The sequence below is a fragment of the Capricornis sumatraensis genome, chromosome 1, assembly GCF_032405125.1.
Source record: "Capricornis sumatraensis isolate serow.1 chromosome 1, serow.2, whole genome shotgun sequence".
In the NCBI taxonomy this organism is placed as follows: Eukaryota; Metazoa; Chordata; class Mammalia; order Artiodactyla; family Bovidae; genus Capricornis; species Capricornis sumatraensis.
Window position 1 is genome coordinate 92,851,781 of NC_091069.1, and position 72,089 is coordinate 92,923,869.

General features: G+C 42.7%; 2 protein-coding genes across 3 annotated transcripts in view; one reads left to right on the forward strand and one right to left on the reverse strand.

Annotated features, from left to right (window-relative positions):
• NAGK (N-acetylglucosamine kinase) overlaps positions 1 to 4,479 on the forward strand; it is an 8,735-nt gene extending 4,256 nt beyond the window's left edge. The window contains exons 6-10 of the mRNA XM_068978336.1: positions 569 to 681; positions 1,870 to 1,957; positions 2,937 to 3,034; positions 3,531 to 3,609; positions 4,208 to 4,479. Coding sequence (XP_068834437.1) covers positions 569 to 681; positions 1,870 to 1,957; positions 2,937 to 3,034; positions 3,531 to 3,609; positions 4,208 to 4,398 — 569 coding nt within the window. The 3' untranslated portion in view covers positions 4,399 to 4,479. The remainder of the gene's footprint in view (positions 1 to 568; positions 682 to 1,869; positions 1,958 to 2,936; positions 3,035 to 3,530; positions 3,610 to 4,207) is intronic.
• Positions 4,480 to 13,472: 8,993 nt separating this feature from the next.
• PAIP2B (poly(A) binding protein interacting protein 2B) lies at positions 13,473 to 54,593 on the reverse strand. Of its 2 annotated transcripts, XM_068984793.1 has the most exons (4): positions 54,447 to 54,593; positions 16,637 to 16,785; positions 14,558 to 14,734; positions 13,473 to 13,590 (listed from the first exon to the last, which is right to left on the reverse strand). In XM_068984793.1, the coding sequence occupies exons 2-4, from the start codon at positions 16,772 to 16,774 to the stop codon at positions 13,534 to 13,536; spliced, it is 372 nt and encodes a 123-aa protein (XP_068840894.1). In that variant the 5' UTR covers positions 16,775 to 16,785; positions 54,447 to 54,593; the 3' UTR covers positions 13,473 to 13,533. The 2 variants fall into 2 exon arrangements, with proteins under 2 accessions (XP_068840894.1, XP_068840895.1); XM_068984794.1 differs by lacking the exons at positions 16,637 to 16,785; positions 54,447 to 54,593 and adding an exon at positions 15,399 to 15,475.
• Positions 54,594 to 72,089: the final 17,496 nt, after the last annotated feature.

Sequence of the window (72,089 nt, forward strand, 5' to 3'; positions counted from 1 at the left end):
AGCACAGGGTAATGACGAAGATTGTAGAGATACAAATGCTGGGTTAGTGGCAGGCCCTGCTCTTCAGCAGTAACTTGCACCCTGGACTCAGATTCATGCCTCAGCATAACAGCTGTTGCTTACCTATGTTGACCTTTGGAGTTCTTTGGAGGGAGCTGACACTATGAAGGTTAAGGCCGCGGAAGTCACAAGATGCATGCTAGTCTGCTAGCGGGAAAGGGGTATAGAAACTCCTTCCACCGTCACCTCTTTATAGGTAGCAGGTGGATGTGTTCATGAAGGCCATTATGGTCTAGTTCCTGGCAGTGACGACAGTGGTTTGAGGGGCAGCTGGCTGACCTGGTCTTTATTTGGGGATGGGAGCAAAAGTGACACAGCTTAACCTGTTCTGTCTCCCCCACCCCAGCTTTCCCTTCTATGGATCAGATACAGTTTAATTAGAGGACCCCAGGCTGGGAATCGGGGCACCTAATTCTCTGTAATACCCAACCCTGTCTGGGTCTGACTGTCCTTCCCTGTGAACTTGGGGAGACTGCCCTGTCTTCTTAGTCCTCTCTGCTCTCTGCAGCCTATTGGATTGCGCACCAAGCAGTGAAAATAGTGTTTGACTCCGTCGACAACCTAGAGGCGGCTCCTCATGACATTGGCTATGTCAAACAAGCCATGTTCCACTATTTCCAGGTACTTGCACCCAGTCAACATGCCCGTGTGGATAGGACAGTGGGAGACGGAGCAGGAGTGAGTTCGGGGGAGGGACTGGGTGGGCCAGGGGAAGTCGGGGTGAACTGTGGGTCAGAGCTGGAGGATGGAGAAGTCGTCAGTGGGGACAGGATTCAGAATGAGGTGGGTGCTGCTTTCCCCGAGGGTGTCAGGCATGAGGAGTGGGGCCAAGCTAGACTCTGAGGGGAGGTGAAGGCAGATGCCATTTTAGGCTGCAAGGAGAGGTGCAGGGTGAGATTGGGAGCAGGTGCACACAGACCCAGGGGCAGCAGGTTCGGCCTGATCAGGTCCACTGGACCGGGAGCCACCTCTGGCCTGTGTGGTCAGGGAGGAGAGCCTGTTAAAGAGGTGGGCAGGGAGAGTTCTTGGGAAGGTACAGCCTCCCACCCAGGGTGGCAGGATTGACTGCCCTTGTCTGGGCTGTGCTCGTTTGCAGTGGGTTAGGAAGCAGCTGCCTTTAGCTGCACTAGAGGTGGAGGTGGGGAGAAGGGAAATCAGTTTATTTGCTAGACATCTCTCTGGCTGAGGGCCCTACGAGCAAGCGGGGGTCTCACCTGACTCAGCAGATTGGTTCTGAACTCCACTAATATGTCTGCTCCTCCCTCCCTCATCCTTTAGTCATTAAGTCGTTACAAAGATTAACTGACCGAGGGTGTGTAACATGCTTAACATGCTCAAATTTTAGTGCCCCCGCCTTCCGTTTTAGTAATGTTGTCTAGGGAGTCCCTCATTCTTTGGGACCTTCAAAGGCGTCACAGGTGTGTAAGTTTGTTGTGATAGAAGATGGACCTATGGTGAAATACGTGTGGGGAAAACAAATCAGTTTCTTTTTGATCTGCCCTGTGCCGTTTAAGGGAGAGGTGTGGTGAGCAGTAGTCGTCAGCACCTGAAGAACTACAGAGCACTCTTTGGTGAGACCAGGCTGCTCTGCGTCGTGTTCAGGCAACCCCTAAAGAGAGTAGATGCCATGCTGGGGAAAACAGAACTTTTCTCAAACGACGCATCTCCAATCCTTCTACTCTCTCAAGCTTAAACAAATATTACTCCAGCTCTTCTAACAGGAGAGACAGCAGGAAGGCCACCTGGGCGGGCCGGCTGGGAATTTTCCTTTGCCTCTGCTGACTGTCTTGTGCCCTCTCTGTCTCCCAGGTGCCAGATCGGCTAGGAATCCTCACCCACCTGTACAGGGACTTTGATAAATGCAGGTTTGCTGGGTTTTGCCGGAAAGTTGCAGAAGGTACTGGAGATGGGGCAGGGTTTTATCTGATTTTGCTCTGCAAAGGCCTCCCTATTTGGAGGATGGAGTAGGATTCAGATGGGGATTGGAAGTCAGTTTGCCTTTGACCAAGTGACCTTAGTTTTCTGCCACCATGGGCCTTGGTTCTGGTAGGCCACAGGGTGGAAGCAGAAGGACGCTCAGGTTGTGTGGACAGTTGTTTTATGTTGCCTGTTTCTCTTCCTGACAGCTATCAGGGCTTGTGCAGGCTGGATGTCTGTATCTGAGACATTCATGAAGCAGTTATCCTTTGGGAAAATCTATAACTTTCTTTTTTAACCAGTGATACCCAGAGTACTAGGGGAGCACACGGAGGTTAGGCATATTTGGTTGGTTATCAGGGGAAGTTGAGCGAGGTCTCTTGTGTCTGCACATTGCTTTTTCTCTACTGTACGGTCCACACTCCCTTCATTTCCTTGAGGCTGATTCCTGCAGCCTCAGGGCATTGTAGGGCCCCCTTAGATCCTGCTGGCCTGAGGCCCTTTCAGAGCAGAGCCAGGAAGGGGCTGGGCTGACCAACAGCAGACTGTTGGAGGTGGGTGGGGGGCCCCGACAGCAGTAGCAGCTGGCTGTTCAAGTTCTGGCTTCCCAGAGCTGAGAAACCCCCAGGGACAGATTGAATGACTCAGTGAAGTTAGAGCACAGACCAGGCACCAGTGTTTTGTCCAGGGGGGCGCCCTTTCTTAAGTGCCTGGAGTGAGCCACCTCTGTGCAGGACACTCTTCTAGGGTGGAAGTCCCTGGTTGGGGCAGGGGCAGTGAGGACGAGAGGCCCGCCTGAGGCTGGCTTACCACTGGTCAGCAGGCGAGCCTCGACTCCTGACTGAGCCTCTGCTAGCCATCGGCTCTTCCCCAGTGGCTGCCCTGCCGCAGAGAAGGTGGGTGAACAAGGTGGCAGCCCCCTCGATGCTCACCCGCTGCCTTTCTTCCTTCCCACCCAGGTGCTCAGCAGGGAGACCCCCTTTCCCGTTACATCTTCAGGAAGGCCGGGGAGATGCTGGGCAGACATGTGGTGGCAGTGTTGCCTGAGATTGACCCGGTGAGTTAAGGGGGGAATCGGAGGTTGGGAAGCTGCTGACCCAGATCTGGCTCTTTCCTGTTAGGATGAGGTTGTCCCATCAAACTCTGTGTAAACTGGATACAACTCTAAAGTAATGTGGGGTATGCGGAAAATTCTGTGGGAAGTCTGTAACCAAACAATGGTTTGGCTTGGTGCCTGCCCTTCAAGGCTGGTCCTGTGGTGTTTGTATATGTAACAGATTGGCTGACTGTGGGGTCTGTGCTGTTGTGACTAGTTCAGTCCTGCTTCTGTCCCTTCCCCTCCCTTCTTTCCTTGCTCTCTGTTGCTCCTTAACCCATTATTCCTTTCCCTTCTTTCCCTTGCCTTTATGAGTTTATTTTCCTCCCTTTTTTCCTTTTCCTCCAGTCCACCTTCTGGCTCTCAGCTAGAGGGAGAGTGTCTAAGGTAGGTTGGGTTGGTCCTAAAAAACTGGTGAGGCTGGTCGCCCCCAATTTCCATTTCTGTTTTCCGCCAGGTCTTGTTCCAGGGAGAGATGGGCCTTCCCATCCTGTGTGTGGGCTCTGTGTGGAAGAGCTGGGAGCTGCTGAAGGAAGGTGAGCATAGGCTGGGGGGCCCTGTGGGGATGAGCAAGGGCGAGGGATGGGGCCGGAAAGTGGGTAGCCTGGGCAAACTGCCTGCCTCGGGGAGGACTTGAGACCTGGGCCCCGAAGCCTGGACAGGCTACTGATGTCTCAGGCCAAGACCCTCAACCTTCAGTCTTCCAGGGAGCCTTTTTTCACTGTCCCATCCAGCTTCCTCGAACTCTTTTAGGACTTAGTAAATAAGCCCCGCCTTTTAAAAACTAAAGACAGATCTAACTTGAAGTCGGAGCTTCTGAGCAGCATGTCGTGACAGCCCAGTCATTATAACCCTACCTCGAAGGGCAGAGGGTGGCTTGTGTTAGGTGGCTGTGTGGTTTTCATGACACCACAGTAGCTCTGGGACCCGATGGAACCCCCAGGTGGCAGGGGGGCCGCGGGCTCCAGTCTCCCACAGCCATCCCTGGGCCTCCGCTGCCTGCTGCGCCATCTGTGAGGGGTTTGGCGCATGGGTCCCCGCAGGAGGCCTCTGAACCTGGCTCTCTTCTTTGCCTCCCTCTGCCCCACCTTTTTCCTGGTCTCTTAGCTCTGTCTTCTGCATTCCTTCCTCCAGGTTTCCTTTTGGCGCTGACCCAAGGCAGAGAGATCCAGGCTCAGAACTCCTTCTCAGGCTTCACCCTGTTGAAGCTTGAACACTCCTCCGCCCTGGGCGCGGCCAGCCTTGGGGCCAGGCACGTCGGGCACCTCCTCCCCATGGACTACAGCGCCAATGCCATTGCCTTCTACTCCTATACCTTCTCCTAGGGCACCAGCCCCGGCTCTACCCTGTCAGCCCAGTGGACGTCGGGTGCTGGAAGGCAGGAGGCTTTTTCTCCTTTTCCTTTTTTTTGTAAAGAGAGAAACACATATAGAAGAAAATAAATGCACTTTAACCACTCCCCAGCTGGATTGTTACCAAGCACATTTGCTGTGTACATCCTCAGCTTACTTGCCAGCAGGTATCCCAGAGGGCTCTGAAATGGTTTTAGCTTGGGGTTTAAAGCCCCATGCTCAGGTGCTTGACCTGTGGTCTGCAGTCTCACCACACAGTTAGATAATCCATCTGTGTGCTGCCCCCACCCCTCATGCGAGATACTCATATGCCACGTGGCTGCCAGTTAACCTGTGATCTCAATTTTCTCCTGTCAAACTGGGTAAAAATCCTTGCCTGACCATGTTTAGTGGAACAAAGTGTTCTCCATGGGGAACATCACCAGGAATAACCTTAGACATATCATACCTCTCTTGATAGTTCCAGTAGGATTTAGGGGACAGCAGACAGTTCTAATCTGGAAGAATTGTTACCTCACTGGATTTTGGATTTAGAATCTGAAACTCTTAGTGAAGAATTAGTGAAGAATTTAAATAAGACATATTTATGCTCTTCAGGGGACAGCTGTCACTTCATTCCATTGTCAGGGCTCTACTGTTCCAGCTGAACAGTGGAGGTCTTGGAGCACAGTGAGGAGCACAGGCTGATTGACTTTAGTGCCAACCTGGTGGCTCAGACGGTAAAGCATCTGCCTGCAATGTGGGAGACCCGGGTTCAATCCCTGGGTTGGGAAGATGCCCTGGAGAAGGAAATGGCAACCCATTCCAGTACTCTTGCCTGGAAAATTCCATGGACTGAGGAGCCTGGTAGGCTACAGTCCATGGGGTCACAGAGTTGGAAATGACTGAGCAACTTCACTTTCACTTTTCACTTTCATGTTCAGTTCAGTTCAGTTGCTCAGTCATGTCCGACTCTTTGTGACCCCATGAACCGCAGAACGCCAGGCCTCCGTCCATCGCCAACTCCCGGAGTCCAGCCAAACCCATGTCCATTGAGTCGGTGATGCCATTCAACCATCTCATCCTCTGTCATCCCCTTCTCCTCCTGCCCTCAATCTTTCCCAGCATCAGGGTCTTTTCCAATGAGTCAGCTCTTCACATCAGGTGGCTAAACTATTGGAGTTGCAGCTTCAACGTCAGTCCTTCCAATGAACACCCAGGACTGATCTCCTTTAGGATGGACTGGTTGGATCTCCTTGCAGTCCAAGGGACTCTCAAGACCAACACCACAGTTCAAAAGCATCAATTCTTCGGCACTCAGCTTTCTTTAGAGTCCAACTCTCACATCCATACATGACCACTGGAAAAACCACAGCCTTGACTAGACGGACCTTTGTTGACAAAGTAATGTCTCTGCTTTTTAATATGCTGTCTAGGTTGGTCATAACTTTTCATCCAAGGAGTAAGCGTCTTTTAATTTCATGGCTGCAATCACCATCTGCAGTGATTTTGGAGCCCAGGAAAATAAAGTCAGCCACTGTTTCTCCATCTATTTGCCATGAAGTGATGGGACTGGCCAACTCATGAGTGCTTACTAAATATTAGTTGAAAAAATGAAGGCAACACTGAAGTGTACAGGGTCAGATGTGTTCCTGTTTCCTTTGGCCAAAGGAGATGTGATGGGGTAGCTTATTCTCCAGTCAGGCTTCTGCAGTACAGAAGGTCGTTAAGTCGTAAGTGATTTTTAATGAGATTCTCCTTTAAATTTATAATCTCCTTCCCTAACAAGTTAGGATAAATTAATGGAATTCCATACTGCCAAGCCGTTGGGAATGCATGTGTTCATCTGAGCTCAACAGCCAAGCAAGACAGCTGGGAGCAAAAACTGCACTTGAAGAGGCCAGCATTGCCTCACTACCTGCGTTACCTCATGGACAGCACGGCCTCACATACGCCACCCCGTCAGCAAGCATTTACTGAGATGTCTGCCAACTGTGATGAGTGCTCTGAAGGTTTTTAATACAAAGATTAAAAATGAATGATACCCTTATACCAACAAAGTTTGGTGAAAATGTATGGACTGTACTGTTTACAGTATCTGTACTTTATTATACTTAAATTTTGAATGAAAGTTCTGGACGATGCACATCTTGAAGGCTGTGAATCGTTCAGGCCCTGTATAGACATAACTGCAGTATCTCAAAAAGCTGTAAATAGGTAAGTCAGAGTTTTAGAAATCTGATTGTAAGAAGGAGGCAAAGAAAAGCACTCAAAACCCATAGGCTAGGGTCTGATCCCCTGATCTTTCTACCATATAAAATAAAGCCTCTCAGAGAATCAATGGGAGGTTCAAGCAAGGTGTAAAGAGTAACTTACCTCCGCAAGAGCAGGAATGATGCCTGCTTATTAACGTCAGCAGCCCTGGTGCCTAGCACAATGCCAGGTACCTAGCAGGCTCTCAGACTTGTTCAGTAAAGTAAAAAGTCAAAGTGAAGTGGCTCAGTCGTGCCCAGCTCTTTGCAACCCCATAGACTGTAGTCCACCAGGCTCCTCCATCCATGGGATTCTCCAGGCAAGAATACTGGAATGGGTTGTCATTTCCTTCTCCAGAGGATCTTCCCGACCCCTGGAGGAGATCGAACCCAGGTCTCCCGCATTGCGGGCAGGAGCTTTAACCTCTGAGCTACCTTGTTCAGTAGTTGAAAGGCAAATACAGAATCTGTTTACTTGTTTTCTAGAGAGGAGTAAGTTTTGCCCAGGAACGGGAAAAATAACAGCTATCTTTCAAGCTCAAGGATTTCCTGTTACTGCCTCTGTTCAAAGGTACTCATATTATTGCCAATATTACTACCATGTATTAAGTGCTGCTCATATGCCAGGCTGTATTTGAAATTATATGTGGTCAAATTTTCACAACAGCCCCAGAAAGGTGTTATACCTTGACAGATAAAACAGGTTCAAGCCAGAGGCACTAAGCGATGGAGATGGGATTTTTGGAACAGTTTAGAGTGGGAAATTGTGCAAATAAAACTGATTCATATTGAGACTAAATCACACACACACACACACCCTCCTCTAATATAAACACACACACGCACACGCACGCACACACACCCCCCCTTCCTCCTCTAATATAATGACCCCACTGAAGGAAAAACAGTACCACTGCCAGCAAATGCATTTTATTCTCATTTTAATGAGATAGATTTTCAACAGCTGCCACTTTGTATAGCAAATTTTTTAAAAAGTAACTTTTTTCCATTTTTGATATTTTTATGAAAATTATTTTCTTCAATTTTAAAGCTCTGCCCCTCCCACAAAGAACTGTTAACAACTACCATGTAATGTATACACAGGGGAAAAAAAGGAACAGAAACAGCTTTTAAACACCTGAGAAATAGGGGAAAAGGTCCAAAGTCCAGGCCTGGGCCTGCTGGAGGTGCTGGGCTGCCCTGGCACTGTCAGCACTTCACCGTCCACACCAGCAGACGCGTAGGCCGCGCGCAGACCCGCTGGGATGCACCACTCCCTTTCTCGTGACCCCCTCTGCTGGCTGTCCTCTTCTAAATCGATCCAACAAAGGCAGCGTGATCTTAACACATGTTCAGCTTTGTAATGGAAATAACATTGTTTAGGAAGTTCAGAGATTCTTCCCTCTAGGTGAGGAGAAAAACATATCCAACGCAGAATTGATGGTTTCATTTCTTTCCGCTCAAACACATGCTCATTAACTTGTTAATTATCAGATGCTGTTAATTATGCTGACAGACAGCATGAAAGTTTCATACAAAAAATAAGATGCAAAATTATAAAAATTTCTGCAGCAGTTCAGGTTCCTCGTGGAGCTTCTGATGGCAGAGCTGGTTCTGATAAGCAGTTCCTTTGACATGCACACCAGCTCCCCCATGAGTCCTGTGTTCTCAGGGTTCCATTTAGACCCCAAGAAGTTGAAGTCCAAGTTTAGTAAGACTCCCTGCTGACAAAATGTGGTATATCCATCAATGGAATATGATTTAGCAATAAAGAACAAACTAGTAACATAAATTATATGTCACGGATTAACCTCAAAAATACACTAAATGAAGAAAGGCAGATACAAGAGACCAGGTTGTATGATTCCATTGAGATTATGTCCAGAAAAGGCAAATTTATAGTAATAGATTAGTGGTCGCCATGCTGCTGCTGCTAAGTCGCTTCAGTCATGTCCAATTCTGTGCGACCCCATAGACAGCAGCCCATCAGGCTCCCTGTCCCTGGGATTCTCCAGACAAGAATACTGGAGTGGGTTGCCATTTCCTTCTCCAATGCATGAAAGTGAAAAGTCACAGTGAAGTCGCTCAGTCGTGTCTGACTCTTAGCGACCCCATGGACTGCAGCTCACCAGGCTCCTTCATCCACGGGATTCTCCAGGCAAGAGTACCAGAGTGGTCTGCCATTGCCTTCTCCAAGTACCATGGGTACCACGTAAATAGACATGAAGGATCTTATTGAGGGGATGGAAAGGTTCTAAAACAGAATTGTATGTCTGTGCCACTCAGGAAAGTTATTACAATCACTGACTTTTACACTTGAAATGGGCAAACTTTATGATAATACGCCTCAATAAAGGTGTTAAAAAAAAAAAAAGTCCCTGTCATGCAAACCACCCATCAAGCATTAAACATTTCCGAAGGCCCACAATCAACAAGAGAGGATTCTCAATTAGTGTTGAGTTACAGAGTGAAAACATTTTCCTTACTATTTACAATATTAAAAGGGAGCCAGTAAGAAGACAGGACTGGGAAAGAAAGCTCAGCAGACCTCACAAATGAGACTCCGGATAACAAAACATAAAGGGCCTTTTTCTTTAAAGATGGTGCCTCTGTTCCTTTGTATTTCTCTTCTGTCCCCTGGGGGTAGGGTGATGAACCTGTAACACCCTGTAGAGATCAGTGTAGTTAGCTGTCCCACTCTATGACACCCCCCTCCCCCGGCAAAATCAGGACTGTGGATGGCTATGGAGGATGGGGCAGTGAGACCAGGCGGAGCTAGTGTGGTGAAGAACCTGACTGCCGATGCAGGAGACTTGAGAGACTTGGGTCCGATCTTAGGCTGGGAGGATCCCCTCGAGGAGGACATGGCAACCCACTCCAGTATTCTTGCCCGGTAAATCCCATGGACAGAGGAGCCTGGTAGGCTACAGTCCATAGGACTGCAAAGAGTCAGACACGACTGAGGCGACATAGCACATACACATGAGTAGTGTGAACTCAGGACGCAGTGAGCCATGTTCAGAGGCCGTGTAGGAAACCTGAATGTGTCCCTGGGTCAGCCTCCTATTCCCCTGTCCTTTGTCACTAACGGCAGCTTCAAAATGGGAGAAACAGAAGATTAAAAACAGGGGGGAAAAAACCTTACTAAATTGTGACCAACCAAGCCTGTGGATGAAATCTGCAAGGCAGCAGAGCAGTGGCTGCAGAAAGTACGCTGTGTACCACATGGAGACCAGGAGAACCAACAATCTGTGTGGGCAATGAGAGGGGAAACGGTTCACATGGTTCACATGGGTGACTGCGGGCAAAGGGAGGAGGAAACCAACATTCCCGATGCTCACCAGATCTCAGTCAGTCCTGCTCTCTCCACCCACTTCCCAAACTAATGAGCTCTCCATCTACCCCGGAAGAGAGTGGCCAGGGATATACAGTCTTTCCCACATGCTCTCCAAATCTTGGTCAAAACTGTCAGGTCTCTGGCTGAGCTCATACATCAACGTAATCCAAATCAAACACCACCATTAAACGTGATGCCAGGATCCTTAGCGAAGAACACTTGCTCCCTCCCATCTCAGCAGTGTAGAGTCCTGGGCTCCTGGTGTTTACATACTGGCTTTGCAGCAGCACTACTGAAGAAGTTTCCTTTGGCTACCTCTTCACACAACTTTCCTCCCTGACATACATGAATTTACACTCTGAGGTCAAAGTGTTTGACTGACCTTACTTCCCAGCATCTCCAAACGCAAGACAGAACTTTGCCATTATAGTAATACACAATTTGAAAAATGCTGATTACCTCTAAAAACACTTTAAAGTCATAATTAGCATTGTAACTTTAATAAAAAGAGACCCAAGCTGTTTTCACTTTGGAAACTAAAGGTGCTGCAAAGGTCCAGCCTTTTCCTTACAATTTTCTGGGGTTTGACCTTATGTGATACCCTAAAATCAACTGCCACAGTCAGAAACTGGCCCAAAGACCCAAAGCTGCAGCTGCTCAGGCCTAGGCTGTATCCATCAAATTCTCTGTTGGAGTTCAAAGGGATGGAGAAACTAAAAGGCATTTGTTTTTTTCTTCTTGAAGAGCAAGAGATAAAATACTTTTCATTTTGGAGTTTTGAGTCCAATAACCACAAAATCAATCACTAATAAAATAAGACTGGGACCAGTCAGAATTGGCAATTGTTAAAAATACATGTTCTGTTTCTATACTTAAACTTCCAGTTGCCAAAAAAAAAAAAAAGGGGTAGTGGCTTAAATTCAACATCAAAATCATCACTCATAATAATACCAGCCTCATCCTGAAAAGAACGGATCTAGTCTGGCTTGCATCCATAATCTCTCCTATGAGGAAAAGTCTTGAGTCCAGCCTTTCTTCACTGAAGACCCAGGAAGACCCACATGCATTTCCTGCTAAGGAGGTGGCAAACTGACTATAGCTGGACCCGTGGTCTGGGTGACAACTGTGCTCCCACCTCACAACGTAAAATAGATGGAGAAAAGTCAGAATGCAAGAGGAACCACTAGAAGCACAAACACACACATTAAAAAGGTGGTCACACTGCCAGCCGCCTCCTGATCCCAGGGTCAGCACACTGTGTCTCAATAGGACTGGAAAGGCCAGTCCTCGGGTTCTGCTGCTTATCTGGCAGGAAGCTTTCTTACTCCTGACCAAATATGCCTTGTGAAATCATGCTGACATCCAAGATGAAACCCACAGCAGAAGGAGAAGCAAGCCACTTGGACCACACCTAACAGCTTAGCCTAGGTGTCAGAAGGGCACGCCTTCGTCAGGATGAAGATCTGCTCCATGCAGGTCCCTGAAGGACTCCCCAGACCAGCAGCCACAGAAAGAATCCGCGGTCCTCTTTGTGATGGAGACACCATGGTCTAGAAAACGGCTCCTGCTGTAATCCCAACACATTTTCATCAGCCTTTAGAATTCTGAGCTTGGACAAGCTGATGCAGATTGAAGGAGGAACAGCAGTCCTGGAAGAAAGAGACCTTTGTTTCTACACTTCCAAGGTCCTCGCCTTATCAGAGGCAAACATTCCAGCTGAAAGCTGAAGCTGGAATTAAGACATTTCTTTATTTGCAGCCCTCCCTGAACACAGTTAAAAGAGTTCCATTCTCTCAAGGTAGAGGCTTTGCGAATTCAGGAGCCCATCTGGAAATATGGGTTCATATTTTCAATCTGACATTACCCTGTGGCTGTTAGAAAAGTCAGCAAGGGACCTCATAAGAAAAAGGAGAAATTCTTAAGTGTTCCAGACCCTAGTCCTTTCCTTCCAACCTCTGTCCCATAAACACATACTGAATTTACAGACTTTATTCAAGTTCCATGATCCTTTCCTGACAGGCTTGTCATACAAGACAGTGGCGGTCATACAGAGGGGCCACTGTTCTCCTCAGGCCCCTGCCAGTCCTCGCCCATCCTGGGAGAATGGCCAGGACCAGACACGCTCTTTTTCAGACCTGACTCTGCCAACCTCTCCAGCACACAAAGGCATCTCCTGGTGCCCAGTTTAGTTCCCTATGAGTATCAACAACAACAACAACAACAACCAAACACCTGAGACCTGTGGGCAGGAAAAGAATATACCCAGAAAGTTCCACCTAGAAAACTCAAAACGCTGGGTATGTGGGAACAGCAAAACTTTATAACTGCTGAAACTGTCCCGGTGCATCACAGAGTCACAGGGTCAAGCGGGACTCACTCTCCTAGGCTTTTCTGGAGTTCTTTTGCATAATTCTGTAAGGTGGGGAGAAGCATCAAACTGTGAATGGAGCTTCTTGCTAGCATTCTGAAAAATACATGGACTTATAAAAGTTTTGTACATGGACGTATAAAAGGTTTTTTAAGGAAAGTAAGATACAGGTGGACCAAGTCTTCACAGGGCTAGGAAAAACCTGTCAAAATAAATTTAAGACGATAACTATCAGGATTCAAGGATGATCTCTCCAGACTGAAGCTGATGGCCAGCACTGCATGCCTCTCACACACCTTTGGTAACAGTCTCTTCTTATAAGCAGAAGAGGGTTCGGGGCAGAAAGGAGACAGGGGATTGGACACCATGAGAGACGAGGTGGCAAATCCACCCTAGAACTCTTATACCTTGTAAATAATGAGTCTGATGGCAGCCGTAAACAGAGGCTCAAAGAGTAGGTCAACAGTAAGTCAATGACTCAAGTGACACCACCATCCCAGTCCTCTCCTGTACTTTCATCAACCATCAAAAGATGGCTGATGAAAGTTGGTTTATCAACCATCTAAAGTACTGGTAAACCAGTACTTTTAAGCCTGTGTTTCCTTGAATGGGATTCAGGCAAGGAGGCACGGGCTCAGCAGGCCAGTGGTAATCCCCGCACATTGCAGGAAACCCCCAGGGGTCGGGGAGCTGTGTACTCTGGTTTACAACACCTGTTTCTTCCAACTGACCCTCTTCCCATCCAGCTCAACAGACTGAATATGTAGTGCTCCAGGTGTTCATTGCCCTTGGTAAGTAGACAGCAGGGTGGGGAGGGCATTTTTAAACACCCAGATTTTCTTGGTCAGCTTATTCTTTTAAACACACACAGCAGAACATTCCTGATGAGGGCATGAGGAAAGACTGCAATTTCCCTAAATCGAAAAGCTAATAAAAATAATAGGAAATTGCTTCAAATGAAAGTCAGCAGAACAAAAGAGAAACACTGAGAGGCTTGTAGAGAAAGACTGAGCATATCAGTTACTGTAGTCACAGTGCCAAGTTAAACCACTGCTCCCTTCCCCGCTGTGCACCCCCTGCCCATCCCACCCCCCTCTTCAGCTCCGCCTTTTTGTGCAGCACTGTCCCCAGATGTGGGGACATACAAGTCCTCCTCAACGCTTTCTGTCAGCTCAGTACTTCACTCCTGGTACAAATTCCTTGGCGTCCGGATTCAGGTTACTTTTGCTCTGAAATAAGAACCAAGAGATAATAAATCCCAAGGCAAGCTGCACTTTAGCACTTTAAAATTTATTTTCTCCTTGCTTATGTTATTACCAGTACCTTCCTCTCAGCCCAAAGGAGAGAAAAAAACAGAATTCCTTGCAACTCAGGCAGTTATTCCTGGACTGTTCTCAGTGGCTCCTGATGGACTCAGCCCCTGCTAACCTCATTTTCTTTCTCCTGTTCCCTTCATGATGTTTTCATTAGAGGCTTGTTAACCTGGACTCAAAAAATAATTTTTCAGTTCACAGGTACCTTCACTCGATGAAAATCAGAGTACTCCATCAAACTAGATTGGTTACCACAATCCCTATATTATTTTTGTCTATCCTCGCTTTGGTTAGCTACTCTCTTGATTGACAAGATCTTGATCTAAAACCTCAGCAAACTGCCAGGCAAAATCATTCAGACATGAATTGTGCAAGAACAACGTCACTTATGGAATTCTGACATTAAGTAAACATGGAAGGCAGAGAATTCATTTATCTGGTCTTCTAATTATAAGTGGAAAACAGTCTCTTAGAAGTATATTTCTTCCAAAATGAACCAGCAGTTTTTATAACAGAATCATTCAAAACTATAAATACAGATTTGAGGGACAGTAAAAGAAAAGGACAACAGCAAATGATAATTTAAAACCAAACCTCTTCCATGTTCAAATTTTTATCCTTAATCCCAATTCTGTTTTGAAAATGCCGCTGGAGAAAATGAAAGTTGGTGACGCTGCAGCAATCACATTTCCACGGTGCTTTAAGAGGTGCAGCACATCTTCAGTGCACCCCCTTGTTAATGCCCAGGTGGTGAGTGAGTGAAGAAACAGTGACTCAGAGGGCGCCAAAGCTTGCCCAAGGTTGTTGGGCCAAAAAGAGAGACGTGACTCCAAATCCTATATTCTTTTCACTATGTCACATGTGGAACTACGTATGCGCTTACCAAAATATCTTCAGAAGCATGACCATCACTGACTGACAGTCCATTCAACTGTTGCTGCAACTGTCCCATGGCCTGAGGCAGGTCTCGTGATGGAATAAACCAGTCTTGGTCTTCCTCGTCCAGCATCTCCTGAAAGCAGCGGTCCAAGAATTCTTGCTCCTGCAGCTCCTCCTCCACCTGGCAAGCAACAGGGAAGAGCTCAGACTTAACTGTCCCAGTGGGACTCACACTTTCTAGTCTTTTTCTACCTCTTTCTTTCAGAGGTTATAACTTTGCAACTAAGAATGATCTTGTATGAGATCTACTAAGAATTATGATCCTTTTAATGAAAGGCTAGAAAGAAATTTAACTTTTAGTATTTTCAATCAAATTCCATAAAAAATAAGACAGGAAATAGTCAAAATAGCAGAAATTCCAGGTTTTCACAGATCTAATATGTGACACAGATATTTTTCACTCATATGGCACTTAACAGAAAATCATTTTAAAGCTTGACATTTTTTTTCAATCTTATTGAGAGGCGGTTCTTAAATTTCCCATTTTACAAGTATGAAAAGGGTTCAGGAACTATGTATCTAGACTACTACCTGGACAGTGGAGATTAAACCAAAACCAACTCCCAGCTTCTGGCCCCCTTTTCTAGTAATAAAGCCCCTTCGGGAGAAAAATACTTTCAGAACCTTAGAAAGATATAAAGAGCACTTTCTGGCATACCAGTAGAAAATTCTTTCAAAACAAGAAGAAATAATACAAATATTTAAACAAATTGCATATTTCTGAAAAAGAGTATCTTAAATCTAAAGCAATATATAGCAAGGATATTTTATACTTATTTGCAGACCCTGTTAACTCTTGGTAAAGAGTATGCTTCACTCTGGAGATCAGCGTGATTTTCACAGGCCTCCCGCTTCATGTTTGGCCATCCCTGTAGGCTGCCTGGTGACTGATTCACAGCTCGTATGCCGCCACCAGAGGGCTAGTCAAGCAAAAATAATCACCCAAACTAGCCAATATAGTTGAATCCAAAGGAAAAGTCACCTGTAGCAAGACTTAAACATATGATTTCAACCTTACAATTAACTATACTTTTTATTTTTTTTAATCTCAAGTAAATTAGTTACAAAGTACTTAAAATAACAACTGAAAATATTTCCAAACTACAAGATTTAACATGACTGCTCAGGATCTGCCCTAAAACTTTCCCCGAGAGCATAACATGTTCTTCCATATTAAGTCTACCCTTATTTACAGGCACAAGCCACAAAAGCAGTTACCTGGGCCCACGGGTGTCATAGGAAGCATGGTCTATGTACTGTTCACACAGATCATAACACAGTGAGCCACAGCAGGTGGAAACTCCTGGCTGTTTCCTAAACTTGTTTCCATCTCCCCAAAGCACCAGTTGTGCAGTTAAAATCGAATTTCCTGTCTCCCATGCTGGATATGGCCATGTAACTATAATCACATAACATCCCCAAGAAGGGATGTGAGTACTCTGGCATCATTTGGTTAAAAGGAGACCCTTTGCCTTGACATTTGGCTCTCTCCCTTTCCTATGGCTTGACTTCGAGTTACCCTACAGTTGCCAAGTGCTCTGGGAGTGGCAGGGCAAAACGATGGAGGGCATCAAGTGGTTGCAGAGTCACCTGTCTACCTGGAGTGCTTACCTGGGGGTGTTACAACCACAGAGATTTAAGACAACTGATTACTGCTGGATCTTTGTGGAAGGAGTCTAGCCTTCCCCCACCAAATACACTATCTCAGACTTGCATTCTGCCAGTCCCTGAGTTCCTACTTGGGGCATGCCAGGCTGGTCTGTCTGCACACAGCTGCTGTTTCCCAGAAGCCTACACCAGAACACCATGGCATTGGATCCTCTTTTAATTAGCATGATAGAAAAATTTCAATATCGTCCTCCAAAGTATCTTCAATTTGTCTCTTAGCAACTGAAGTTGCTTTTTGGTCAGCCCTGACCAGGCGTCTATGTATTTTCAAGTTATTCTAAAGCCAATGAACACAATTCTCTTTTGACAGACTGATGGTAAAATACAGCTGTTGAACTACATTTCACTTCTTTACCTGTCTGTTGAAGTCCTCTTCATTCTCCATCCACATGTACTCTGCGAATGGGTTTTCCTTCTCATCATGCCCATTTAACACCTGGTCCTCTTTGGATTTTATATTGGGTGCTGTATTCGCCACACTGGATCCATTCATTATGACAGAACCTACACAGGAGCAAAAGAAAGGATAAAATGATACAACCAGGAAATGAAAAGATTCTTCCAGATGCTTCTGATGTTCTAAATCAAAGTTATTAACTACAGATAAACAGAAAATGCTAGTCTGTAACTAGTTACCTATACAGATGTACAATTCTTTAAGAGTTAAAAGAAAAAACATCTCAGCTCAGTTAGCTTTTCTAAGCAAGTGGGATGGGTGCTGGGTGGGAGAGGACCTTTTCAAGCCAAATTTCTGTAAGTTCTAGAACCTAACCAAGATCATAGCTTCCCTAACATTTAAAAAAGTAGAAAAAATACATTCTTAATAAACATTGTAAACGGTTGCCTCTTATTCTGATTTTTGTTTTGTTTTGTTTTCTTCTTTATTTATTTATTTATTTTTTGCTTGTGCTGGGTCTTAGCTGTGGCAGGCAGGATCTTTAATTTCAGCATGTGAACTCTGAGTTGCAGCATGTGAGATCTAGTTCCTCGACCAGGGATTGAACCCGGGCCCCCTCCACTGGAAGCACAGAATCTTAGCCACTGGACTACCAGGGAAACTCCTATTCTGATCCTTATTAAGCTCTGTTTTTCTTTAAAACCTATTTCAAAAAATAATACATGCTTATGACATTGGAAAGCAAAAAGGAAAAAAGTAAGGTCATCAGCTGTCTAACTATACAGAGTTAAAAATGATTCACAATGTGGTGGATATAAGCTTGCTGACTTCCCCTATGTACCTAAGGACACATATACACAAACCCATTCCCCAAGCACCCATTCTTATAGTAACAGCATGATGTTCCATCATTTGCTCTTTCTCATTTCCATATTAATATAGACATTCTGTCAGTTGGTGTGTTTCCAGCGTTTCTGTATTATAAAGGTGGGATGAACTTTCTGTGTTCAATTTCTCTAATGATTTTCTTAAGATAATTCCTAAAAATAGAACTGCCATATAGGAAAGAATGTTTGTTTAAGGCTCATGATTTATGGCCAAGCTGCCATAGAGTTTAAATTCCCACTGGTATTATGTAAGTGCCTGTTCATCTGCACTCATGAGTGTTCTTTTGGCTTCCAAATTCATTTTGGTATGCTTGCTATCATCTGGAATGTATTTATTTTCAGTTCTTTATTTAAAATTTAACCATTCTTCAAAAACAGCTGTAGGACTTTCCTGGGGGTCCAGTGGTTAAGAATCTGCCAGCCAACGCAGGGGACGCAGGCACGACCCCTGGTTCAGGGAGAAAGCGCATGCTATGGACCAAGCCCTCGCACCACAGCTACCGAGGCCAAGCACTAGAGCTCGCGCTCCGCAGCGAGACAAGCTACTGCATGAGAGGCCCTCGAACCGAAACTACGGAGCAGCCCCGGTCGCTGCAGCTAGTGAAGCCTGGGCACAGCAGTGAAGACCCAGCATGGCCAAAAATAACCAGATAAACAAAGACGGAGCACTGTAGTCTTTACGCTCTATAGTACCTCCCCTAAGCTCCTGTAGGTAATGAGCATCGTCTTAATACTACTTAACTACTCTGTTTCATATGTATAATCTTTCTCTTCTTAGTTAGATTCTCAACTCCTGAAACATGAGATGAAAAGCTTTTATATTTTGTAATCTTCCTCAATATTAGGAACTTCATAAATACCCATGGATCGTCATGCTTAGGCAATTTTCCCTTTCCAGCCTGTCTCCTCCTTTCAGTCTCAGCTCAGTCCTCTCCCCAGCGCTCCCTGGGGGCACCTTTAAGTTTTAATACATTATTTTTCACTTATTTCTGTCTTGGTAACATTCATGAAAAAGTTCTTCTCTGCTTCTGGGTACACTAAAAGTTACTGAAGTTTTTTCAACTTTCAAACCTGTTATGAACATTAGAAAATATAACCTTAAAAGACAAAGTACAGTTGTGAAGAGTAATAAGAATACGGGCTTCCCTGGTGGCTCAGTGGTAAAGAATCCGCCTACCAACGCAGGGGACACTTCGACCCCTGGCCTGGGAAGATCCAACATGCTGTGGAGTGACTAAGCCCACGCGCCGCAACGACTGAGCCCGTGGTCTAGAGCCTGGGAACCACTACTACTGAGCCCACACACCACAACTACTTACGCCCATGTGCCCTAGAGCCCATGCTCCACAACAAGAGAAGCAGTAAGAAGCCCCTGTTCACCCCAACTAGAGAAAAGGCCAGTGCGCAGCAACGAAGACCCAGTAAATAAAATTGTATAAAAAAAGATGAAAAAATAATTCATTGATAGTTCAAAGAGAATTTAAGACAGAACCCATGTAATTCACTGTTGGTTTAATTAGGCCACCTAGTATGAAATATACCAGTTTAATATATTTTAGACAGAGACCGGAGAAGGCAATGGCACCCCACTCCAGTACTCTTGCCTGGAAAATCCCACGGACAGAGGAGCCTGGTAGGCTACGGTCCATGGGGTCGCGAAGAGTCGGACACGACTGAGCGACTTCTCTTTCACTTTTCACTTTCATGCATTGGAGAAGGAAATGGCAACCCACTCCAGTGTTCTTGCCTGGAGAATCCCAGGGACAGGGAAGCCTGGTGCGCTGCTGTCTATGGGGTCACACAGAGTCGGACATGACTGAAGCGACTTAGCAGCAGCAGCAGCAGCAGACAGAGACAAAAGAAATCAATGATTATTTCAAATACTGCTCCAGAATAATAATCCCATACGGCTATAAAAGGGGGGAAACCAGTTTTTATTTTTACCACTTCCATTTTCAGCATAACAATGATAGAAGCAAGTATGTTCCGAACCTCAGGGCAACTGAGTAGATAGGTATTTCTAATCAGAGACTTAACAGGTCTTGAACCTTGATGGATAGCACTTTCCAAAGATTCATTTGGCAGTTGCTTACTATTCTCATAGCTCAGTTGGTAAAGAATCTGCCTGCAGTGCAGGAGACCCCAGTTTGATCTCTGGGTCAGGAAGATCCCCTGGAGAAGGGATAGGCTACCCACCCCAGTATTCTTGGGCTTCCCTGGTGGCTCAGCTGGTAGAGAATCTGTCTGCAATGTGGGAGACCTGGGTTCAATCCCTGGGTTGGGAAGATCTCCTGGAGAAGGGAAAGGCTACCCACTCCAGTATGCTGGCCTGGAGAATTCCATGGACTGTATAGTCCATAGGGTCACAAACAGTCGGACACGACTAAGCGACCTTCATTTCACTTCACTTACTATCAACACAGTGATTTCTCCCCACATTATGGAAGTCACCCACAGAGAATCAGACATCCATTTTCTAAAACATCTGCCTTTGCCACCAAAATAAATCCTGAGTGCCCATGACTGTTAGGAGAAAGGGAAAGCAGAGGAAGAAAGAACAGAATAATCCTAATTCAAGAGAAAGGCAGAGCACAGAGAATACATTGCAGGATATACCTGTTCATGAGAAAGGGAATGGAATATTACCACAACTCAACATGGGGATATTATCTAATTTAACGTAAACATTTTAAAAAGTTTTTTTTTTTTTTAACACAAACACTTTAGAAAAGCAAAAAACACTGTGATTGGGACTGTCAATACTACAAAAATTGTTCTCTCCACAGTAGGTTACATAGTGTTGAATTGCATTTTATACAATTCCGCCTTTTCTAAACAATTGGGAAGTTTGGTTTCTCTAAACAGCAGCAATCCAAGAGCTTAATTTGTACAGTGCTTAACAATAGTAGTCATGTATGGATGTGAGAGGTGGACTGTGAAGAAAGCTGAGCATTGAAGAATTGATGCTTTTGAACTGTGGTGTTGGAGAAGACTCTTGAGAGTCCCTTGGATTGCAAGGAGATCCAACCAGTCCATTCTAAAGGAGATCAGTCCTGAATGTTCTTTGGAAGGAATGATGCTAAAGCTGAAACTCCAGTACTTTGGCCACCTGATGAGAAGAGCTGACTCACTGGAAAAGACTGGGAGGGATTGGGGGCAGGAGGAAAAGGGGACGACAGAGGATGAGATGGCTGGATGGCATCACCGACTCGATGGACGTGAATTTCAGTGAACTGCGGGAGTTGGTGATGGACAGGGAAGCCTGGCGTGCTACGATTCATGGGGTCACAGAGTCGGACATGACTGAGCGACTGAACTGAACTAACAATTTATAAAGAGATTTCATATTTATGCTGTAACTTAAAGTATATATTCTGTCCAACCTCACTTAAGAAAAAAACACCCAGACATTGCTAAAGACCAAAGAAGGTACTGGTTCAGCGGCTAAGCAAACAGGGTTGCTGGGTTGGTTCAATAACAACACTGGTTTGTGGGCCCACTGTGTGACAGTGACACCTGGTGCTTAATGTGCCTCTTGACATTAGTAATGGGGTGAGCATGGGGAGGTTTGGCTGAAGAATGGTAAATCCTAGGTATCCTTGGGAAATGCCATCCAACTTGGGGAAGACAGTAGGTAAGACAGGACCATTGCCTGTAACTTCCTTGACTGTCCTGTTTCCAAAGTTGCATGTACCACTCTCTGTTTCCAGCTCCTCTCCAGTTCACCAGCCATCATGCTTGCCTTCCAAAAGCACGGTGTTTCTCTAACCATCTTATTTTGATAGTTCACTTTCATGACTTTGATCCTCCCACACCAAGTCACATCACTGTGAAATTCTAGTCTAGTGGAGACAAAGAAAATGTCCCCAAAGCTTTCAGAGATGGGGAAAATGCTTGGTTACAAAAGTAGGATCACAAATCAGAATGGCTGCTCTGTTGTCAGCTACACTATGGAGAGGGCCATGTGACTAGGAGTTCAATTTTTTTTTTTTTGTTTTTTGGGCAGCTCTGCTTGGCTTGTGGAATCTTAGTTCCCCAAAAAGGGATTGAATCCGAGGACCCCAGCAGTGAAACAGCCAAGTCCTAACCCCTGGACCACCAGGGAATTCCCAGTTACTCAGTCTTGTTAACAAGCATGCAAGTTTCGAAGGTCATCTTCCCACCATCAAGTCCTCAGATGAGACCACTTGAACTTTATGAGATTCTGAGGTAGGGGCACCCAGCTGGGCTGCTCCCAGATTCCTGACCCACAGGAACTGTGATACTAAGTGTTTATTATTTTAGCCTGCTAAACTTTGGGGTAAGTTCTTATATAATAATAAATAAACAACACAGGTATTCAGTAAACACAGACATCTAGCTCTGCCATACAAACCACCAATTGCCACCCATCTATTAAGAAGGCAAATGTGCAGTCTGAAGCAGGTCACTGTTTGAGGAGTTCTTCAAGAACTAGACTCAATAGCACATAAAGGAGTTGATGTCTGGTCTGTATCTAAACTGCATTAAGAAATCTAAGAACTATTTGAAACTCATTCCCCGCCTCCATCTCACTTTCCCTCTTAAATGTGTGGCAAACATGCTGAAAATGGAAAATAATGATTGTCATTTGGCTGAAGATGGTAAAGCATGTAGTCAAAACAGGAATGCTAAGCTCCTGCCAAGCATATGATTTAGCACTTTACCTCGGTCAAGAGTTTGTGTTTAAGATATTTGGCTTGAAATAGAGGTCTTGGTTCCCAACCACAAAGAACTTCAAGACGTTTAATATACCTAGGATATTTCCAGAATACATACTTCATCAGTTCAACACTTTGAAAAATCACAACTTTCAGATTCAACAATTTTTCCAATCCAAAACTTGGCTATTTTTTTTTTGAACCTAGATGAGATTTTTTTCAGAAGCTAAAACTAGATTATGCCCAGGATAACAACTTGACTGTCAAGAATACTTGGAACTATTGACTCAATTATTGGGAAAAAGTCTATTGAGTAGTTTATATTAAAACTAGTCTCTACTATTCTGTTTCCTGCAGTTTTGTTAACTTCATTCAGTCTGGTTGTTGTCATTCAGTCATTAAGTCGTGTCCGACTCTTTGTGACCCCATAGACTACAGCATGCCAGTCTCCTCTGTCCTTCACTATCTCCTGGAGTTTGTTCAAATTCACATCCACTGAGTTGGTAATGCTATCTAACCATATCATTCTCTGCCGCCCCCTTCTCCTTTGCCTTCAATCTTTCTCAGCATCAGGGTCTTTTCCAATGAGCCAGCTCTTCACATCGGGTGGCCAAACTATTGGAGCTTCAGCTTCAGCATCAATCCTTCCAATGAATATTCAGGGTTGATTTCCTTTAGGAATGACTGTTTGATCCCCGTGCAGTCCAGGGGACTCTAAGGAGTCTTCTCCAGCACCACAAATCAGTCTGGTGAATACGATTTAAAAAATTAAACATTGTGAGTAACAGTTTTACATGTTATTTTACTTCAAACATGTTGCCACTAGATTCAGGCTTTGGTCTTTCCCAGTTACATCTTAGTAACTCAGGTAATTAGATGCGCTCACACACTAGAATCTGTGTGTCTACCCTCAGCCCTGTGCTTGACAGCTATTTTCACAAGGTACACAGTTGTTTCACTGATGGTATTTACATTCTCTCAGGAGAGAGATAAGCAAATAGTTAAGAATAATTAGTATTAAGTTAAAAGGAGAGGCAAAAGGGACTATTAGAAGACAGGAAGACCCAATCTAGTTCAGGAGTGGGGGATGGCTGAGAAGGGTGTCTCTGAACAAGCAACATTTCGATTGATACCTGAAAAATTTGTTAGCTAGCAGGAGGGAAGAGAGAGAAAACCATGTGCAAGGATTCAGAGGCAGGAGGCAACGTTCAAGAACTGTAAGAAGGTGCATACGCATATAGTCTGAGTCAAAGGAGAACCTCCTTCCTTGGAGAACGGCCAAGGAAGAGAGAGATGCGGGTGCAGAGGCAGATGGACCTGATCATCTAGGACACCAGAGGCTACATGAAGAATTTTGGAGATCATCCGAAAAGCAGTGAAAGCCACTGAAAGCGGTGCTCAGCAGCACAGCGACGTGACTCCATTCATATTTTGTGTTACTCAGGCTGCCATATGGAAAATGGATTGGAGAGACTGAGAGAGGACAATGGGAGACCAGTAAGGCAGCTAATGCACTAACCCAGATGAAAAACAAAAGGCAGCTGCTTAGACTAGGACAATGGCAGTAAGAAGAGAGGAGATTCCAGACCTATTTTAGGCTTTTCTGGTGAGGAACTGGATGCGGGGAGACAAGGCGAGGCAGATACCGAGGATGACTCTGGCACCAGCAACTGGGTGAGGGGTGGTGTCACTCGCTGAGCAAGGGAACTCCACGGGAAGGGTGGATTTTTCTTGGGTGGGGATGGGGATTCAAGGTATAACGGGTGATGCATTCTATACTGGATACATTAAATGTGGAATGCCTCTGAAGCACTCAAATGGTGACACAGGTAGCTTGCTTGTGTGCATCAACAGGAGAGGTGTGACTAAATACAGAAATCTGGAATAGTCGTCTACACACATGGTGCCCGGAGTCATGGGCCTCGAATGTTGCCTAGGGAGAGAGGGCAAAGCCAGGTAGCACAAGGAGATAGACAAGCAGACTGAGAAGGAAACCAGAAGAGTGTGACGCCACAGAAATCAAGGGAAGACAGAACCCTTCACTTATAGTGAGTTGAAAGGTAGCCCCCAAAAAGATATGTTCAGATTCCAATGCCGAGAATCTGCGAACACTACATTATTTGAAATAAGGGTCTTTGTAGACGTAACTACATTAAGGACCTTGAGATAAGCAGATCATCCTGCATTATCCCAGGAGGCCCTAAATCCAATGGTAAGTGTCTTGTAAGAGAAAAGCAGGAGATTTGACATGGAGAAAAGGAGGCCATGTGACCGGGGAGGCAGAGATTGGAGTGGTGGGGCCACAAGTCAAGAAATGCCTACAGGCACCACAAGTTGAACAGGCAAAGAGCAGATTCTCCTCTGCAGTCTCCAGAGAGAGTCCAGCCTGATTTTTTGTTTCTTGACTTCCGATTTTTGACTTCTAGCCTCCAGATGGTAAGAGAAAAAATTCATGGTGTTTTAAGCCTCCAGTTTGTGATAATCTGCCACATTAGACACAGAGGACTGTGTAAGTAAGGTAGGTATGTTGAAGGCTGAAGTGAAAAGTGAAAGTGAAAGTCACTCAGTGAAAGTGAAAGTCGCTCAGTGAAAGTGAAAGTCGCTCAGTCGTGTCTGACTCTTTGTGACCCCATGGACTATACACAGTCCATGGAATTCGCCAGGTCAGAATACTGGAGTGGGTAGCCATTCCCTTCTCCAGGGGATCTTCCCAACCCAGGGAACGCACCCAGGTCTTCAGCACTGGAGGTGGATTCTTTACCAGCTGAGCCACCAGGGATGCAAGGTCAAAAGGAAGGCTGAGAAGTGTCTACAGAATTTAGGACCATGGAGATATCTTATGACCACAATGAAAGCAGGATCCTTGAACAGAAATGAGGGAGAAAGTAAAATGGATGAGATATGAATTGCAGGTGACAGGAAGTAATCAAAACTCTTTCAAGGGGCCAGGTGCCAAGGAAAGGAAGAGGAATGAACAGGAACCAGAGGGATGGATGGTCCCTGGAAACTTTATTTTTAAAGACTGGAGAGCCCAGAACATGTTTAAATGTTCACAGACAGAGTCTGGTGGAGAGGGAGAGGCTAGAAAGAGAAAGAAGGAAAAGCTGATAGTACAGGCTAGGGGAAGGTAGGAAGAGATACTTACTTGTTTATTCTTTTGAATAGCTAATACATTCTGATGATTCAAAATCTAAATGCCTGGGATTCCTAATTAGTAGCAGTTAATTACAGTAAAAGAGAATTACTAATTAAGAATGGATGATGAGCATAAAGTCAGAGCAAGGGAAGCACATTGGGAGAGACATTTAATCCATTACAAAGCCTTACTCCATGAAACACCCTTAACTCCATGGCAGATTTTTACTTCCCTGGTGGCAGGAATGTAAGTCTCCCTGTCCCAACAGTTGCTGGAGAAACCTACCAAACTCTAACTCTAGAACTTTGCTTTTGTTTTCTCTTCTAATTTTTCATAGTCGTATATATGTGTATACATATAACATATCCACAAATTTTAAAGCTACATAAGCACTAACAGAAAGTAATTTTATAAATTTTAAATACATACTGTCAACCAAAAACAACGCAGGAGGCTGCAAATAAGAAATGAGTTTATTTGGGATCTTAAGAATTGGAATTCAGGAACCACAGATTTGGGTAACCCCAGAAGAGGGGAAACAGTGAGAGATTTTATTTTCTTGAGCTCCAAAATCACTGCAGATGGTGACTGCAGCCGTGACATTAAAAGATGCTTGCTTCTTGGAAGAAAAGCTATGACCAACCTAGACAGCATATTAAAAAGCAGCGACATTACTTTGCCGACAAAGATCCGTCTACTCAAAGCTATGGTTTTTCCAGTAGTCATGTATGGATGTGAGAGTCAGATTATAAGGAAAGCTGAGTGCTGAAGAACTGATGCTTTTGAACTGTGGTGTTAGAGAAGACTCTTGAGAGTCTCTTGGACTTCAAGGAGATCAAACCAGTCAATCCTAAAGGAAATCAACCCTGAATATTCATTGGAAGGACTGATGCTGAAGCTGAAACTGCAATACTTCGGCCACCTGATGCGAAGAACTGACTCATCTGAAAAGACCTGGATGCTGGGAAAGATTAAAGACAGGGGGAGATGAGGATGAGATGGCTGGATGCCATCACTGACCCGATGGACATGAATTTGAGCAAGCTCCAGGGAGTTGGTGATAGACAGGGAAGCCTGGCATGCTGCAGTCCATGGGGTCACAAAGAGTCGGTCACATGACTAAGTGACTGAACTGAACTAAAAAAGAGTGTTGCGAGGAAAACAAAGAGTCATACAGACAAAAGGGCATAAGATTGTTAAAAGTTGCCTGATGAGTGGGGCAGAGAACATATTTGAATACATAATAGTTGAAAACTTTCCTAACCTGAAAAGGAAACAGACAGCCGGGTCCAGGAAACACAGAGTGCCAAGCAGGATCAATTCAAAGAGGGCCCTACCAAGACACACTGTAATTAAAATGGCAAAAATTAAAGATGAAGATAAAATATTAAAAGCAGCAAGGGAAAAGCAATGAGTTACATGCATGGTAACGCCCATAAGGCTGTCAGCTGAATTTTCAGCAGAAACTCTAAAGACCAGAAGGGACTGGCACAATATAATTAAAGAGATAAAAGGGAAAAACCTACAGCCAAGACTACTCCACCTGGCAAGGCTTTCATTCAGATTTGATGGAGAGATTAAAACTTTGGTCAACTATATTTACTTTTGGTTGCACTGGGTCTCCACCGTTAAGCGTGGGCTTCCTCCAGTTGGGGCAAGCAGGGGCTACTCTTCTTGCAGTGCACGGGTTTCTCATCGCAGCGCATGTGCGCTAAGTCGCTTCAGTTGTGTCTGACTCTTCGGGGATGCTATGGACTGTAGCCCTGCCAGGCTCCTCTGTACAAGGGATTCTCCAGACAAGAATATTGGAGTGTGTTGCCATTTCCTCCTCCAGGGGATCTTCCCAACTCAGGGACTGAACCCGAATCTCTGAAGTCTCTTGCACTGGCAGGTGAGCTTTTTTTTTTTTTTTTTTTTTACCACTAGCACCAGCTGGGAAGCCCTCTCATTGCTGTTGTGGAACACAGGCTCAATGCACACAGGCTTCAGCAGTTGCAGCACAGGGGCTCCGTAAATGTGGCTCGCAGGCTCCAGAGCACAGGCTCAGCAGTTGTGGCACATGGGCTGAGCTGCTCTGCACCATGTGGGATCTTCTTGGACCAGAGATCAAACCCATGGTCCCCTGCATTGGTAGGCAGATTCCTATGCAGTGTACCACCAGGGAAGTCCTCAAAAGTTTTAAAAGACGCAAAAGCTAAAAGATTTCAGCACTACCAAACCAGCTTTACAAGAAATGTTTAAGGGACTTCTCTAAGCAAAAAAGAAATGGCCACAACTAGGAGCCTTAAAACTATGAAAGAAAAAAGCTCACTGTGTATATTAAAGTCAAATATACACTAAAGGTAGTAAATTTAACTACATACAGAGTTAGGAGGAAGGTTAAAGAATAAAACTAGTAAAATCATCTATATCTTCAATTAAAGGAGTCACAAAACAAAATGGTAAAATATGACAAAAATAGTAATCGAGGAGAAGGGAGTAAAAATGCAGAGTTGTTAATATGTGCTTGAAATTAAGAGATCGGCAACTTAAATAAACATATTGCTATAAATACACCTCACTGTAACCATGAACCCAAAATCTATAATAGATACACACACAAGAAAGAGAAAAAATTCAAACGCAACACTAAAACAGTCATTAAATCACAAATGAAAGTAAAAGTTGCTCAGTTATCTCTGACTCTTTGGACCCCATGGACTATATACAGTCCATGGAATTCTGCAGGCCAGAATACTAGAGTGGGTAGCCTTTCCCTTCTCCAGGGAATCTTCCCAACCCAGGGATCGAACCCAGGTCTTCAGCATTGCAGGCGGATTCTTTACCAGCTGAGCCACCAGGGAAGCCCACACAAGAGAAGAGAACAAAAGCAAAATAAAAGGACAAAAAGGAACTACAAATACAAAGAATAAAACGGCAATAAATACATATCTATCAATAATTACTTTAAATGTAAAGAGACCAAAGACTCCAATCAAAAAACAAAGAGTGGCTGAATGGACTATAAAAACAAGACCTCTACATATATATATAGGCTTCCCTGATAGCTCAGTTGGTAAAGAATCCATCTGCAATGCAGGAAACCCAGTTTGGATTCCTGGATCGGGAAGATCTTCTGGAGAAAGGCTGGCTACCCACTCCAGTATTCTCGGGCTTCCCTGGTGGCTCAGATGGTAAAATGTCTGCCTGCAATGGGCGAGACCCAGGTTCGATCTCTAGGTTGGGAAGATCCCCTGAAGAAAGAAATGGCAACCCACTCCAGTACTCTTGCCTGAAAAATCCCACGGACAGAGGAGCCTAGTAGGCTACAGTCCATGGGGTCACAAAGAATCAGACATGACTGAGTGACTTCACTTTCACACATATATATACTGCCTACAAGAGATTCACTTCATACCTAAAGCAACATACACACTGAAAGTAAAGGGATGGAACAAGATACTCCATGCAAATGGAAATCAAAAGAAAGCCAGGATAGCAATACCTATACGGACAAAATAGAATTTAAAACAAAGACTGTTACAGGAGACAAAGAAGGATATTACATAATGATTGAGGGATTAATCCAAAAGGAAACTATAACAACTGTAAATGTATATGCATCCAACATAGGAGAACGTACATATAGAAAGCAAATATTAACGTAATGTAAATATAGACATAAAGGGAGAAGTCAACAGTAATGAAATCATTGTAGAAGACTTTACCACCTCATTTACATTAATGAACAGATCACCCAGAGAGTAAATCAATAAGGAAACACTAGCCTTAAATGATACATTAGATCGGATGGACTTAACAGATATACATAGAACATTCCATCCAAAGCAGTAGAATACATTCTTTTCAAATACACAGGGAGCATTCTCCAGGATAGATCACAGCTAAGCCTTAGTAAAATTAAGAAAACTGAAATCCTATGAAGCATTTTTTCAACCAGAATGCTATGTGACCAGAATATTAACTATAAGAAAAACATTGCAAAAATGTAAACATGTAATTCAGTTCAGTTCAGTCGCTCAGTCGTCTCCAACTCTTTGCAACCCTTTGAACCACAGCACGCCAAGCCTCCCTGTCCATCACCAACTCCCAGAGTTCACCAAAACCCATGTCGATTGAGTTGGTGATGCCATCCAACCATCTCATCGTCATCCCCTTCTCCTCTTGCCCTCAATCTTTCCCAGCATCAGGGTCTTTTAAAATGAGTCTGCCCTTCGCATCAGGTGGCCAAAAGTATTGGAGTTTCAGCTTCAACATCAGTCCTACCAATGAACACCTAGGACTGATCTCCTTTAGATTGGACTGGTTGGATCTCCTTGCAGTCCAAGGGACTCTCAAGAGTCTTCTCCAACACCACAGTTCAAAAGCATCAATTCTTCGGCATTCAGCTTTCTTTATAGTCCAACTCACATCTTTACATGGCCACTGGAAAAACCATAGCCTTGACTAGACAGACCTTTGTTGGCAAAGTAATGTCTCTGCTTTTCAATATGCTGTCTAGGTTGGTCATAACTTTTCGTCCAAGGAGTAAGCGTCTTTTAATTTCATGGCTGCAGTCACCATCTGCAGTGATTTTGGAGCCCAGAAAAATAAAGTCAGCCACTGTTACCACTGTTTCCCCATCTATTTCCCATGAAGTGATGGGACCAGATGCCATGATCTTCGTTTTCAGCTGAGCCTTAAGCCAACTTTTCACTCTCTTTCACTTTCATCAAGAGGCTTTTTAGTTCTTCTTCGCTTTCTGCCATAAGGGTGGTGTCATCTGCATATCTGAGGTTATTGATATTTCTCTTGGAGATCTTGATGCCAGCTTCTGCTTCCTCCAGCCTAGCGTTTCTCATGATGTACTCTGCATATAAGTTAAATAAGCAGGGTGACAGTATACAGCCTTGACATACTCCTTTTCCTATTTGGTACCAGTCTGTTGTTCCATGTCCAGTTCTAGCTGTTGCTTCCCGACCTTCATACAGGCTTCTCAAGAGGCAGGTCGGGTGGTCTGGTATTCCCATCTCTTTCAGAATTTTCCACAGCTTATTCTGATTCACACAGTCAAAGGCTTTGGCATAGTCAATAAAGCAGAAACAGATGTTTTTCTGGAACCTCTCTTGCTTTTTCCATGATCCAGCAGATGTTGGTAATTTGATCTCTGATTCCTCTGCCTTTTCTAAAACCAGCTTGAACACCTGCAAGGTCACAGTTCACGTATTGCTGAAGCCTGGCTTGGAGAATTTTGAGCATTACTTTACTAGCGTGTGAGATGAGTGCAATTGTGTGGTAGTTTGAGCATTCTTTGGCATTGCCTTTCTTTGGGATTGGAATGAACACTGACCTTTTCCAGTCCTGTGGCCACTGCTGAGTTTTCCAAATTTGCTGGCATATTGAGTGCAGCACTTTCACAGCGTCATCTTTCAGGATTTGAAATAGCTCAACTGGAATCCCATTACCTCCACTAGCTTTATTCGTAGTGATGCTTCCTAAGTCCCACTTGACTTCACATTCCAGATGTCTGGTTCTAGGTAAGTGATCACACCATTGTGATTATCTTGGCCATGAAGATCTTTTTTGTACAGTTCTTCTGTGTATTGTTGCCACCTCTTCTTAATATCTACTGCTTCTGTTAGGTCCCTACCATTTCTGTCCTTTATTGAGCCCATCTTTGCATGAAATGTTCCCTTGGTATCTCTAATTTTCTTGAAGAGATCTCTAGTCTTTCCCATTCTGTTCTTTTCCTCTATTTCTTTGCATTGATCACTGAAGAAGGCTTTCTTATCTCTCCCTGCCATTCTCTGGAACTCTGTATTCAAATGGGAATATCTTTCCTTTTCTCCTTTGCTTTTCGCTTCCCTTCTTTTCACAGCTATTTGTAAGTCCTCCTCAGACAGCCATTTTGCTTTTTTGCATTTCTTTTTCTTGGGAATAGTCTTGATTCTTGTCTCCTGTACAATGTCACGAATCTCTGTCCATAGTTCATCAGGCTCTCTATCAGATCTAGTCCCTTAAATATATTTCTCACTTACACTGTATAGTCATAAGGGATTTGATATAGGTCATACCTGAATGGTCTAGTGGTTTTCTCTACTTTCTTCAATATCAGTCTGAATTTGGCAATAAGGAGTTCATGATCTGAGCCACAGTCAGCTCCTGGTCTTTTTTTTGTTGACTATATAGAGCTTCTCCATCTTTGGCTGCAAAGAATATAATCAATCTGATTTCGGTGTTGACCATCTGGTGATGTCCATGCATAGTCTTCTCTTGTGTTGTTGGAAGAGGGTGTTTGCTATGACCAGTGTGTTCTCTTGGCAGAACTCTATTAGCCTTTGCCCTGCTTCATTCCGCATTTCAAGGTCAAATTTGCCTGTTACTCCATGTGTTTCTTGACTTCCTGCTTTTGTATTCCAGTCCCCTATAATGAGAAGCACATCTTTTTTGGGTGTTAGTTCTAGAAGGTCTTGTAAGTCTTCATAGAACTACTCAACTTCAGCTTCTTCAGCATTAGTGGTCAGTGCATCGACTTGGATTACTGTGACAATGAATGGTTTGCCTTGGAAACAAACAGAGATCATGCTTTGCTGGGGCAGCCGTGAAGAGATACCCCACGCCCAAGGTAAGAGAAACCTAAGTAAGACAGTAGGCACTGAGAGAGAGAATCAGAGGGCAGAGAGCCTGAAACCACAATCACAGACAACAGGCCAATCTGCTCACACAGTCCACAGACTTGTCTAACTCAATAAACTAAGCCATGCCATATAGGGACACTCAAGACAGGCGGGTCATGGTGGAGAGGTCTGACAGAATGTGGTCCACTGGAGAAGAGAATGGCAAACCACTTCAGTATTCTTGCCTTGAGAACCCCATGAACAGTATGAAAAGGCAAAAAGATAGGACACTGAAAAGTGAACTCCCCAGGTCGGTAGGTGCCCAATATGCTACTGGAGATCAGTGGAGAAATAACTCCAGAAAGAATGAAGGGATGGAGCCAAAGCAAAAACAATACCCACCTGTGGATGGGACTGGTGACAGAAGCAAGGTTCGATGCTGTAAAGAGCAATATTGCATAGGAACCTGGAATGTCAGGTCCATGAATCAAGGCAAATTGGAAGTGGTCAAACAGGAGACGACAAGAGTGAATACCAACATTCTAGGAATCAGTGAACTAAGATGGACTGGAACCAGTGGCTTTAACTCAGATGACCATTATATCTACAACTGTGGGCAGGAATTCCTTAGAAGAAATGGAATAGCCATCATAGTCAACAAAAGAGTCCGAAACATGTAGAGGATAAACAATATGCTACTAAACAACCAATGGGTCACTTAAGAAATCAAAGAAGAAATTTAAAAAATACCTGGAGACAAATAAAAACAAAAACACCATGATCCAAATCCTACGGGATGCAGCCTGAGCTGGTGAGTTTACGGTGACGCAAGCCGATCTCAGAAAATAAGGAAGTCTGAAATAAACCACCTACACTCACACTAAACAAACTAGAAGAAGAAGGGCAAAGCCCAGAGTTGGTAGAAGGAAAGACATCATAAAGATGAGAATAGAAATAAATGAAATAGACATGAAAAAAGAGAAAAGGTGACTGGAACTAAGAACTGGGTTTTTGAAAAGAGAAATAAAATTGATAAACCATTAGCCAGACACATTACGAAAAAAAGAGAGAGGGCCCAAATAAATGAAATTAGAAATGAATAAAAGTTACTACCAACAACACGGAAATATAAAGGATCATAAGAGATTAATATAAGCAACTATATGCAAATAAAATGGTCCAACTAAAAGAAAAGGACAAATTCCTAGAGATATACAATATCCCCAAGATTCAACAGGAAGAAAAGAAAAATATGAACAGATTAATAAATAGTCCTGAAATTAAATCAGTAACAACAACAATGCCCAAGAAACAAAGTGTAGAACCAGATGGCTTCACAGGTGAATTCTACCAAATACCTAGAGAAGAGTTAACACCGTTCTTTCTCAAACCATTCCAAAAATTTGCAGAGTAAGAAATGCTTCCAAACTCATTCTATCAACCAGCATCGCCCTGATACCTAAACTCGACAAAGATACAACAAAATAATAAAATTATATGCTAGTATCATGATAAACATAGAGGCAAAAATCCTCAATAAAACATTAGCAAACTGAATCCAACAATGCTTTAAAGGGATGCTTCCCTGATGACTCAGTGGGATAAGAATCTGCCTGCAATGCGGGAGACGCAGGAGATGTGGGTTCAATCCCCGGGTGTGGAAGATCCCCTGGAGAAAAAAATGGCAACCCACTCCAGTACTCTTGCCTGAAAAACCCCATGGACAGAGGAGCCTGGTAGGCTACTGTCCAAAGGGTTGCAAAGAGTCAGACACAAGAAAGTGACTAAGGATGCATGCACACACCAATATCAAGTGGGACTTATCCCAAGGATACAAGAGTTGTGCAATATCTGCAAATCAATCAATGTGGTGCACCACATTAATAAACTGAAGAATAAAAATCACTGGTGAGAACTGTGCTTGACTCTGACAAAAATAGGAAAATGTTTGTCCTTAAGACTAAGTTGTTATAGGGTAGAGGTCCGGTAAGCAGACAGACTGTTACTGCTATTTTAGGGTAAGGGTTTCATAAGTGTTCTGGACGACTTCATCAGGTCAAAAGGTCCGATTCCATTCAGGTTGAGATGTTACTTCACTAATGGCCTCTCAAGAACAACAGCAATAACAACAAAACAAACTAACAGACTCCCAGCTCCATTTTAAAGAGCTCTCTTAGCAAAACAGACTCCACTTTGATTTTCCTTTCACAATGTAGGACGTTATATTTTGCACTAATTTATCTGGCTCCCTGTTTACAAAGTTTTACTAAGTATATAAGCCCATCAACTTTTCTCCATCATCTGGTGGAAGATCGAGGTGTAAAGGAGACAAATGAGTGGTTCAACTTTTTCGAGGTGGGGAGGGTACGGAGGACAGGTAAGGTATGTGTACACAGATTTTAAAACAAGTTTTACGTCAGTCTTGAATTAGAATGATCTGTCACCTCTATTTCCATTTCATTTGTTCTCACAGAAGCTGCATGGCCTTTAACAGAAAACAAGTAAGTAATCACACTGCTGCTGCTGCTGCTGCTACTCAGTCACCTCAGTCGTGTCCGACCCTGTGCGACCCCATGGACTGCAGTCTACCAGGCTCCTCCGCCCATGGGATTTTCCAGGCAAGAGTACTGGAGTGGGGTGCCATTGCCTTCTCTGGAATCACACTGCTAGGCTTTCCTATATTGACCTCAATACACAAATGCTCCATCAGTTATCTTTCATTGGATGCAAGAAAAGAACTTGCCAAGAGAATGTTAATACGCTTGCTAAGCAATATAATTTGTTGGGCCTGAGCGAAGGCCCGACATTTGTATATATACATATATGTATTTTTTTCTTGGTAAATATTCATTTCTTTATTTTTCGCTGCATTGAATCTTAGATGTGGCATGTGGGATCTTAGCTCCCTCACCAGGGATCAAACCTGTGTCCCCTGCATTGAAAGGTAGCTTCTTAACCACTGGCCCACCAGGCAAGTCCCCCAGCACTGTATTTTTGCCTATTAACTGCTATAGGTGAGTCTGATATACAGAAAGACTAAAGACTAAGAACAATTCCTCTAAGACAGTGGCAAACACTATGTGGAATAGAACAAATCTCAATTTCCCTAATTCTTACATGTCAGCAGTTCTCAAATTGGTGTTTTACAAAACATCAACCTTGTGAATGCTCTTTGCAAAAAAAATTTTAATTAAAAAAAAATTCATGGTTTCCAGTGGTTACAACTCCACACTTCCAATGTAGGGGATGCAGGTTTAATCCCTGTTTGGGGAACTATGATCCTGCATGCTGCAAGGAGAAGCCAAAAAACAAATTAATGGCCAAGTATAATAAGTTCTTTGATCTGAGAAGTCTTAACTACCAAGTATTTCACTAATTAATTAATTGCCTTATTTACTTATCTGATTATTACATTTTAAATCTAACTAACAACTCACAAACCTTTATAAACAATGCCTAGGATGTTCTGTGATATGACAATTATTCTACTGGGAAATGTACAGAACAGACATCAAATATTCTCTATACAGCATTTAAAGCCACTTCCAAAGGCAGAATCAACACTTGATTATAGTCAACAGCACGTTCTGCTTCCCCAGGTGAAGTCCCTCAATTGTCTGTCCTCCCAGAATAACATCAAGCAGTGGTTGAGGACTTTGACATCTCCACATACAGTATTAAATGCTACTAAATACTAAGTGCTACTAAATGCAAGGTATTAAATGCTACTACCAGGGAAGATATTGCAAACTGAAATCTTTAACAGATAACATTAACCAAAATATTCCTATAGGCAAATTATTACATATGAAATGTGTAACTTTTCTGAATAACAAAGGCTTCTAAATGTCTTAGACTGATATGATGGCAGCTTAACTTGCTTTTAAAATGTATAAATGTATAATAATTATTAGAAATGCCACTATAGAAGCCTAAATACAATCTCTGCCTAAGGTCTCCTCCACCTCCATCCCTATTTTACAACGGATTATACATATACTCCAGAGATAATTACTCTCTATTTATTTTGGGAATGGTCTATTTTATAATCTTACAAGTTTCCTGAGGGCAAAAATCAAGTCTTTTACACTTTCTGTATGTGTGTTAGTCACTCAGTTGTGTCTGACTCCTTGCAACCCCGTGGACTGTAGCCTGCTAGGCCCCTCTGTCCCTGGGATTCTCCAGGCAAGAATACTGGAGTTGGTTGCTATGCTGTTCTCCCTGGGATCTTCCTGACCCAGGGATTGAACCTGCGTCTCCTGCACGGCAGGCAGATTCTTTACCCTCTTCAGCCACAAGGGAACCCCCTTTACATTTTCTAGCATGCTTGTATGTGTCCACCAAGTCTTTAATAAACAATCTGTTGACAAACTACCATTTCTAGAATGCTATATTCTAAATTTCACATCTTAGGAAGGGAAGCCCATGCTTTCAGGGGCCTGGACATAGGCTAAGCATTCTTCACTGAGTATTAACAATTATTCCCCACAGCCAGTGAGTGACAGTATCACTCAGGAATCTGTTTTTACAGGTTAACTTACTCTTGAGGGGAAAAAAAACCCCTCCTAATTCTATTCTTTGAAAATATTTTACACGTTCTTGTTTACTATTTTAGCATTTAATAACACCAGGTGGCTGTAACATTCTCTTCACTAGCTGCAGAGTCTTACCAGAGAGAATTATCTAAACTGGAAGAAATCTATAACACGAATCTCAACAAATATTACCAAAAAGGACCACATACTCATTTTATTTGATATATTTCTAGAAAAAAAGAATTGTTTTCCACATCATAGCAAGGAAAAAGGAGCTAAGCAGTTGAAATGCATGTGTAATCAGGTTAAGGAAACTGTATTCACTAGAAATCTTCTTAGGAAAGGTACCATTTAGGGTGGGAGAAACTCCTTTAAAATTAATTTGCTGTAGAAGGTGAGCCTTGAGAGACCAGAGTAAGAGAATTGCTTCATGGGAGAAAGTGAAAGATTTCCCTGGGTAGTGGGAACACAATGCTGGAGTAAGGTAAAGATGAGAAAAAATGAGTGGCACATTTCAGATAGTGAACGGCCTCATACTGCACAATATGGACTCTACCCTAAGACGTTCCATTTTTGGTAAAACTACTAGCTCCATATAAAGCTTAGGAGTTTGTGGATTTTTTGGTGTGGGAATCATTGATGAGGCAGGATTTGATGTCTAAGACACAAGAATGGAACAGAAGTGGGTCATGAATGGGGAAAGTGTAGCAACCCAGAACCTCTAAGGGAGACAGAGGGAACCACACGAAAATCCAGTTACATGGAGGGAAGCACATAATCTACCCAAATACCAGCAGGAAAAGATGAGAATAAAACAAAAGCTCTTCTAAGTACTTCACTAACATTCTTTCTTAATCTCCACAGCAATCCTGTTGAGGTAGACGGTCTGGTTTTTCAGATGAAATCTCCAACATTCAGAGATTTGTTTTAAAGTAAGGTGCCATCTAGTGAGTGCCAGAATTGGGGCTTAAACTTAAGTCTTTCTGTGCCTAAAGCCCACACTCTTAGCCTCTACTCTACACTCTCACACTTCTCACTTTAGTTCCAGATGGCTCATATGTAAAACTGATTTTTCACAAAGATTGCAAATGGGAGTTGGGGGAACCAGGCTGAAGAAAAACGCCCCTCAACAAAAGGACTAGTCTTTGGAAGGAAAATACAAATGAGGTCACATCACACACTAGTGTGTTAAATCAGAATAAATTATTCCCTACCATAAACACACTCAGCTCCATTTAATTTGAAGCTTGCCGGCACTTTGAGGTTGAGAAAGCGGACCCCAAATACGTCCATCCTATTCCTATGCACAACTCCAAAATCCAGAAAGCTCTAAAAGCTAAAAAATGTCCATATGCTTTCATGTCAAAACTCAGTTGACAGTAGAACTTGGCCTGAACTGATGTGAAGCTATATATAGCCTTCATTTATCTTACTGAGAGTGAATACTCTTGCTTTCCTCAGAAATATTAATGCATGTGACTACGGGTTCTACGCCAGACCCCCGAAGCATTAGATAACATACAGAAAAGCATCTCTAAAATCTGAAAAATTCTGAATTCCAAAATTTATCTAGCCAAAGATTTAGGACCCTCTAAGAACCTGTATTTCAAAGTATTTAAAAAGTGACTTAAAAAGAATGAGTAGATAAGAGATACTCAATCTTTAGGATTTCACAGACCAATCAACTTTTACAAGTATTTCGAGGACAACATAAGATTATAATTTGTTTTATCTAAATAAGGGTGATAGAAAACATCCTTGAAAAGTGAAAAGTGAAAGTGAAAGTCTCTTAGTTGCGTCCGACTCTTTGTGACTCCATGGACTGTGTAGTCCATGGAATTCTCCACGCCAGAATATTGGAGTGGGTGGCTTTTCCCTTCTCCAGGGGATCTTCCCAACCCAGGGATCAAACCTAGGTCTCCCACATTGCAGGTGGATTCTTTACCAGCTGAGCCACCAGGGAAGCCTAAGAATACTGGAGTGGGTAGCCTATCACTTCTCCAGCAGATCTTCCTGACCCAGGGTCTCTTGCATTGCAGGCGGATTCTTTATCAACTGAACTATGAGGGAAGACCAGAAAACATCCTTAACAACATAATTTTATAAAAGGATATTTTAAACACCACGAAATAGAAAAAGGACTTAATTTAAGGCAAAAACTCATAATTCTTTGTATTGAATAAATGTAATTTTATAAAAAACACTATGTGGTCCTAACTTTATTTTACCACCTGCCCAACTGCTAAGTTGCATCAGTTCAGTTCAGTTCAGTCACTCAGTCGTGTCTGACTCTTTGCAACCCCATGAATCGCAGCACGCCAGCCCTCCCTGTCCATCACCAACTCCCGGAGTTCACTCAGACTCACGTCCATTGAGTCCGTGATGCCATCTAGCCATCTCATCCTCGGTTGTCCCATTCTCCTCCTGCCCCCAATCCCTCCCAGCATCAGAGTCTTTTCCAATGAGTCAACTCTTCTCATGAGGTGGCCAAAGTACTGGAGTTTCAGCTTTAGCATCATTCCTTCCAAAGAAATCCCAGGGTTGATCTCCTTCAGAATGGACTGGTTGGATCTCCTTGCAGTCCAAGGGACTCTCAAGAGTCTTCTCCAACACCATAGTTCAAAAGCATCAATTCTTCAGCGCTCAGCTTTCTTCACAGTCCAACTTTCACATCCATACATGACCACAGGAAAAACCATAGCCTTGACTAGACGGACTTTAGTCGGCAAAGTAATGTCTCTGCTTTTGAATATACTATCTAGGTTGGTCATAACTTTTCGTCCAAGGAGTAAGTGTCTTTTCATTTCATGGCTGCAGTCACCATCTGCAGTGATTTTGGAGCCCAAAACAATAAAGTCTGACACTGTTTCCACTGTTTCCCCATCTATTTCCCAGGAAGTGATGGGACCGGATGCCATGATCTTCGTTTTCTGAACGTTGAGCTTTAAGCCAACTTTTTCGCTCTCCTCTTTCACTTTCATCAAGAGGCTTTTGAGCTCCTCTTCACTTTCTGCCATAAGGGTGGTGTCATCTGCATATCTGAGGTTATTGAAATTTCTCCCGGCAATCTTCATTCCAGCTTGTGTTTCTTCCAGCCCAGCGTTTCTCATGATGTACTCTGCATAGAAGTTAAATAAGCAGGGTGACAATATACAGCCTTGACGTACTCCTTTTTCTATTTGGAACCAGTCTGTTGTTCCATGTCCAGTTCTAACTGTTGCTTCCTGACCTGCATACAGATTTCTCAAGAGGCAGGTCAGGTGGTCTGGTATTCCCATCTCTTTCAGAATTTTCCACAGTTTATTGTGATTCACACAGTCAAAGGCTTTGGCATAGTCAATAAAACAGAAATAGATGTTTTTTTGGAACTCCCTTGCTTTTTCCATGATCCAGCAGATGTTGGCAATTTGATCTCTGGTTCCTCTGCCTTTTTAAAACCAGCTTGAACATCAGGGAGTTCACAGTTCACGTATTGCTGAAGCCTGGCTTGGAGAATTTTGAGCATTACTTTACTAGCATGTGAGATGAGTGCAATTGTGCAGTAGTTTGAACATTCTTTGGCATTGCCTTTCTTTGGGATTGGAATGAAAACCTGACCTTTTCCAGTCCTGTGGCCAGTGCTGAGTTTTCCAAATTTGCTGGCATATTGAGTGCAGCACTTTCACAGCATCATCTTTCAGGATTTGAAACAGCTCAACTGCAATTCCATCACCTCCACTAGCTTTGTTCGTAGTGATGCTTTGTAAGGCCCACTTGACTTCACATTCCAATATATCTGGCTCTAGATTAGTGATTACATCATCATGATTATCTGGGTTGTGAAGATCTTTTTTGTACAGTTCTTCTGTGTATTCCTGCCACCTCTTCTTAATATCTTCTGCTTCTGTTGGGTCCATACAATTTCTGTCCTTTATCGAGCCTATCTTTGCATGAAATGTTCCCTTGGTATCTCTAATTTTCTTGAAGAGATCTCTAGTCTTTCCCATTCTGTTGTTTTCCTGTATTTCTTTGCATTGATTGCTGAAGAAGGCTTTCTCATCTCTTCTTGCTATTCTCTGGAACTCTGCATTCAGATGCTTATATCTTTCCTTTTCTCCTTTGCTTTTCGCCTCTCTTCTTTTCACAGCTATTTGCAAGGCCTCCTCAGACAGCCATTTTGCTTTTTTGCATTTCTTTTCCATGGGGATGGTCTTGATCCCTGTCTCCTGTACAATGTCACGAACCTCATCAGATCTAGGCCCTTAAATCTATTTCTCACTTCCACTGTATAATCATAAGGCATTTGATTTAGGTCATACCTGAATGGTCTAGCGGTTTTCCCTATTTTCTTCAATTTGAGTCTGAATTTGGTAATAAGGAGTTCATGATCTGAGCCACAGTCAGCTCCTGGTCTTGTTTTTGTTGACTGTACAGAGCTTCTCCATCTTTGGCTGCAAAGAATATAATCCGTCTGATTTTGGTGTTGACCATCTGGTGATGTCCATGTGTAGAGTCTTCTCTTGTATTGTTGGAAGAGGGTGTTTGCTATGACCAGTGCATTTTCTTGGCAAAACTCTATTAGTCTTTGCCCTGCTTCATTCCTCATTCCAAGGCCAAATTTGCCTGTTACTCCAGGTGTTTCTTGACTTCCTACTTTTACATTCCAGTCCCCTAGAATGAAAAGGACATCTTTTTTGGGTGTTAGTTCTAAAAGGTCTTGTAGGTCTTCATAAAACCATTTAACTTCAGGCAGCACAGGATGGCCTAGAGGAGCTATCCCACGTTGAAGGTCAGGAACAGCAGCGGTAAGAAGATATCCCTCGTCCAAGTTAAGGAGCAGCAGCTGTGCTTTGCTGGAGCAGCCGTGAAGAGATACCCCACGCCCAAGGTAAGAGAAACCCAAGTAAGATGGTAGGTGTTGCAAGAGGGCATCAGAAGGCAGACACACTGAAACCATACTCACAGAAAACTAGTCAATCTAATCACACTAGGACCACAGCCTTGTCTAACTCAATGAAACCAAGCCATGCCTGCAGGGCAACCCAAGACAGGCGGGTCATGGTGGAGAGGTCTTACGGAACGTGGTCCACTGGAGAAGGGAACGGCAAGCCACTTCAGTATTCTTGCCTTGAGAACCCCATGAACAGTATGAAAAGGCAAAATGATAGGATACCAAAAGAGGAACTCTCCAGGGCATTAGGTGCCCAATATGCTACTGGAGATCAGTGGAGAAATAACTCCAGAAAGAATGAAGGGATGGAGCCAAAGCAAAAACAATACCCAGCTGTGGATGTGACTGGTGATAGAAGCAAGATCCAATGCTGTAAAGAGCAATATTGCATAGGGACCTGGAATGTCAGGTCCATGAATCAAGGCAAATTGGAAGTGGTTAAACAAGAGATGGCAAGGGTGAACGTCGACATTCTAGGAATCAGCGAACTAAAATGGACTGGAATGGGCGAATATCTACTACTGTGGGCAGGAATCCCTCAGAAGAAATGGAGTAGCCATCATGGTCAACAAAAGAGTCTGAAATGCAGTACTTGGATGCAATCTCAAAAACGACAGGATGATCTCTGTCGTCTCCCAGTCAAATCATTCAATATCACAGTTATCCAAGTCTATGCCCCAACCAGTAACGCTGAAGAAGCTGAAGTTGAACGGTTTTATGAAGACCTACAAGACCTTTTAGAACTAACACCCCAAAAAAACAAAAAGTTGCATCAGGTGTGTCTATATCTCTTTGCGACCCCATGGCCTGTAGCCCGCCAGGCTCCTCTGTCCATGGGATTCTCCCGGCAAGAATAGTCTAGTGGGTTGCCATGCCCTCCTCCAGGGGATCTTTCCAACTCAAGGATAGAACCCGCATCTCTCTGTCCCCTGCATTGGGAGGTGGGTTCTTTACCACTAGCACCAACTGGGAAGCCCTTTATCTTACCCCTGCTAGTGAAAATTCACCTAGGACCAGCACTGATATAGCCTGAGGCATAGAGTCCATCTGGCTACACAAGATTTCTTCTGAAGTTGTTAAAAATGCAGCCCCCAGGCTGCATTCTATCAGCTCGAGATTCAGAAGGTCTCTGGGTGGTGCCCACAAATATACTGCACAGTAGAAAGCCAGTGAGTTGTTTCCAATGTGCGAGAAGCTTCAGAAGCACTGGCCTGACCTGTAGGATCTAGTTCTACTCTCCTTTTCCTCCTCCTAATTCTCCTCTGCGGGGCTGGGAGGAAAACAAGAATGTTTCTGAGTAGGGAGTCTGTCCCACCCACTGTCTGTAATACCAGTTATTCCTCCAGCAGTCAATGAGGGACCAGCTGGTCAACTTGACAGCTAAGGGTGTCAGCAGTGGAACAACAGAAACGAGGCAGCAGACAAGTGAGAAAAACCTGTTGAAGCAAAACTCCTTCAGGAAAAGGTGTGGCTTCCAGAGTTGATGCCTAAATTCAGAACAAGTATCTTTGTCTTTAGCTAAAATAATAACCGTAATTTTAAAAATATATATATTTTATATATGTATGTGTGTGTGTGTAGATGTGTGCATATATCTGTCTATTCCTGCATAGCTGTCTCCTGCACCCAGCTTCTATGCCAGGTCTATGATTTTGGCCTTCATTTTTTATCTTCAGAAGGATTATGAGAATTACTAGTATTACCTTAAACAATGTAATGCTGAACCACTTTTTAAAAAAATCCATAAGATGCCTAATGATTTAGGAAGCAGATGATATTCTCTAACATATAAAATAATTCCAGTGAGTTTTCTTTTTCAAAAATAGTTTTTCTTATTCTCTTAAATGACTGTTTAAAATTTTTTAAGAATAAATATAGCTAATATCCTTTAAAAACACACAAAACTTTCATTTTAATAAGCACTCAAAGCACTCTCCCAGTTAAAACAAACATCAGCCCTTCTAAAGCAAGGCTAAATGTTAAGTGGGGAATATAGAAGAGACATAAAAATAAGCCCCATTCTTACGGGATTAATCACTTAATCCTATTTGACCAGTCCCTTGGTCTCTAAGCTTTGCAAATGAAATAAAATTTCTCACTTGATATTTGGCTAGGATTTCCAATCATGAAAGAAGAATTGTGTCATATACCTATATACTGCTCATTTCCTGAACTCAGACACTGTGCTGAGCAGCAGCAGTTGAGTCTTTCATGATCTGCTCCCTAACCTCCTCACTTGATACACTCCCAGACTAAATTCAGCTTTCTTCTAGAACCAGATTTCTAGAATTTACAGTTAGTATACAGCAATGGTTCTCAAAATCTAGTCCCTGGCCCAGCAGCATCAGTATCACCTGGGAACTTGTTAGAAATGCAAATTACCAGGCCCCAGCCTGCTGCTGCTGCTGCTAAGTCGCTTCAGTCGTGTCCAACTCTCTGCAACCCCATTGACGGCAGCCCACCAGGCTCTCCCGTCCCTGGGATTCTCCAGGCAAGAACACTGGAGTGGGTTGCCATTTCCTTCTCCAATGCATGAAAGTGAAAAGTCAAAGTGAAGTCGCTCAGATGTGTCAGACTCTTTGCAACCCCACAGACTGCAGCCTACCAGGCTCCTCCGCCCATGGGATCCTCCAGGCAAGAGTACTGGAGTGGGTTGCCATTGCCTTCTCTGAGGCCTCAGCCTAGACCTGTGGAATCAGAAACTCTGGGTGGGGCCCAGCAACATGCCTATGAACCACCACTGGTTTACAGCAAGTAGAAAAATGGGTTTCCTTCTATATGTCCAAAGCCAGGGGTAGTGTATACTCTATCTTGACATGGAATAAAGACATCCAATTAAGACATTCCTCACAACTCCCACCCTCAATCCACTGTGTTTTATTTTAACAAGTTAGATAACAAAACAAGCCGTAATCAGAGATTTAGTTTGAAATAGATACTTAACAGGCATCAGTTCTCATCTAGCCTGATTTCATCCAATATCATTTACATCCTCTTACATCCAAGTTCTAAAAAAAGATCTTCAGAATATGTGCCTCATATACTTTAGTGATTTTGTAATAAAACATCAACTAGGGTCTGAAGATATCAAACTTACTAAAGAAGAAAAGTGGAATTATTCACTATTTTAGAACTCCATTGCATTCAACAGGGAGTTCAAATTTAGGATTTCTTTAACCTTTATACTTTCCAAGTTAATAGAATTAAACCAGAATACTCCATTCTTCAAAAGCTTCTAGCTAGGTAGAATGTTACTGCACAACTTCCTTGCTTTCAATGGGGACTGAAAAGCCCTGGTACGCAAATTTAGTATATGTAGACAGTTACATCTGGTAAACTCTCAGATGGTGAGTGCAACCTCAGCACAAGCCTAGGTAATGGACATTGAGAACACCACTATCAAAAGCAAGCTCTCAAATAATTACACTCTTTTCTGCTCCTGTTAACACTATACTAAAATCTCATACATGTGTGCTAAGCTGCTTCAGTCATGTCCAGACCCTGTGGACTGTAGCCTGCCAGGTTCCTCTGTCCATGGGATTCTCCAGGCAAGAATACTGCAGTGGGTTGCCCTTCTCCAGAGGATCTTTCTGATCCAGAGATTAAACCTGGGTCTCTTATGTCTCCTGCATTAGCAGGTGTGTTCTTTACCACCAGCGCCACTTGGGAAGCCCTATTAAAACCTCACTTTCCCTGATTTTAATGCATTCTAAAGGGTGGGCAAGACCAGTCTACAGTCTATAAAGTATACTTTCAAAAAGCAGGTAATCCCCATGAACTGTTTCAGAACACAAATAAATGAAGAGAACCTTCTAATGATTAGTATACAGGTTCGTGCATGCTAAGTTGCTTCAGTCATGTCTGACTTTGTGTGACCCTATTGACCGTAGCCTGCCAGGTTCCTCTGTCCATGGGATTCTCCAGGCAAGAATACTGGAGAATGCTTCCATTTTCTTCTCAGGGATTGTCCCGATCCAGGGATGGAAGCTGTGTCTCTTATGCTTCCTGCACTGGCAGGCAGCTTCTTTGCCACTAGAGCCATCTGGGAAGCCCACAGTATACAGGTAGCTCAACACATTAAACAGAACAGAAATAACACAAAGGAAAATCACAAGCCAATTTCCATGCTATAAGAACAAACCTAAGGATACCAAGCAAGGGCTTCCCTAGTAGCTCAGCTGGTAAAGAATCCACCTGCAATGCAGAAGACCCCAGTTTGATTCCTGGGTTGGGAAGATCCCCTGGAGAAGGGAATGGCTTCCCACTCCAGTATTCTGGGCTGGAGAATTCCATGGGCACTACAGTCCATGCGGTCGCAAAGAGTCGGACATGACTAAGCGACTTTCACTTATGGATACCAAAGACGGAAGGAGAGTGGGATAAAATGATAGATTGGGACTGACATATATACACTACTATGTATAAAGTGCACTTCCCAGGTAGTGCTATTGGTACAGAACTCGCCTGCCAATGCAGGAGACTCAAGAGATGCAGGTTTGATTCCTGAATTGGGAAGATCCCCTGGAGGAGGGCATGGCAGCCCACTGCAAGCCTGGAGGATCCCAGGGACAGAGGAGCCTGGCGGGCTAGAGTCCGTAGGGTCGCAAAGAGTCAGACTCGGCTGAAGCAACTTAGCGTGCACACACATGTATAAAATAGCTAGCTAATGAAAACCTACTGTATAGCACAGGCAACTCTACTCAATGCTTTGTGGTGACCTAAATGGGAAGGAAACCCAAATAAGAGGGGATATATGTATATGTATAGGTGATTCCCTTTGTTGTACAGGAGAAACTAAAACAACATTGCAAAGCAGCTGTACTCTATTAAAATAAAATAAAAAAAAACTAACTCCATAAGCATGCCAGAAATATTTTAACTAACAAATGTCCTGGGCTCTGGATTGAACAGCCAGGGAATAGTGAGTCAGTATGTGAGAAACATGTTAATTTTCAAACTAGCAGACTTCACTGAAAATTAATTTAAATGTGTTATGAGGTTGGAGCCCTAAAATATTCACATACCTTTTGATGAACTCAGCCTTATTCATGTTATTTGGAAAATTTAATGCCATTTGTGTTCCATAAGTTAAGAATGTCTTAAATATACTTTTAGAGACAATATTTTTAAGACATTTTCCACGCTACAAACATATAATTTCAAATAAAACAGGATCAAATAAAATCGAGCAAATTATTTAAAAATAAAGCAAAACAAAAAAGTTATGATCAAATAGGGTTCAGCCCAGAAATGCAAGGGTGGTCTAAAATTAAGAAATAGAAAAAAACACAAACCTCTACCTGAGCATTTCAACCATTGAAGAAAAACAGATATTATAATTCTATTTTTGGAAAGGTTTATATGCATAAAAAGATCTAAAAAGCAAAAAATAGAATATTTTTGGTGGCAAAATTAGATGTTTTTCTTTTTATTTTGCATTCTGAATTATTACTTAAAAAGTGTGGTTTTTATAATCAAGGGCAAATGTTATTTTCTTTTTCTTATTTTTTCTAATGTATGTATGTGCCGTATAAACTAGAGGGCTTGAATTTCCTGCCTCTTGAGGTAGCTCAGACCACTTTGGGAATGTGCACTATACAAAACTGCCCTATCTTCCTTTTTAATAGGTCCTCCTATAGTGACACAGAAAAAAAAAAATCAGATAAGTTTAAACATGTAATGTAAATACAATTAAAAATAATACCTATGCATATGAAAAAATACAAGTGAATATGAAAAAAAGCAGCTACTGAAGCAATGAGGACTGACTGCCATTTGGTAGTTTCAATATTTTTTTAAATATACAAAACTGAGTAAACAAGAAAAATAAAGCTGCCAAATCCTTCCTGGGGCCTCTCTTCTAATCTTTTCCACCACACTAATACTATGTATTCACCTGATACTAAAGAGATGGGCAGCATCTCAGATTCCTTTTTCTCCTCTCTTTCTCTTCACTCCATTTCATTCATTCATTCATTTCTTCACTCATTTTTTGGAAAAGGTAATACAAACATATGATTCAAAAAAATTTTATAATATACATATATGGGCTTCCCAGGTGGTAGTGATAAAGAACCTGCCTGCCAATGAAGGAGACATAAGAGACATGGGTTTGATCCCTAGGTCAGGAAGGTCCCCTGGAAGAGGGCATGGCAACCCACTGCAGTATTCTTGCCTGGAGAATCCCATTGACAGAGGAGTCTGGTGGGCTATAGTCCACAGGGTCGCAAAGAGACAGAACTGAAGCAGCTCAGCATGCATGCATATATAAAGGCATATATAGTGAAATCTGACTCCTACTTCTATTTCTTTCATTGGTTTCTTATATATCATTTCAGAATTTCATTTTGCAAATTATAAGCAATGTATATTCTTATTCTACCCATGTTTTTCTCTTCTTCATTCTTTTTACAGCTATGCAATATTCCATGATTTTGGATGTATCAAGGTTTACTTAACTAGCTCCTGTTGATACACTGGAGTTATTCTTTTCATGCTACTACAAACAATACCAAGCATAACTATGTAAATACACTAAGTTCATTTCTGAATGTGTCTTTCATGATGCTTCTGAAGTGGTGCAGGATATTAGATTACTGCAAGGTGACACATTTCACCAGGCTGAGAAGTCAGCTCCTGTTCTCATTATACATAGCAATATGTAGCAAAAGACTTGAACAATTCCTTGAACCAAGCAAACGTACTCTTAGGGGACCTAGAAAAATAAAGTGACCCCAAAAGAACACCCAAGATAAACCTGTTACTATTAAATAATGTATATGCATGCACAAATATGCATAGAAAATATACATCCATCAAAATGTTAACCATTGTCTCAGGATGGTACATTTATGAAGTGCTTTGTAGTTTTTCCCTGCTTTTGCCTATCAATACTTTTCAATTTTACTGTAGAGAATAAGTACTATTTTTATAATATAAAATTAAAAACTAAAAATGTTCATGAAAATTAAACTGGATGCATTTCTTCAGTCTGTCTTTTATTTGTATACCACTTCAGAGTTCAGAAAGTGTTTACATGCATCATTTAATTCTTTTTTTCACACTTCAACGTTTAATTCTTATATTACCGCTATGTGTCTTCACTTTGTCAAAATGGGAAAGGAAAAAAAAAATGTAAAAAGAGGCTACAGATGGTGAGGCAGTTGTTTCCCAAGGTCATTCAGATAGAAAGTTGGCAGAGACAAACCTCAAACATAGAGCTTCTGACTTCAAATTCTTATCAAAATCATGATCACTGCTTCCTTAGTTTTAACAATAACTTGGGAGTTAATCATAATCATAATTTGACAGATGAATTAAAATTATGCAGCAAGGTCATTAATTCATTCTCATATAATCAAATCTTATTGAAAAGAAAACACTGGCAATCAACCCCTGAAATTCCAGAATCAGAAAAGGGTGTGGACTTTCAGTATGCTCTTAAAATGCCCTACTGGCAAAATGTATGTCTAATACGGCCTAAAAGGAATGCAAAATAAAAGCAGCATTCTCTCAATGTGGAAGAGTACCATTCCAAGACGGCTTCTGCCTCTGCCCCCACCACTGACTCCTGGTCTGGTTCTGTACCTTCTCAGGGTGTGTCTGATCACCTTATCGAATTTCAAAATATGAACAAGCCATACTTTCCAAGGGAGGAGGTGATCATATAATAATTATTTTTTAAATTTGGGACATATTGACCAAGATGATAATAACCTGGCTAGAATGTATTCTTTCTTTCCAAATGTCTCTCCTTCCTCTCCTTCTTATCTATGAGATTACAGAATTATACATTATTTTACAGTGGACATGGAGACTACCGATAAATCTCGGTTTGGTAAAAATACATTTTAATTCATCATTCCTCAAATTCTGTCTCATATAATTCTGTTCCAAAAGATGTTTAGGTATGCTGTGGGAGTGGGTTGAATACAATGTAGCCCTTTTGGAGAGCCGTTAAGGATGTTAATATAATAAAGACTTTAGAGATGCCCTGCATTTCAGAAAACTTTAACCCAGTTTATTTTGACACAAAATTCTACTATGGCATAACTATTCACATCTTATGCTCACAGACACTGCCTGAACAAATGTAACTATTAACTGAATGCCTAAAACAGATATAGCAAAAAGGGATAATTTTTAAATCTTTCCTACCACTAAGTGTCTTCACAAAGTCCCTACTTTGGTCTAGTGCACTCCACCAAGGCACAGCTCAAATGCCACCTCACTTAAGAAATCTTCCTCCAGCGTTTCATATTATGAAATACTCCTTTCTCCTGGTTCAGATAGCACTTTATTCCCATCTCTATTACCTCACTTACACAATAAATCATTTATCTGTCTCCTTGCTAGCTTGTTAGCCTCTTGAGAGTAAGTCTGATTACATTTTCAGTACCTTGAAGAGTACATACACATAATGACCTTCATGATGAATTCACTACAGTGTTAAAGTTCCCAAAAGTCAATATTTGTATTTCTAAACTGTTGATACCCTGCCAACAACCTGAGGATATTATACTTTCTCCATAAAATTTGCATCTGTTACTAAGCAGCTATGATCATAAGTTAATTCAGTTGTGACATGCCTTCCACCCAAGCCCACTGATTTTGATTTTTGTTTGTTGTTTAATCTGCTAGGAGTATATAATAAACTTCATTATCTTTTTATATCTCTGTGCCCTTGCAACTGCTAGTTCCTATTTGGAATGCTGCCTCAAGGTTTTATTCATCTAGAAAACCTTCCTACTCATTCTTTAAGAACCAGCTTAAACAATATTTTCTCTGGGAAGCTTTCCTATCCTTCCATCCTTTCTGGAAGAGTTAAGGAATTCCTTAAGTCAGACATTTATGCATTTATTACCATGCCTCAGGCACAGAACTAAGTGCCAAAGATAGAGGATGAAGATGTTAACCCTCCCTCATGAAGAACAGTCACACAAGAAGACAGCCATATAAACAAATAACCACACTATAATAATGTCAAATGCAACATCAAAAGGAAGATCTATGCAATATTTGATATGTAACAATTACTTTGTTAGGTGCTCTATTAAACACTGTCTATGATCATGGAGACAAGTATTTGAATAGGACAGAAGTCCATGAAACTCTATGGACCACTCTATTATACTCAGTTGTTTTCTGAAGAAATTGTCACCAAGGGGTTCTTTCTGTATATGCTACAGTCTGCATCATAGATAATACATAAAATCAATCCTACTTCTTTGGCTATAAACTCCTGGACCAAATTCAGAACTCTAACTAAGGACAATCTACAGGCTGAACGTGAGGAAGATCACTTAGGACATGGCTGGGTTCAAAATTTTGAAAGGTGACAAAACAATCCAATCAGATACTCTCTCTTAGGAAACACAAATGTTGAGTGAACAAAACAAAAGAAAGTAGGTCTTCAGAGCTTAAATCCTAAACCTATCCTAAGGTTCTGAAAGCACTAGGGCCAACAGACCATATGGTGGTTAAGATGATATTCCACTCTAGTTTACATTAAACCCTCATCATCAAAAGTAATATGTGTGTGTCTCTTCCTCTCAACCAACAAGGGCCGAGCACATCAGATCACCACTTCTGAAATCAGGAAACAGGCTTTAAAAGTTCAACAGCTTGACCAAGGTCACTCAGGTGGCAAATGCAGACATTAAAGACCAGATCAATCTGATTCTTCTATAATATCCTACCAGCTATATGAGTAAACAGCCTCAAAATCAACTAATGACAAGTAGAGAGGCTCGAAAGGAAGAGTATTTGCATGGAGTAGAGCAGAAATGTACTGGAAACCAGTATGGTAAGAGGATGAGAAGTGGGAGGGGCCGCCCAGGGCTTTATCTTGGTCAAACTAATCTCTAATTCCAAACTAGACCTCTCTCCTGAGCTCCAGACGTCTGTCTTGGTTATTCTAATGGAGCATCTAAAAGGGCAGCACGACACCACAGTCTAAAACAGAGCTTGACTTACAGTAAGTACTTAATAAATATTTGTTGAATAAATGAATATGAGAATGAATTCTCAAAGCAGTTAAAGGCACATTCTACAGTGAGTTGCAAGGAGGGTTACCCTGAAATAGATTCCAGGGCTCATTTGCAAGTACACTGGATCCTCATTATTTGTGGATCCTGTATTTGCGAATTTGCCTACTTGCTAAAATTTACTTGTAACCCCTAAATCAACACTGATGGTGCTTTGGCAGTCATTCACGGACATGTACAGAGTGGCAAAAATTTTGAGTCACTCCTGAGCACGTTCCCAGATAACGTCAAACTAGGCAGTGCTCTGCTTTTTAGTTTCAGCTTTTGTGGGGATGACAAAGGACGCAGGTCAGTAGGGGGCAGTGCAGTGCAGTGGGGGTGGGGTGGGCAGGGTTTCTGAACTCCGGCACCTGTTAGGGGCTGGCCTCAGGCAAGTCACTTAACACTTCTGTACCTCATTTTCTCTTCTGTAAAATAAAGAAATAGAATCTACCAGAATGAGTTGCATTTAGGAAAAGATTAAAATCTATGTGAGATATGAACATACTTTCCCTAGGAGCAATCGTTCAGTATTTAGAGCTCTGTGTGATTTTATATATTCTCAGGAATAGCGAGAATCACCTGTCATTAATTATAACGAAATAACAAAAAATACAGTTAACAATTATTCGAATGGAGGGGAGGCAGTGTGAGGCTTCAGCAAGATTTTCAAGTAGGACCTCACCAGGCACAGAAGGTATGGAAAAGTCTTTTAAGAGAGAACAGCACCTACAGAGAAAAGCCCAGGTATGTGAAATAAGCAGGCAGTTTGGGAAAAGGCACTTCAGAAGGTCTGCAGCGGTAGCACACGAGGCCAGAACACTGTGCCCTGTGCTTCCCTACGCCCTGTACACGTCTCCCGCTACGGACCCTCTCCCTCCGCATTTAATTCTCAGTTTCCAGGTCTCTCTTCCACCCAACTAGGAGCTCCTTAAAGGCGAGGTCTCTGAAGAAATCATAGTTATGGCTCTAAATTTGCAAAGGAGTAACTTGCTAAGCACAAATACATCTGAAAAGATGGTACAAAAAGAAGTCTGGTTTTCAACTGCCGCCTTATACCAACTCACAATAATGTAATAACCAATTCATAGATTTGTAATTTGTCTAGGACTTTTATTGGATGATTGCTAATAATTCTGTCATAATTTTGTTGCTGTTGTTCTAGACACCTAGGCATTTATTAGAGCAGTTTTAAGATTTTCCTCTTTTCAGTGTGATTTTCCATATTAACAGGGCTCAAACATATGGTCCATTAGACAATGCTGCCTCTTCAGATTAAAGACTCCTTTTAATTCTATTAGACTTACTTCTCTATATACAAGATACAGTTTTACCATAGTAAAATACAAGGCAGTATTGATATATGTCACAAATAAAGAAAACAACAAGAATTTTTCACAAAGGCTTGTAAAATTCTGGCTAAAACACAGCAGGCACAATGTTAAACTCACTGCTTACATTTCCCCACTAAGAACTAGGAAAAATAACTTCAATTTTATGTAAAGTCGTGAAATGAAGCACAGTTTGTTTTTCAGTTTTTTTTGAAGCACAGTTTGAATCTACAAGGCTTTGACCACCTGTATTTTCTTTCTTCCTCCCTTCCCCCATGCACACAGGATAAAAGACCCATCCGGCTCATCCCCATACTTCAATTTCATCCATCCCCTCAAACAAAATCCTCAGTGTCCAACATCCAAACTAATATTTTCAAAACCCTAAAGTCTCAATCAAAACTGAATATGACAGGTTACTTTTTCCCCATAAAAATTCTTGGCATATTTTATTTAGGCACAACATAGTTTGTACTTTATCTAGAAACATATGGCTAGAACCACCACTAATGAAACCCGAACTGATACATTATGAAAGTGAATACAAAATGCTGTTTTTAAAGAGATTTATTGCTATATTTATTGCCATTATTTGCTATATTATCCAAATCACAGTGCCATACAGCCATAATATGTCCTATATTTTATGACAAAGTAGGGTGGTCAAGCCATTACTTACACAGCAAATTCTCCAACACTCCAGTTAAGCTGTTTCAAGTATAACCCAATTCTATTTAAATAATAATAATACATTTAAAACTTTCTTGCTGCCAGTAAACCCTTCTCATTTGTGTTTTCAAAAATGATCACCAAACAGCTATAATGGGACAGATTCCAAAAAGGATATAATGATCAAGTGCCATTTTCAGGAAGGCAAGAAGCGGCTACCATTAACAAAACTGATTAAACTCCCCAACCTTCAAAAGCTCCCCGTACTGTATATTCCGCGTCTCTGGGGTTCACCTTCCAGCTGCCTGGTAGGGGCAAATGTTAGCTTCTGTGAGAGATGAGGACGAAATTTAGGGGGTGGGAGGGAGCAAAGGGCCGACTCGCTGAAGAGAAGGATGAAGAGAAGAGGCCAAGGTCCCTAACTCACTAGAGATATCAACAATGAAGGCTAGAATAACGCGGGAAGCGGAGCGTGTTTAAGAAACGCAAATCAGGCGAGGGGCTGGGGGTCCGGCGAATGGGGGAGGGGCGAGATGCGCAACTCCACCTTCCCATCTCCGGGAGAAGGACGGCAGGAGGCAGCACTGGTCAGTTTGCCTAGCAGTGTGGCACGCACTCGGGCAGTGAAGGGACACGCAAGCCAGAGACTTCAGTCCGAGTATTAGAAGGGGACTGGGGGGTGGGGCAGGGGTCAGGGGAGTTGAGGGCGGGGTTAGAATAGCGCGCGGGTGCGGGGAGAAAGGGACCACAGACCGCCCAGCGCCCCCGAGGGGCAGGGGCTGACCCCAGCGGTCCCCCCTTCTCGTCGAGAGCCGCGACGTGGGACCTGCCGGCTTACCCTCCCCACAGGAGCTCGGGCAGGCGGGCGCCGTCCCTCACAGCCCCGATGGCAGCGCAAAGGGAGGCGCAGGGGCCCCCAGAGCCGGGAGACTGGCGCTTCCCGTGGGTTCTCTCTCCGGCAGCCCGGCGCGCGAGCCCACCTGCGTTAACTAGAAGCCCCTCCTCCGGACCGTCCTCCGCTACTCTTTCGAGAATCTCGGCCGTCGCCGTAAAGGTCGCCGTCGCCAGAACCGTCTCGGTCCCTAGTACCAAAGCGCGAGCCACAGAACCGGGGGAGCGCCTCTACCACTAGCCAGGTTACCTCTTACTGCACACTGGCTTCTCACCCCGCCCCCGAACCCAAGCCATTGGTTGCTGGGCACCGCCCCATTTGTCTATTGGGCCAAAGAGGATGCCGCTCAGTCACCTAGAAGGGCACGTGTGCTGGTTATTGGCCTAAATGTGAAGCAGTGCCCGCCCACTCCCTTAGAAATTTCAGCTTCTGATTGGTATTAGTGTCTGTCTTTTCGCTCCCTTCGTTCTTTCCCTCCGGGTGGAGCGTCTCCTAGCGAGAGGCACCAGCTCTGATAGGTTGAATGGACGCTCTGCTTTTCCCGGATAAGGCATTGGGCCAAGGATCCGTCCGGCCCCACGTGGGGGAGGAGCCCAAAGCCCAGCATCTCTGGGTTTGTTTACACAGGCTCCTGCTCCCGTTTCCTTCCATTGGCTAAAACAGCAGCCACTTCCACCCGGTTGTGCCACTCAGCCTAGCGTGGGGAGGTGGGGGTGGGGGGTGGGGAACGGGGCATGGAGGCGGGCTTCCCTGGGATTTCCCAAGCTGTCAATTATCGAGGGAGGTGCTTTGAGCAAGGCTGGCTGGACCCTGATGTAGCCCTCCGTTGAAAAAATTTGGCAACTTGGGCTTTATGGAGGGGCTGGAGGGAAGCAGAGGGACTGTTCCCTATGTCCAGAGACAAATCTAGCTTCTTGAATATTTAAAAAATAAATAAAACCTTACTATCCCCTTGGATTTACGATGCCCAGTCTTTACTTGCCAAGACTTTGAAGTTTATCCTTTCAGGGAGTGGGATTTCTTTATGGAAGTTTTTATACATCTTTGTTCCTCCCTACCTCTCATGTTAACTGTATACATAACATAAAGTAGAAGCTAAGTAAGTGACTGATAATGATCCAAGCTCCAACCCAAGCTCTGAGTGTATGATATGGACAAGACAGTGAAGCTGCATCCGGGGTGCTTATTCTGTAGCTGAGGAAACTGACAATAAACAAGTAACAATAAATAATAAAACAGCTCAGTCAGAATGGCCATCAACGAAAAGTTTACAAACAAATATGCGGGAGAAGGTGTGAAGAAAAAGAAACCCTCCTACACTGTTGGTGGGACTGTAGACTGGTACAGCCACTCTAAATAACAATATGGAAGTTCCTTAAAAAACTAAAACTAGAGCTACCAGGTGAGCCAGCAATCCCACTCTGGTGTATATATCTGGCGAAAATAGTAATTCAAAAAGATACATGCATCTGAATGTTCATTGCAGCACTATTTGCACTGGCCAGGACATGGAAGCAACCAAAATATCCCTCAACAGATGAAAGGATAAAGAAAATGTGGTACACGTATACAATGGAATATTAGTCAGCCATTAAAAGGAATGGAAATAATGCCATTTGCATCCACATGGATGGACCTAGAGATTATACTGAATGAAGTAAGTCAGAGAAAGACATATCATATGATATCACATATATGTGGAATCTAAAAAGAGAATAAAAAATAAAGTTAATTACAAAACAGAAACAGACTCACAGACTAAATAAACAAACTAATGGTTACCAAAGGGGAAACGTGGATGGAGGGGTAGATTAGGAGTTGGGGATTAATATGTACACAATATTATATATAAAACAGATAATCAACAATGACCTACTGTAATCTGCTGATGGGTGGGGCTGTGCTCCCTCCCTGTAGTTTGGCCTGAGGCAGCCCAGTCCTAGAGTTTGCAGTCTCTATGGTAGACTATGGGCTTCCCTGGTGGCTCAGAGGTTAAAGTGTCTGCCTGCAATTCAGGAGACCTGGGTTTGATCCCTGGGTTGGGAAGATCCCCTGGAGAAGGAAATGGCAACCCACTCCAGTATAGGCTCTATGGTAGGGGTAATGGCCACCTCCTCCAAGAGGACTTAGGCCAGCACCCTGAGCCTCCCAGGACTGCTGCTGCCAGAGCCTCTGACCCTGTGGTAGCCACAGTTGACCCATGCCTCTGCTGAAGACTCCCAAACACTCACGGGAATGTCTGGCTCAGTCTCTTGTGGGGTCACTGCTCCTTTCCCCTGGGTCCTGTTGCACACAAGGTTTTGTTTGTGCCCTCCAAGTCTCTGTTTCCCCAGTCTTGTGGAAGTTCTGTAATTAAATCTCACTGACCTTCAAAGTCAGATTCCCTGAGGATTCCCAGTCTCTTTGCCAAAGATCCCCAAGTTGGGAAGGCTGTTGTGGGGCCTAGAACTTTCATAACAGTCCGAGAACTTCTTTGCTATAATTATTCTCCAGTTTGTGGATCACCCACCAGCAGCTCTCAGTTCAGTTCAGTTCAGTTGCTCAGTTGTGTCCAACTCTCTGTGACCCCATGGACTGCAGCATGCCAGGCTTCCCTGTCCATCACCAACTCCTGAAGCTTGCTCAAATTCATGACTATAGAGTTGGTGATGCCATCCAACCATCTCATCCTCTGTTATCCCCTTCTCCTCCTGCCTTCACTCTTTCCCAGCATCAGGGTCTTTTCTAAGGAGTCAGCTCTTTGCATCAGGTGGCCAAAGTATTGTAGTTTCAGCTTCAGCATCAGTCCTTCCAGTGAATATTCAGGACTGATTTCCTTTAGGATTGACTTTTTTGATCTCCTTGAAGTCCAAGGGACTCTCAAGAGTCCTCTCCACCACCACAGTTCAAAAACATCAATTCTTCTGTGCTCAGCTTCCTTTATAGTCCAACTGTCACATCCATACATGACTACTGTAAAAAACAGCTTTGACTAGATGGAACTTTGTTGGCAAAGTAACAAAGACGGACAGGTCATGGTGGAGAGTTCTGACAAAAGTGGTCCACTGGAGAAGGGAATGGCAAACCACTTCAGTATTCTTGCCTTGAGAACCCCATGAACAGTATGAAAAGGCAAAAAGATATGACACTAAAAGATGAACTCCCCAGGTCAGTAGGTGCCCAATATGCTACTGGAGAAGAGTGGAGAAATAACTCCAGAAGAATGAAGAGATGGAGCCAAAGGAAAAACACCTAGTTGTGGACCATGACTGGTGATGGAAGTAAAGTCTGATGCTGTAAAGAACAATACTGCATAGAAACCTGGAATGTTAGGCCCATGAATCAAGGTAAATTAGAAGTGGTCAAACAGGAGATGGCAAGAGTGAACATCGACATTTTACAAATCAGTGAACTAAAATGGACTGGAATGGGCAAATTTAACTCAGATGACCGACAGCTCTATGGTGGGGCTAATGGCGACCTCCTTCAAGAGGACTCATGCCACATGCTGCGCCTCCCAGGACTGCTGCTGCCACTGTTCATGTACTGCAGTCCTGACCCAGGCCTCTGCAGGAGACCCTCAAACACTCACAGGCAGGTCTGGCTCAGTCTTTTGTGGGCTGCAATGCTCCTTTCCCTGGGTCTTGGTGCACACAAGGTTTTACTTTGTGCCCTCCAAGAGTCTCTGGTGGGTATGGGGCTTGATTTAAACGTGATTGCACCCCTCCTACCATCTTACTGTGGCTTCTCCTTTGTCCTTGGACGGGGGTATCTTTTTTTTCGTGGGTTCCAACATCATCCTGTCAATGGTTGTTTGGCGGTGTTCTCACAGGGGAAGGTAAGCGTACATCCTTCTACTCGGCAATCTTTCAGACATGGTATTGTACAGGGAATTCTACTCAATATTCTGTAATAACCTAAATGGGAAAAGAATTTGAAAAATGTTAAGAAGAATCTGAAAAAAATTTGAGAAAGAATAGATATATTATATGTGAATCACTTTGCTGTACAACTGAAACTAATTCAACATTGTAAATCAATTATATTCCAATATGAAATTTTTTTAAAAAAATAATGAAATGTTATACTTTGACTAAGCACTACAAAGAAAAATAAAGCAAGGTTAAGGGAATGGCTGTTTTAGGTTTAATAGTTTAAGAGCCGTTTGAAGGAGCACTGAGCAGAGACATGAATAATGTGAACAGTGGGAAGGGGGTACCATTCCCAGGGTCATTAAGCTGCACAACTAGAATCACTGGTTATAATCCTTCATGTATTTCCAACTTGGGTTATAAGGTATATGTCCTTTCAGGATTGTCTACTCTTGTTTTAAGCACTTTTTTAAAAGCTTTATCTGGTTAAATAAATAGATCTTATCAAAAACACATTTCTTTTTTAGTTTATTTAAAAAAATTTTTTTATGTCTTTATTGAATTTGTTACAATATTGCTTCTGTCTTATGTTTTGGTTTTTTGTCCACGAGGCATGTGGACTCTTAGGTTCCCAAGAGTGATTGAATCCAAACCTCCTGCATTGGAAGGCAAAATCTAAACCACTGGACACAACTGTATCTCAGTAAAAGAAAATAATTGAATGGATATGTCAGCTATATGTATGGCTGTACTAACAGGCAGTTTCATAGCTTCAGATGAGTTAGTGGCAAATTCATAAAGACTAAGAAGGTCTTCTATGAATATGAAGACTAATAAGTACAAGAAAAAGACAAAAGAAAAGGCACAAAATCATACTACTTTTGATGGCTTAGCTACAAACAATAATAGCAAATACACACATAGCACTTACTATGTGTTAGGCACTGTTTCAACTGTTTTACATTTATTAACTTTAATCCTCACAGTGGCTTCGCAGGTGTCTTGGTGGTAAAGAACCCACCTGTAATGCAGGAGACATGAGACTCAGGTTCAATCACTGGGTCGGGAAGATCCCCTAGAGGAGGGCATGGCAACCCACTCCAGTATTCTTGCCTGGAGAGTCCCATGGACAGGGAAGCCTGGAGGGCTGCGGTCCATGGGGTTGCAAAGAGTTAGACGCCACTGAAGTGACTTAGGACACATGCACAATCCTCTTAGTAGCTCATTTTTTTTTAATTGAAATTTACCTCTTGAGAGCTTCCCTGATAGCTCAGATGGTAAAGCATCTGCCCGCAATGAGGGAGACCCAGGTTTGATCCCTGGGTCGGGAAGATCCCGTGGAGAAGGAAATGGCAACCCACTCCAGTACTCTTGCCTGGAAAAGTCCATGGACTGAGGAGCCTGATAGGCTAGTCCATGGGGTCGCAAAGAGTCAGACCCAACTGAGTGACTGCACTTTCTTTTTCTTTTACCTCTTGGCTTTAAAAAATTATTTTATTTATTTATCACTGCACTGCATCTCTGTTGCTATGTGCAGGCTTTCTCTAGTTGTGGTGAGTGAGAGCTCCTCTCTAGTTGCCATGTGCGGGCTCCTCGCTGAGATGGCTTCTCTTGTGGAGGATGAGCTTAGTTGTCCAGAGGCAGGTGGAATCTTCCTGTGCAAGGGAATGAACCTCTGCCACATGAAATGGTAGGTGGATTCTTAACCACGGGTCCATCAGGGATGTCATTTTGCACATAAGAAATCCTTGGCAAAAGGACCTTGTTGAAGATCACACAGTGTATTCATTTCCTCTTGTTACTCTAACAAAGTACCACAAACTTAATTGTTTAAAGCGATATACATTGATTATCTTGAAGTTCTGAAGCCTTGAGGTCCAAAGTAGGTTTCAATGAGCAAAAATCAAGGGGTCTGCAGGCCTGTGTTCTATGTGGAGGCTCTAAGAGAGAGTTCATTTCCTTGCTTTTTCCATCTTCTGGAGGCCACCTACGTTCCCTGGTCCATGGCCTCTTCCTCCATCTTTAAAGTAAGCAGTGAGGCATCTTCTCTCCCTCTGACTTCTACTCCCTTCCTTACATCTTCTCTCTCTGACTCTTCTGCCTTCCTCTTAATAAGACATATGATTACACTGGGTCCACCTGGTAACCCAGGATAGTCAAAATCCTTGACTTAACCACATCTACAAAGTCTCTTTTACCATGCCGAGTAAACGAGCCACAGGTTCTGGAAATTAGGGCACTGGCATCTTTGAGAAGATATTATTTAGTCCAACTCACACAGCTAGCAGTGAAAGCAGGATTCAAATTCAGATAATCTGCCCCCAGAGTTCTTACTCTTATTATGCTGTTGCCTCTGTGGCAGTATTTACATAGTCAGCCTCGTGTTGACACTGAATATGGATTAACACTGGAAGGCAGGGAGTGGGAAAGTAGATACGGGCATTTGAGAGCTAATTTCCCTTATTTCACAGCAGAAAGGCACTAGCTAGACTAAACAGTTTAAAACTAAAACAAAAAATTCAAGCGTATATAACCAAATTATTAATATATGAAGACACATGTATCAAAAGAAAAGGTGAAAAAGCTGAAAGTTTGTCTCCATGGTAGAGAGGGGAACTGGCAATTTTCGTTGAAAGCCTTGGAAAACCAACTGATTTTGTAAACTGTGTGCAGGTATTACTTTGATTAAAGAGATTTAATTAGAAAACCCTAAAGTGTGTATATGGGACCTTGTTTACAGAGTTTCTATTTGCAGTGTCTGCCCTGATGGTTTTCACTCTCATGTTCCCCCGGCTCCCTGACCTTGTCTCAGGATCCTGTTTCTTGCCTCTGGCTCCTTGCATGGTGACTAGATTTGGCTGAGTTCCTCAGCCTTGGCACCCTTCCTTGGACACAGCTTTGGTATTTGTCCTCCAGCTCCAAGTCTGGGCCTCTGAATATCTAAACCTCCACTGTCAGAAAGGGGGGAACACAAGGACTAATCTAGCTTTGGTAGGTTCCAGCCATGATATGTGGGTACAGAAATTCTTTCCGATTTCTATGTGGGCTGAAACCAGAATCAGAGGTAAAAGTAGGGATCCTACACCTGGGAGTTCATCTTAGGGGCAATGCAGAGAGCAGGAGCCAAGTCATACAGCCATATGGGATGAGTGAATAGGGGTGAAAGAATGGAAGTTTCTTCCAAGAACAAAGAGAGACAGAGGGGACCGGGGCACTGGGGTGGGCCTTGGCTAGGGGTGACAAACAAATGGGCCATAGCCCAATGGGCCTCTCACTAAGATCATTAAAAAATACTCCAATAATTTTTTTTTCTAGGTTCAGGGTAGATTAGACTTTGCCTTCCCTTTAAAGTTAGACACAGACATCTGATTTGCTTTCTCCAATCAACTGTGAATGGAAGCTGTATGTGTTATTTCTGGTCAGGCGTCTTAACAGCAAGCACATTATATGCCACAGCTTCTTCCTACCACAATCATGTAGGAAGAGAGCTGAGGCGCTGAGATGGAGCCTCCATCAGCCTGGGTCATCTGACTACCTACATGAGCACAGCCCCCTGCCTCGTCACACCAGACGTAGAGAATAAGTGACAGAATTTGTTGTATTAAGGCTCTGAGACACTGGAATTGTTTGTTACACAGTCTGACCTTACCTCTCATGGCTGATGGACCGGAGCAGTGAGCACAAGGTGGAGTTTTCATAAAATCGATGGATCAAGCCAGAAAACCAAATTCATTCAGTGGATACAAAAGGTAGGAATAGTGATGGCAAAGTCAAGAATCAAGAGCTGAGGCGAGCTGGGATGAAAACAAGTTGGAAGTAAAATTGAGGATGCCAGTTAATTTCTAGGGAAGGAGCCGAATTAAAATGAGAAATTCTTGTCTTTATTATTCGCTCACTTCTGACCCACAGGCTCATCTGATGGGTTTGAAGACTCCGGGTCAAGTGGCCACAAGAGTAGTTGAACCGTCGTGACTATGCAGGTTGGTAGTGGAGGGGAACATGGAAAACACAGTAGGGGTATTCTGACGAGAGAGCTGAACATAAACCCTGCAGGGACAAGGAGCTTTACAGAGCCTCAGTGATGGTAGGTCTCCTTTGAGCTTTTCAATGACATGTTCTCTTTGGTTATCACTGTGTGTGGTGAGCAGTGTTCAGGTGGACAAAGACACACCCCACTAAACCGAGAGGTGAGCTGGGGGCTAGGTCAGAAGTCAAATGATTCTGAAGGAAGATTAACAGATTGGCCTTGGAGGCAAAGATAGGGGCTAATATAGAAAATGTCCATGCTAGGAGGTTGGGTCACAAACATGCAAGGAAGTGCTGGGAGTTAGAGAGAAGGCAACAATTCCTCATGCTTCCCATGCATCCCTTGACTTCAGCATGGAAGTCTCACGTAGCAGTAACACACAGGATGTCATTTTTGATTCTGTACTTCATAGACTATATTTGGGGCTAGTGAAATCTAGTCAAGAAGCATGGCGACAGAACATCAACCTGAACACGTGCTCCCTGGCAGTTTTGGCTGTCTAGAGTGTATGGATTTGAAAATGCAGAACATTAAAAAGAGGTGGCCTGCCAAGTGTGAACAGAACACCCTGCATGTGGCAGCTGCTACAGGCTGTGATGATAGGATGCATGTCTTAGCCTCAGATGCAGGGCCCTTAGGAAACCATGACTAAAATCTGATTTTAGGCTAGAATTCCATTGCCTGGGATAACATTTGGCCTTCACTGGGGTTCTCTTCCATAAGAAATGGGTACAGAGTTGAGGTTAACAGACCTGACAGCCCCTGGAGACACAGTTGCCCTTATAACTTTGTAATAGAGACTATAAAATACCAGACTGGCTGAGATAAGGTCAGGGCAGAGATGAAGTCTGCAGCCTGTGGATTACAGAGCAACTTTCTGGGACCTAACAAATCACCTTGTCTTCTGAATGAGTCAATTGTGGTACTTTCAGAGTAGGAAAGGAGTGAATGGGTATTAGTAATATCAATGCGCCCCAGAGAGGATAATAAATTATGCTGAAGCCTTGGTGGTCTTGGTGAGAGGTCTGTACAAAGATCACTGGTGTCTTGCTTGGAAATGAGTGTCATGGTATGTGAGTAGAGCTTCAGCTTCAGAGGGAATGCAGCTGCTTGGCAAAAAGTCAGGCTGGGCCCATGTTCAACTGGGCACTTGTACTAGGGAGGGTGGTGATAATGGGGCAGCTCCTCAGCTTTCCCGTCGACTGTGTACATCTGGAATCTCTGACACTGAATGGCAGGGGAGCTGGGGTTCCATGGGCCCAAGCAATGCTGGTGGACAGCAGGCATGCTTCCTTCAGGAGAGGCTCTGGTTGTTGGTCTTGTCCAGAGAGGGCAAAGAACTCAGATAGTGTGGGCAGCATGGGACCAAGTGCTGGCTTTGGATACACTGGCCTCCAAGACCAGCTGGAATGAAGTGATCTGGGTTACTCTCCTCTCTCTCTGGCCCTCCCTCCATTTCAAGTTCAGCAATATTGCCTCCTCTCATCTCTCCAGTTATTTTTTAAGAAGAGTGGGGCCAGTTAACTGCAAACTTTTATTTGTTGAGTCAAATGTGCAAGTGGTATATGACACCTATAGCCATATACCACACCTATTGTCCTTCTCCATGCCTCTCCACACAGCATGTACCTCTTTCTCTAAGGAAACATGAACAAATATTCCTTAAGCATTGACTTAATGAAGCATCAAATCATTAACTTCCCTGGACACCTGTGTGTCCTGATCTGGCCCTTCTCTACCCACCCTAAGAAAGAAGACTCTGCCCGAGTACAACTGGAATACAGAAAAACCCTTTTTATAGTTGAGCCTGGAGCACAGCACCAAACATAAGGTTCAATGAAGACGCCAGATGGAGAGATGGGAGCAGGAATGAGGCCATGGAAGACGGGGCAAAGATAGGGTATAGTTCAACCAACGCCCATAGTTCAACTGGCATGGGCTGAACTATGATCATTAGATCCTCCATGGAGCCTGGAATCCGCACCACTCAGGCGAGCTAAATGTAAAAGGGTTCCATCCCGCTCGATAGGGACTCCAGTAGACCTCAAAGGCATAGTTGGCTGATGTTGGCACTGATTTGGTCAAATAAATTAGAAGAGCTGAGAGAAAGAGATCTAGAAGCAGGGTCCAAAAACATCCCAGAAGAGAGCCAAAGTCAAGACCGAAGAGGGCAATGGTGTCAGGGCTGAGAGGTGAAAAAAATCAGACAAAATTTAAAAGATGGAAGCCAGGTGAAAGGAAGATGAGGAACAAAAGCCAAAAATGGGGGAAAGAGTGTAGCCAGGACTTGTAAGGAGGGCTGAGACACTCTAAATTCTTTTGTGTTAGATGTCAACCTAACACAAGATGGGAGAGGATATAATTAAGAATCCAAGTGATATTAGCAGTAGTAATTTAATGGTAATGATGATTTCAGCGATCATTTAAAAAACAAGCTAAAACAGCTGTGGAAAATATTTGGAATAGTTGGGAAAATACAACGGTGTACTAGATGCTAGCATTAGGAAATGATTGTTCATTTTGTTCGCGTAATGGTGGTATGGTGTTTAACAGGGAGAATATTCTTAATTTTTTAGAGCTGCAGGATGAAATATTTAAGGCTAAGCTATCATGATAGCTGAAAATAACTTTGAAATTGTTTAGCAACACAGGCACATATACTCATTGATATAGTCAATACAACAAAATGTTAACTGTTTTTGGACTTAAGTGATGAGAATATGACTGTTCCGTGTACTAGTCTTTCTCCTTTTCTGTTTAAAAATTTTTCTTAATAAAGAAACAAAAGAGACCATAGCAAAAATCAAGAAGGCCAAAAGCTGGTTCTTTGAAAGGATAAATAAAATTGACAAACCACTAGCCAGACTCATCAAGAAGCAAAGAGAGAAAAATCAAATCAATAAAATTAGAAATGAAAATGGAGAGATCACAACAGACAACACAGAAATACAAAAGATCATAAGAGACTACTATCAGCAGTTGTATGCCAATAAAATGGACAATGTGGAAGAAATGGACAAATTCTTAGAAAAGTACAATTTTCCAAAACTGAACCAGGAAGAAATAGAAAATCTTAACAGACCCATCACCAGCACGGAAATTGAAACTGTAATCAGAAATCTTCCAGCAAACAAAAGCCCAGGTCCAGACGGCTTCACAGCTGAATTCTACCAAAAATTTCGAGAAGAGCTAACACCTATCCTACTCAAACTCTTCCAGAAAATTGCAGAGGAAGGTAAACTTCCAAACTCATTCTATGAGGCCACCATCACCCTAATACCAAAACCTGACAAAGATGTCACAAAAAAAGAAAACTACAGGCCAATATCACTGATGAACATAGATGCAAAAATCCTCAACAAAATTCTAGCAATCAGAATCCAACAACATATTAAAAAGATCATACACCATGACCAAGTGGGCTTTATCCCAGGGATGCAAGGATTCTTCAATATCCGCAAATCAATCAATGTAATTCACCACATTAACAAATTGAAAAATAAAAACCATATGATTATCTCAATAGATGCAGAGAAGGCCTTTGACAAAATTCAACATCCATTTATGATAAAAACTCTCCAGAAAGCAGGAATAGAAGGAACATACCTCAACATAATAAAAGCTATATATGACAAACCCACAGCAAACATTATCCTTAATGGTGAAAAATTGAAAGCATTTCCCCTAAAGTCAGGAACAAGACAAGGGTGTCCACTTTCACCACTACTATTCAACATAGTTCTGGAAGTTTTGGCCACAGCAATCAGAGCAGAAAAAGAAATAAAAGGAATCCAAATTGGAAAAGAAGAAGTAAAACTCTCACTGTTTGCAGATGACATGATCCTCTACATGGAAAACCCTAAAGACTCCACCAGAAAATTACTAGAGCTCATCAATGAATATAGTAAAGTTGCAGGATATAAAATCAACACACAGAAATCCCTTGCATTCCTATACACTAATAATGAGAAAGTAGAAAAAGAAATTAAGGAAACAATTCCATTCACCATTGCAACAAAAAGAATAAAATACTTAGGAATATATCTACCCAAAGAAACTAAAGACCTATATATAGAAAACTATAAAACACTGATGAAAGAAACCAAAGAGGACACTAATAGATGGAGAAATATACCATGTTCATGGGTTGGAAGAATCAATATAGTGAAAATGAGTATACTACCCAAAGCAATTTACAAATTCAACACAATCCCTATCAAGCTACCAGCCATATTTTTCACAGAACTAGAACAAATAATTTCAAGATTTGTATGGAAATACAAAAAACCTCGAATAGCCAAAGCAATCTTGAGAAAGAAGAATGGAACTGGAGGAATCAACTTGCCTGACTTCAGGCTCTACTACAAACCCACAGTCATCAAAACAGTATGGTACTGGCACAAAGACAGACATATAGATCAATGGAACAAAATAGAAAGCCCAGAGATAAATCCACACACATATGGACACCTTATCTTTGACAAAGGAGGCAAGAATATACAATGGAGTAAAGACAATCTCTTTAACAAGTGGTGCTGGGAAAACTGGTCAACCACTTGTAAAAGAATGAAACTAGATCACTTTCTAACACCGCACACAAAAATAAACTCAAAATGGATTAAAGATCTAAATGTAAGACCAGAAACTATAAAACTCCTAGAGGAGAATATAGGCAAAACACTCTCAGACATAAATCACAGCAGGATCCTCTATGATCCACCTCCCAGAATTCTGGAAATAAAAGCAAAAATAAACAAATGGGATCTAATTAAAATTAAAAGCTTCTGCACAACAAAGGAAAATATACGCAAGGTGAAAAGACAGCCTTCTGAATGGGAGAAAATAATAGCAAATGAAGCAACTGACAAACAACTAATCTCAAAAATATACAAGCAACTTATGCAGCTCAATTCCAGAAAAATAAACGACCCAATCAAAAAATGGGCCAAAGAACTAAATAGACATTTCTCCAAAGAAGACATACGGATGGCTAACAAACACATGAAAAGATGCTCAACATCACTCATTATCAGAGAAATGCAAATCAAAACCACAATGACGTACCACTTCACACCAGTCAGAATGGCTGCGATCCAAAAATCTGCAAGCAATAAATGCTGGAGAGGGTGTGGAGAAAAGGGAACCCTCCTACACTGTTGGTGGGAATGCAAACTAGTACAGCCACTATGGAGAACAGTATGGAGATTCCTTAAAAAATTGCAAATAGAACTACCTTATGACCCAGCAATCCCACTGCTGGGTATACACACCGAGGAAACCAGAATTGAAAGAGACACATGTACCCCAATGTTCATCGCAGCACTGTTTATAATAGCCAGGACATGGAAACAACCTAGATGTCCATCAGCAGATGAATGGATAAGAAAGCTTTGGTACATGTACACAATGGAGTATTACTCAGCCGTTAAAAGGAATTCATTTGAATCAGTTCTGATGAGATGGATGAAACTGGAGCCGATTATACAGAGTGAAGTAAGCCAGAAAGAAAAACACCAATACAGTATACTAACACATATATATGGAATTTAGAAAGATGGCAATGACGACCCTGTATGCAAGACAGGAAAAAAGACACAGCTGTGTATAACGGACTTTTGGACTCAGAGAGAGAGGGAGAGGGCGGGATGATTTGGGAGAATGGCATTCTATCATGTATACTATCATGTAAGAATTGAATCGCCAGTCTATGTCTGACGCAGGACACAGCATGCTTGGGGCTGGTGCATGGGGATGACCCACAGAGATGTTATGGGGAGGGAGGTGGGAGGGGGTTTCATGTTTGGGAACACATGTAAGAATTAAAGATTTTAAAATTTAATAAAAAAAAAAAAAGAAAAAACAAAAGTTAAAAATAAGAAGGCTAAAACATTAGCTTTTATAAATGGGTCAATCAGAAACTAAAATACAACTATGTAATAAGTGATTATCCTGATGAGAAATCAAGACTATGTGCATGAAAATATGTTATCAATTATTAGTGTTGACATCCATTTGGCAAAAGGTCTTTAGCACAGAGACTTTGCAGACTAAACGAGGTTAGAGCTGGATAATAAGATAATTTCTGAATTTCTACAGCAGTTTCTTAGGTCTATCTTGATTTCAGTGATCTAAATATTCATTTACAAACTCATCTATTTTAAAGACATTGAGAGTGATTACTTTTGTTTTCTCTTGAGTACTTGCATCTATTTAGTGAACCTTGTCATTTTTGTCTAGCAGTTTTAATTATGTGTTGTGACTGCCTGATTTATTCCTCAATAATATTGCCACCTTTTTAATGATCATGTTTTAGAATTCTTGATTTCTCTACCTCCCATGCACATGTCCAACAAGTATCTATTTATGGGTGAACTTTAAAGATTCATGTTGTGAATACGTTTGCAGAGCCCACAAACACCACTACTAGCCAATTTATCTTTTGCAAACCATTATGTTTGTATAGGAGCTTGCATTCTGAACGCAAATCTCATCCACATTCCCAGTGATTGAAGGGTTTCACTATACTTTAAAACCAAAATTCCAAGAATGCTTCCAGGTTCCAAATTTACCCCTCCTGTAATGGAAAATCCAGGGCTGACCTACCCTGCTGAGGTGGTAGTTTCTGATTGCACAATATTGTGTTCCCTTCCCGGTGTTGCAGGAGCCCAGATACTCTTTTGAGAATCTCTCCCCTCACTAGAAACACAGACTGTTCATTTAGCAATTAGAGCTGTCAGCATAGCAAGCTGGCAAGACAGCAAGCAGCTTCTGGCCCTGGGCAGGGAGCCCTTGGCAGAGACAGGACTTCAGGGCCTAGGGAAATAGGTAGGACAGTGACTCTAATGTGTTACTTCCCCAGCACTTATTTGCATCTTGTGTCCTGGCAAACGACATGTGTATTAAGCATACTTATATGGTAGAGAGGAAAGTTAGAAAGGAAGTATAGCAAGAAGGTAAGAACATGGATGGTCTGTAGGTCTCCAAGAGCTCAGATCTAGGTGATGCTGCCTCATCCATTCATTCCTCCATTCAACACTCACCTACTGACCACTTCTATTCTGCAAGCTTAGTGCTGGGGACTCACTGGGGAATGTGACCTGGTTCTTGTCTTTGAAGAACACACAGTGAGTGGAAATGACCGAAATATAAATAAGAGCAACAACAGGTTTCAGACTTCATGGGGCATAGAGAAGATATACAAATAGGACCAGAATAAACTGTGGGTCTCCACAGTTTCTACCTGCCCCTTTGTCCAGAGGACCCACATTTCCTAACTGTTTCAGTATGCTAATACTTTTTAAGATTCCTCTTTGAGCTTTTCCATTGCCTGAACAGGAAATTCTGAAATTCCTCACTTTTTTATGGTATGTGCTATCTGTGTATTTTATTTTGGCCTATAAATGGTGTTAAGCCTGGGATGGCTATTTAGGTATCACATATACATAAATCTTGTCACCAAGATTTGATGGCAGTGATTATCTTGTACTCTTACATAATGGCAAGCAGAATGCTAATTATATAATAGCTACTCAATATGTATTTTGAATTGAATAGTTACTGAATTATCAGAAGGCCCTTCATCTCTCTTTCTCAGATAGTTAGTGTTAGTCGCTCAGTTGTGTCTGACTGTTCATGACCCTATGGACTGGAACCCATCAGACTCCTCTGTCCATGGGGTTTTCCAGGCAAGAATATTGGAGTGGGTTGCCATTTCCCTCTCCACTTTTTCAGATATACAATATGAAATATTAAGAGAATTCCCCAACCCTCCTTACCTTCTAACACTGATGATCAACACCTCTGAAGAGTGAATATATTTTGTCTGGATAACAGTGAATAATCAGCATTCTCCATTTCATGGAGTTCAGGATATAGACATCAGGGAAAGATCAAGGTAGTGCCCTTTGCTAGTTAAGATTCTTTAGACATAACTGACAGAAACCCAACTTGGAATTCCCTTAAGCAAAAAAGGAATTTGTTGGTTTATTAAAGCCTCAGGATTATTATTAGAATCAAGTATCACTGGATCTAGTTATTCAGACAATGTCATCAGGCCCTGTTTTTCTCTTTCTCTGTCTTCACTCTGTTCTCCTCTGTGGTAGCTCTACTGTTAAGCAGATTCTCCAACTCTCGTAGGAAAATGGACCCACGCAGCTTTTGGCTTTATGATTTGCATAACATCAATTCCAGAAAAGGACAGAGCCTTACTCCCCAACCACAATCCTAGCACATTTCATGTAGTGACCCCAACTGGCTATAGTTGTGTCTCATGCCCACTCATCTGACTGACTACTGAAGACATTAGGAGGAAGCATCAGAATCGTCTAGGCCTAGGTCACCTTCCCACCCTTGCACCAGGGTAATGTTACTAGAACCACTAAGGATGGGGAAGGGAAAGTTCCCCAATAGAAAAAGGGATATTGGGCAGTCAAAAAACAGATATCCACAAGCTTCTTGATAATATTTATCTAATGTAGAAGCTGGGAGAATTCAAGTGCAGGTAGGGCAGTGGAATGTACTGAGGGACCATTATTTACCCTTTGGAGGAGTACTGCATCTTGATTTCCTTTTAAACACTAGTGGCATCTAACTGGTAGAAAGTGAGCTAACTGCTCCAACTTGTTCTTTACTAGTTGTCCTCTCATATGCACAGTAGATGAGGTAAGTGAAGTGAAAGTCACTCAGTCATGTCCGACTCTTTGTGACCCCATGGACGGTACAGTCCATGGAATTCTCCAGGCCAGAATACTGGAGTGGGGGGCCTTTTCCTTCTCCAGGGGATCTTCCCAACCCAGGGATCGAACCGAGGTCTCTCACATTGCAGGCAGATTCTTTACCAGCTGAGCCACCAGGGAAGCCCAGATGAGGTAAGTGGGCCTCAGATAGGTTGTACCCTTTTTGCCAACTTATGGGAAGTTGTGGTTTATTTTATAAGTGGGTCAAAGTCCCACATAGCTGGGTCACCCCAGAGTAAAGAACCTGAGAGTATGAAACAGGTAGCAGGCCTCAGTCTACATGGAGCCACAGCGCATGGTGCCCATCTCAAAGCCCAGTCACAGACTGGGCCCATCAGGGATGCAATTTGATGAACACATGGGTTTAACTCAGGGGTTTATCAGAGACCAAGCCTGTGAGCAAAATAAATTTCCCATCTCAACAACTGATGGACTAGGGTTACTAATAGTTTCCGGCCTTCCCAACTCTCCTCCCTAGGAAAGAGAAATTACTGATCTGGTTAATCATATTGTAGAATGGTAATTGGGTCCTGTTCATTACTGACCAAAATCATCATGGGCTGGAAGATGCTCACTACATAGCTGGTAGTTGATGCAGCCTCAGTTGGGGCTAGCAGCTGAAGTGTCTTGGCTCTATTCCACAAGACTCCTCCATGTGGCCTGGGTTTCTTTCAGCATAATAACTGAGTTCTAAGAAGTATTTCCCAAAAAGGAAGCAGAAGTTACTCATTCTTTCAGGCTTTTGTTTAGAACATCATCTCCATTTCATTCTATTGGCCAAAGCAGTCACAGTCCAGCCTAGATTCAATAGGAGAGAAAGTAAACTTCACCTCTTGATGTGAGGAACACTATGCATAGAGAGAAAGGAGGAATTTTGCTGTTGCTGGAGGCCATCTATGGACTGTAGCTACCACATACCGTTTGAGCTTTACCCTATCATAATAACATGATGTATTTTTAATCTTTAAAAATTTTCCCCTTTGATAGTCAAACAATATTACCTTTACTAATATTTTACTAATATAAATGTAATATTTACAATATTAAATATCAACAATATTAATATTGTTAATTATATTAATATATCAACAATATTAAATATTAACAATATTTAAATG

Bases quoted from the DNA above. Each gene is read 5' to 3' on its own strand.
- PAIP2B (XM_068984793.1), bottom strand. From the start codon at position 16,774: ATGAATGGATCCAGTGTGGCGAATACAGCACCCAATATAAAATCCAAA. The intron at 14,735-16,636 runs GTAAAGAAGTGA...GTTGCTTGCCAG, and splicing joins AAGAGGACTTCAACAGACAG to GTGGAGGAGGAGCTGCAGGA. The intron at 13,591-14,557 runs GTAAGCGCATAC...TTCTTATTTCAG, and splicing joins ATGCTTCTGAAGATATTTTG to AGCAAAAGTAACCTGAATCC.